Genomic DNA, 51,797 nt, shown 5'->3' with positions numbered 1-51,797 from the left:
CTGTTTCACGTTCTGAAGAGACAGAAAGCTGTCAAAAGCCGGAGGGGTGGGGGGCTCCAACCCTTACAGTACCCAACCTGGTGGGCTAACAGCACGCTTGTTTGCAGAGCTGAGAGCTGCAAAGCAACCTCAGCCTGTGCTTCCTCCATGCTCCAGTTTCCGCCTTATTCTGCACTTAGCTACAAGGGTGGAGTACGGCTCTCTCATACTGCTCTCCCAACAGCCTCCAAAGCTTTGGATCCACCCTATGGGGCACGAGACACCTGAAAGCTCAGAAGGTCCTGAGGACATCAGTCTACCCTGGGATAACCAAGCATGGTGCAACTGTCCCAGTGAAGATAGGTATACAGAAAGGGGACTAACAACACCTAGAGGGCAGTTATTAAAAAAAAAAAAACACACAAAAAACCACCCAACCCTTTTCATATCATAATGACTGCAAAAATTCACATACAAGTGATCCAAAACAATTTGCCTTATTTGGTGATGCAGATTAGCAAATCTGCATATTCCAAAGAAAGTCAGGTACCAAACTCAGCTGAACTGCAAAATTACTTCATATCACTAACCTTCTTTCTTTACCTTGCTAGAAAATAAGTAAAATTAGATAGCATGTCTAAAAGAACCAGAGAAAAATTAGGATGATTCTTAGGAAACATGAAAAAAAGACGCGTCACAGCAGATTTTAAATTCCCATCTCCAGGCAGAAAGATACAAGTACTCATTATTGACCTCTTCTCCATTTATTTTTTGCTGCTGACAGCCAAGACAGTGTTAAGATTCACTACAGAGTTACAACCTGCTTCATTCAGCAATAATTGTCAAAATGCACTCAGATCCAGAACTGCAAGAGCCCAGCTCGCAATACTGCTTTTTCACACTGGATCAAAGGGGCCTTCAGTTACAGGAGAAAAGTCACAGTGTGACTATAGGGACTGAGGAAGAAAGGAGGTAGGAGTGGTATACTTCTGAAGTTCAGCCCCAAAAATACATTCCGCACTGCGACTGGGCAAAATAAAACTCTACGTAATGTATTATAAAGGGGATCTCAAGCTATGAAAGTGCTATCATACCGTGATCCCTGAACACAGCTGGCTACACCCAGATGTTCTATGATGTAGATGTAATTTCTCCAACTCATCTCTAGTATGGCAAAGAAAAGCATTCATGCTGTGAAGTTTAAATCAGTCCCACTAGACATCAGTATTTCCCTGCTTGTTAGGAAGGATGGAGATGGTCACACAACAGATACTTGAGACTCCCACAGATGATTGTTCTGGTTTCATTAAATTCACATGCCAGATTTTGTTCAAGCCTCAGAGAAAAAAATATGGGGCAAACTGTACAGCGTTTTCACAAATATAAAGAATTCGTAACTAATCTTGTTCCACGCTGCAAACACAAGCCATATCTCACTTCCACTTTTTATTCTTCATTGTAAATACTCAAACTCTTGCTCCGTATCACCCAAAGGAAAAAAAGTTTGTCATAGCAGGCATCACCAGTTCACTGGTTAGCATGAAGAGACTTTTCCCCGTGCAGGAGTAGAGAAAAGCCATAGCTGATTTTCATGAAGAGTCCTGAGGGTCAAAAGCAAGGTTCCCATCTCAGTCACCCCAATACTTGTCTTAGTGTTTGCTGCATTCAAGTGAACTAATGGTCTTTATACGTACCTTCAGTCTCCCTCTGGGAAATGCAGGACTGACTTCAACCTCTTCTTGCTTCTGGGCTGAAGGATATACCATATACCTTGAAAGGTATGGAGCGGCCTCAAAAGCACGTGAAACAGACTGGTATCCAAGCCAGCATCTTTACATACAGGAAGGATTAGGCTTATTAAGTCGCTGGCTTTGCAATGCATCATTCTTTCTCCTGCTCTCAGCAGTTTACCAGAATTTGTAAGTTAACTCCTGCAATGCTGGGAACTTACTTTCCTTTATAAAGGGGTACAAGCACCAGAAGAAATACAAAAGAACCATCTAAAGGGGAGATCACCTGGACGAGGCAACCTGAAATTAAACCAATCACATGCATCATCTTTCCCTTTTCATCTGAAAGTATTCAAGCGACTCATTTCTGTTCAGACAAATGTCAGAGAGAAAACAAACGACATGCGTGAAGACAGACAGCATCAACACAGCTCATTCATCCAGTTCAAAGACCCACCGGCTGTGTCAGTGTCAGGCATGGTACTCACAAGGAGACAGGCAGAATCACTGATTGCTCAGCATTGGCAGCAGTGGAGAGAGGAGAATAAAGGCATTTTAAGAAATACTGCATGTGTTCTAGGAACAGAGAGTAACATGGATCAGCTAGATTAGCACTCACTGAAGTACTTCCATGGCCTAGTGTCCAAGAACTTGCAGCCATCATAATACAGGGATTTTACTGGTCATACTGTCACCAGATTAAATGGAATAGCATGCTTTATGCATCGCATGCAGAGGCCTGTGCTGCCTAGAGCAGAGCGTGTGGTCACAGAGATATGCCTGAGCGGCAGCTGAACAACAAGACAGACAAGTGGATTCAACCAATGAGTTTAGCAAGACTAAGACACTAAATACAAGATAAGCATAGGTAAGCGCTACTGAGACTTTGAGATCTAAGCCCAGAAACTTGGCAATACAGGCAGGTACAGGAAATAATACTTACAAAAGCTATTGAGTATGCCACACAGGTGAGCTCTGTGCTAAGTTGATGAATGAATGCATACAACAAAAAGGTGACAAAACCAGAGATTTCACAAGGGATGACACAACAAAGTACACACAGAATTTTTACAAATGCATACCACCGTCTTTAGGCATCTAAAGTTTACAATTCAACTGTAAATATAAAGTTTACAATTCAACTATAACACTGCAGTTATAGTACACTATGCCTGCTTTTCTCCTCTCTGTTCTATCCAAAGATCATTAATATGATGTCCCAGTATCAAGAAAGCACTCACTACAATTAAAAAAGATATCCATAAATTCAAATTGGTTAATGCTTTAATATTATTAAAGATAATAATTAATGTTTTAATAAAAGATGCCAAAACGGTAGAAATCACAGTGGATTCCTAAGACAATTAGCCATTAGGAAATGACTGAATCCATCAATAGTAGAACTACTTAAGTGTAATCAGGTTTGATTACAAGAAAATTAAGAAAAGCTAAAGTAGACCACCAGACACGATAACCTTTACTACTACAGAGAAATAGCAAAAGCACGCTTTTCTGAACTACAAAATATATAGCACACCCCTTAACACAGGCAAAGGAAACATTTTTTTCCCCTTCTCCTCCTCTCAAACTTAGTATCAGATTAGAAAACTAGCTGTACTGCTGTATACTGCTTTTGACTCAAAACACGTAAGATGAGTTTTCCTACAAATTTGTACAAATACACATCTCTCTCCCTATGAGCTTAGAAAAAACAGAAAAAAGATGAAACACTGTTCTTCTCCTACCCGCCAATCATCAGAAAGTACCCTCAAGGTAAACAGGCCTACTAAGACCAAAAGATACTGCAGTTCTTGCTGTGGCAAAAAAAGCCTGAACTCTCACTGGAAGGCAGCAGTAAAAGGTTAAACATGCATGTTGAATTCAGGGGGAGAAAGATATTCTGGAATTTTCCCCAAAATAATAGCTCAAGAAATATAGCTACATTCTTCCAAGATAGAAGCAAAACTGATGGAGTCAAGCATGCATGATTATACTTTGAATATTCACTGAATCCAAAGCAAGGAGCATCTCCTATGCAAACTTTATTATGCAAATAGGATAATCCCCAGAGTCCCCACTCAGCCATTTAAGTAAAAATACCAGAAATGGCCCAACTAGAATCAGAGGCAGCAAAAATAAAGACAAGCATATATCTTTCTCTGATTCCTAGTTCTGTTTCTTCCTCTTTTTCCCAGTGATGACAGGCTGACAGATAGAACGAAATATACATCCAACCCCACAGTCTTCCATACAAGTAAATACAAAAAAATCAAGTGTTTATTGGAAGTCTGCATGAAGGCACAGATGAGCTTGATTACAGACACATCATAACAATTACAAATATATGTAAACACCTTGAGATATACAACAAAGCAATAATACAGCTAATACAGGAATAAAATATAACCTGCTAAAAAAAACTTCTTCGTATCTGAGGTTCTTTCAACAATAAGCTCCAATTCACACCAACACAGTGTAATGCTTTTAAAGTCATCACTTGAATTCATGCTCAACAAATGTGCACTTTGACCATTGTTGTTAACCAGTGGATTTATAAATTTGATCTGAATTTGAACAGGCTTCCTTCACTAGGGTCAGGAAAACATAGGAATAACCAGCTAGACACCCAACCGACCTATAATGAGGCTCTGTAGATTGTCTAAATACACAAGAGCAATCACCAAGGTACTGAATTTAAATATAAGCTTCAGAAAAGCTCAAGGATGCTTGTTCCATTTTTACTTGCATTTGAGGAAACTGCTGTATTTCTGCAGGAAAGGAACAGTCTACAGCTGTCAGGTGATTTTTTTCTTCCTCCACAGGAGGCTTAGATTTCATCTGAAACACCTGCCAAAACAAAAGTCAGCAATCACAAACTAAAGTGCCTCAGACAGCTTAGGTTTTACCATTAGAATAAAACACCTTTGTTTATAGATACAGTATTAATTTATATTGTGAGAAAACCCGCCTTTGCACATAGAAGACTACTTCCAATATTTCTGTGGAAAGGGGAATTGCTATTTTTGTTTTTTAATTAGATACCAATGTTAGGAACTTAAAAGAACTGCAACACAGCACTTTTTGAAAGGAAACCACACAGAAAAAAAGTAGTTTTAGTACAGGCAATTCCCAGGCCTAGCCAAAGAGTACTCTGAGCAGCAATTTACTACAGGGACACAGAGTTTTCTCAAACTCAACCCTCAACCATCTGTCCTAACTCCCAACTCCTCCTCTACAAAAGCTTTATAACCTCCGGAGCACAGTTCCAGTGAGAAAAGACTCCTATCCAGGTAATAACATGCAGAACAAAACCTAGCACAGCTACAACATTTCTCCTGACCCTGTGGTCACATCATCCCAACCTAAAGATGAGGTAGTACTTTTCTTTGGAGCCTAACTAGTTGAATAGGAACAAGCACTATTCTCCCTAATGTAGCAGCTGTCTGTTAATGCAGTGCCAAACTCCATAGTTCCATCTCCTCTTCAGGGCACACTACTAATGCAAAAACAGCAACAGCTGCTGAAAAAAAAAAATCATGATATGAGCACACACTCCCACCTGAACTATGACTGCATCGTAAAGGCCATGGTCTGGCATATTCAGTGACTTCCTCTGGTCTATGAAGTGGCAATGACTCTTAACCTCTATTTGTACTGGGACTAGTGGTTATTACCCAAAAGGAACACAATGAAGGATATCCTGAGTGCTTATTACAGTGAGATGTGGAATTAAAAAAAAAAATTAAAATATTAAGAACTCTAGTCCAAATCCAAAAAGGGCTGAGAGAGGAATTCAGCTCCTCGGGACTGAGGAAATCAGATTGTCTCTATGCATACAGACCATTTGGTACTTAGGGGCTCTGTTTTCCCTCTCTTCAGGAGGACAGATCTTGCCCCTCAGGGAGGTTGTTGTAACATATGCATGTATTATAATTTCATAGCTTACACTCATAAACCTTCTGGTTTCTTATGAGATGGCTTGAACTGGAGAAATATGCTGTGCATAGTCCATGCTCTGTAGACTCCCAAGGATCAAAAAGAAATAGACTGCCATGACTGAAACAAAAAGGAAACATCAAAAAGAGTTGAACAGTATTAGAACTCATACTGCTTGTAAAACTAAGCATTAGGATTAGAAAAAGCACTACAAGACTTAAACAAGGTCCCTAGATGCATCCTCTTAGTAAGCAATAATCAATACTGAGGATGAGAGACTGCGTTCTTTGCTTTACAAAGTATTCAAGGCTCTTTTATTTGTCTCCATGATCAGTTTCCATTTATTTAACAAAATATACGGAGTCTAAATTGTCTCCTGTCAGCAGTGCAACGCGCACAGATCCCAAGAAGCTTTCTCGTTTTCATTGCTTCCAAGACTGCATTCTTCATTCAGCTGAAGTGCACAGGGATTCCACCCAGGCAGATGGATTCCTGAACACAAACATTGTAACAGGAAAGGAATCCTGTTCTGTTCGGCTCCAGTACAGCAACTGCCAAAGGAAAAGCACTGACGCTTCCTTGAAAAACTCGATAGTCCTTTCTGCCCTTGGGAATATGATCTCAGAGGAGTACATGTAATCAAAACAATCTTATCTGGCTGTTAGTTGGAAGACTATCTCCGAACAATCCCACCTCTTCTTCCAAAGAACTTCGCTGGAACAAATCGTGGATAAAATAAATTCTTAATGCTCTACAGAGTATCAGCTGCATTCCAGTGTCCAAGCCAGATCCCTTGAGAGAAAAAGCAAAAAGAAAGCTGCTTGATTGTCAGAGAGGAAAACACTGCTGAAACAGCTAGAAGTTTGGGGTTGTTTTTTTTTTTTTTTTAAAAAACCCTTTAGCTGTAAAGGGGTACACTCACAAAATGCTCATCACAGCTAAAAATTGATTCTGTGGCCTTACACAACTAGTGATGATGATGCAGTGTGCAACTGACAGGAATTAGTAACGAAAAGGACAGCAGAAACCCACCCAGGTGCTTCTGAGATAAAGAAGTCAAGCACTTAAGCCCTCATGGTAAGCTGGACCTCACTGTCAAGTGAGTTTCTCCAGTCTATAGGAGATCTGATAAAAATCACAGCTGCAGAATTGTAATTCATGACTATAATTAACAAGGAAAACTGAAAATCCATTTACATTTATTAGGAGATGGTTGTGCACAATTCCTCATCTTATTCAAAAAGTCTACAAATGGAGTTTAACAATTCTGATTGCAAGCAAATATTTGTTCAATGTTCTTAGTTAGGTAAGGCCAACTTAGCGCCTTGTTACACTTTCAGGATTTAAGTATACATTTGTCAGTTCTTTATTTTCTTCTGGTAACAGTCCCACTGGAATAGTAAGGAGAGTTCACTAAGACACTTCGTAACAGCAGCTGAACTTGGGTTAGACAAATTCAGTTTTGGAATATGCTTCAAATGTAAATTATTCTAGGCAATTTTCCATTTTAAGATCTTAAAACAACACTGTCAAAGGCCTTCCCCCCTCCCCCCACATTTATACTACCACCACTATGAGCCACTCTATAGAGCCATATGTCCAAGAATCTCAAAGCACTTCAGAAAGGAGGGCACCGTTTTAAACAGTGGTATACTTGAGCTGGAATCCTACTTATAAAAGAATCTAATTTTTCTTCGTCTTATGTTTACAAAAGGACAAGCATCAAACTAAACCAATCCTATCTTGACCTTAGTCCCACCTCTGACTGGCTGTAATTTTCTCACATGCAATCCTACCACTGATTCAGGAGCTCTGTTTAATTACAATGCTCACAGCTGAGGTTCCTCTATGGAAAGGTGAGCATCTGCTACCATCAATTGTTTTCAGATGGAAGCACTGGTCAAATTTTAGGTCTGCCACAATCTTGAGAATCACTTGATTGGAGAGTCACTACCATAACTAATGTAATTTGATAATGCACTTGATCCCATATTGGTTTAAAAAGTGTAATAGACTATATATGCATTTCTCTAGATTCTCTCAGAGCTGAGACTACATAGCTACACAATGAAGTAATTCTAGTTTTGCCTTAAGCTGAACCTTTTACAACATTATTTTAACTTACTATTTTGATTTAGAGCACTAATTTTATAAAGATTTTCAGTTTGCAATTCTTACTGAATAGGTGAGCGGCAAACATGAAAATATATGTACAAGTGTTAGTATACTACCAGAATGCTGTACTTCCTTCTTAAAAATGTCCTTAATAAAGCATTAGGCATGTCAAACAAACTTTTGTAAACAAAAGATAAATTACTCATGTTCTGCTCTGATTATAGCCAGATACATATTCTCATAAAATAAACATTCTCTTGTCATTTTCCATGGCCCACATATCCATATATATGAGGTAAACCACTTAAAATCATCAATAATATATAAACCTCAGTACTCAACAGGAACCTCAGGAAAAAAATATAACTGAGTAGGATGTCAATATCAAGAAGTGACACTTTGTTCCACTGCAAAGTGAAACCAATTTATTTGTGCTAAGTGATGGAAAGAATGTATTCAGGATACATTTCTTTATACATTGTACCGGCTTAGGCTGCTAAATAAGCATTCATTAGTGCCATTTTGTGCTACTTTCTTGTACTCTGTTTCTACCAAGCAATACAACATTTTGGCTGTTACGCCAGTATATTCCTATATGCTCATCTTATAATCTTATTTTCTAACAGACTTTTGAACATTTAGAATACCTGTTCAAACTTTGCTTCAGGGGAATCACAATTAATATATTTTTAACATGAAAAAAATCATCAGCAGCCGTTCTCTACAATCACATTGCCTTCTGCAGCAAAAAAAAAAAAAAAAAAAAAAAAATCAAAGAGCACACTTTAATCAGCTATCAGTAACCTGTGGGCAGGACCACACTTACCGACGTTAATTGTGACAGATCACACAGTATGGGCAGCTTACAGGTTAACGTAAATGTCAAGTGAAATCATCAAATCTTAAGGTCCACAAATTGTACATTCCACAGACTCCAACAAGCCAGTTCCCTCACTGTAAAATTCAGACTGTACCATACATTTGAGGTGCTTTTAAACAGGAGAAGTATGGATGTGTCCTGTGTGCTGAATTAAGCTTATTTACTACATAATACAATAGAGTATGTGTCTTGGGCACTGATTAATTAGGGTGTCTGACTCACTTTTGCACTAGAAGCTGTTATTTCAAATGACTGAAACGTACTGCTGATTTTCCATAAGCTTGGTAAACACTAATATTTCAGAATTTATCGTATAGCCCATCATGCCTTTAATTTTCTGCAAATTGTCATGAAAAAATATAAAAAGGTATCCCTTTAATTTTACAAACCTAGAAGCCAGGAAAATGAAGCTTTGGAGCCAAGCAAAACGACATAATGCCGTATTACCAAACAGAGTAGCAAATGTTCCAGCCAGAGAATGGACATACATGTAGTTCAAGTAAACACTGATGGAAAACTTTGTTAAGTTAGTGTTGTAGACCCACAACACTGGCTGCATTTTATACAAACGTTTACAACACAATTAACAGTGAAGCCTATATAACCTCAGTGCAAATAAGTCAAATCCAAATATGCCAAGTAAGCCTTTGGCTTTTAGTAAACTGCTCCATGTTATGAGTCCACTTCTGACATACAGACTGCTGAGCACATGCACTAAGGCTGAGAGGAGGGATGCACTGAATGTTGAAAAGTGGCTGACTGCGATGCTGCGGATTGGACCGTAGGTTGCACAGGTGGTGGAGGTGGTGGCGGAGGTGGCTGCACTGGGGTCTGCGTGTTTGGAGAAGGAGGAGGAGTGGGACGTTTAAATTTGTCAGGGCTGTTACTTCTTCGTGGTGAAGGCCTCTGCAGAACAAATATTGAAATTATGTTTAACACACTCCTGAACAACTATAGGTGCAAGTCCTCTAATCAATGTACTGAGCTTGGCAAAAGAAAAAAACCACACCACAAAAAAAATCCAAACAATTATGTGGGAAGAATCCATTTCAAAACATTGCAAGAATCACAATACAACTTTTACATAAAATAAATGTTACTCTGAAATGGAGTAGCAAAGGAAAGGGGAAGTACTTTTGAGATAAAACAGAAAACGCATTCCTTCCTGTCAGCTTGCAGGAAATGAACACAAGACATACGTCCTGAAGATATGTTTACCTATGATAACCAGCAACCTAAAAAAAAGAGATACTGTAGAGACAGCACCTCCCAGTTGTGCTTGCCCAACCAGTAGGTGCAGATATACCTTTAATTTTACACTGCTGGCGTACAAAGACTCAGCCTGCACACTGGAGCCAGACCAAAGCATAATACAAGTTGTTCTTTGGAGAACAAAAATGATTACAACCCTTTGAGCTGCAGGAGTGAAGCAGTTGTTAGAGAGCTCCCCTCAACAGAAACTACAGATTTTCAACAACCTGCATGTTTACACAAAGATTCAAAATCCACTTTATCTTTACAAACCAGTAGGGGGGAAATCTTCTTTAACGTTAGCAATGTAAAAATATAAATTACACTGCACAACGCTAACTTCTGCACTTTTGAAACCAAAATGCTCATTACTTACCAATCCAGTTAGCATTAATCAAGAACCTCATGGCATGACAAACCACCCACCCACAATTAATAATCAACCAAAGGTGATCAACTCTGGGGAGAAGCGTGATTACAGTGCTACACCAAATATACTACAGGTAAAGTCAATTTATTCTGTAATGGAGATCAAAAATGAAGAGTCAAGAATCAAACTGCAGTTTAGTCAAATAATGTATATTGTATCTATTTTTCTGCACAACTACGTACAATAGATTAATGCTCTATGCAAAAAGCCAAGGGATTCTTGACGACTGATGTCTCTGAAACACTTAAAATCATATATTGCATTTGTGTACATCTAATAATATGAAGGGACCTGGTTTCAGTATCGAGACAAAGCCAAGAGCTACTTAAGAACACCCTTCTCAAAACAATTAGTATTTTGTCCCGAAGATGATCTTTTTCATAGTGACCCAATGTGACACCAATTAATTTACAATTTCAGAAAGAGTAGTATTTCACAGAGACTGAACAGAACACGTTCCTTGAAAAACTTATTTATAAAATTAAGTTCCAGGTTTTCCAGAAGCATAAAGATCTTCCTGTGACTAATTCATGTGACACACAGCAGTGGGCTGAACCTGGACCAGGATTCTACCTTCCTGCTGAGCTCCAGCTTCCCTCCTGTTCTACCTACTACTGTAGCATTCCCACCGCTCTTTGCTCAATTAAATAAACAATTACCTTTGCATGCTCACCTAAATGATTTTAGGAGCAGCTACATTTTAGCATTCTACTAAAAATTCTATTGAAACATGTTTTCACATCTGTGAGTGACAAGTATATACAAAAACCTTGCAGGATATTTATATACTACCATACCTGTTGAGAAAAATTAAAATGGTCTTGATACAACAACTATAAGGTATTTTGCCAAATGGCTAATATTTAGGCAGTCTTTGTGCATTAAATTCCACAAATATTTAGAAGAAACACGATTAAGTAGAAATGCATCAAACATCGGAGATAAAAAGGAAATAAATCCAGTTGAAAGATATGAGAAATTGTCCTAACAAATGTTTATATTAACTTTCTTCTTTGCCAATGAGAATAGAAAATAAGAGTTAACTGCCTGTTACAGTGACATGGTGGTAGCATTGTGTGTCATCCTGAAGAAAACCTGAGCTTGGAGCAACCTCAGATGACTCATCCGTCAGATGGTGGAGACTAGGAGAAAAATGAAAGCAATGTTTTTACTTCCCGGGATAGGCTTAGTAGCTTAGAACATCACTTCTCACACCCTGCCTGCTGATCCATAAGATGATACCTATTACTGTCCTTAAGATGATAATACATCCTATTCTTTTGCAGAAAATAAGGTTCTCCAAAAAGAATCAGTTTCTGAGGGGTGAAGAGGAAAATCAGGGTTGAAGAAAGCAGCAATAGATATCTTGGAGTAAGGAGACAAAAACAAACATTTACAAAAATGTTTTGTAAAAAAGCTTAAGGACAAGCAATCATAGCTTTTAAAAACCAAACTGACATTGGTAACAAGTATTTACTATTTTAAATACTTACTGTAATACCATGGGATGCTCCCATATGTTGCACATGAAGGCCTGGGGAATTGTAGTAAGACATTCCAGCTCTAGTCAGTGAAGTTGGTGGTGTGAAACCAACTGTGTGACTTGCATATGACAGACCTAAAAATTGTTAAAACAAGGTAATATCAACATTCTTGTTTATATTACAAACTAAAGTGTGAGGCTTTTCAAAATTTTTTAGTTCTGAATCAATGATAGGTTAAGAAATGGTAACTGCTGCCAGATTAGACACCTAAAAAATAGTCATTGTACTGAAAAGCGTGATGTAAAATGATTTTCTTTTCTTGTAGTAAACTACCATATATTTCAAAATATACATTATACAATGTTAAATATAACTTTTCACTTAACATAAACGGTCTAAAGGTCCCCTGGCAGCTTAGTTTTAGTCCACAAGTATTTCCATCTGGCCTTCTATTTCTCCTCAGAGGAAATGGCTCCCTGAACAAAATACAGTCCGAAGAAGCAGAGCAGTTGTGCCTGGAGAAGCCATCTAGCATTGGGTCACTACGAGTTTCCACAAAGAAACTGGATGTAGGTGGCTCCTCCAAGGCATACCAGATCCACGCTCAGGCTTCCTCCTGTTTTGCTTTGGCATTTATAGGCAGGGACCCAAAGATCTTTGCGGCTGTGAAGTTAAAACATTCTGGGATTAGTTGCTAGCAGGACTTGACTAGCAACTAACACTTAAAATTACAACCTGTTTTATCCACATTAAGGAAAGCCTAATATTCAAAAGTGCAAACATCTAATTCTTCCATCTAAATATTTCCTTTCTGTAAGGTACTCTGCATTTTTATAAATGAGTTCTGTATATCTAACCAAGGTAAACAGAAACAGCAACTGCTAAGTGTTTAAAGTTCAGACCTTGAAGTGTTCTGAACATCTTGAGTATTTTGCAAAACAGAACATTTTCCAAAACCTTTAGCTTATTATTGCTTTCTGACAAAAATATCAGAAAGGCAGGAGAAAAGTCTTTTCTCAGCTGTTTAGCATTAGACACTAGCAACTGCTTTGGAGAATTATGACCAAAAAAATTTCTAAAGGTCTATTAAACTTTTATAACACCACTTTGGATTTAACAGTTGTCACACTTCAACACTAAATCAATGCAAAACAGTGCCACTGCAGCTACAGTATGCACCAACACCCAGCTTTGTCCTTAACTGCATGTATCTGTGTTTGTGCCTGTAACTGATGAGACAAGATCTTGGGGGGTGAGGGGAAGAAACAACCCCAAGCCTCAGATCACTAATAAAGTTATATAAGAAAACATACTCCCCTTGCTTCCTTCAATTCTAAATTTGATTCTGCTACATCCCCAATGTATGTCTGGTGCAAATTATGAGTGACTCCAATGGAATCACTGTCATTTTAGAGTAAACAATGCAGATCAACAAAATTAATCTGACTTTTGACTACACAATCGAACTGTCTGTACAGCACATGTTTTATAACCAAGTGCTTTTGTAAGCACAAGGACAGAAACAAGTCAATGTTCACGTAGGTGACAATGTATTGCAAGTCAGAGACAAGAGCCCAGAACAATAAAAGGCAAAATACATGCTTTAAGTCACCTTTGCAGCATTACAATTTTGGACTGCTTTGGGATAAACCAGCTCCAAAAGTTTTACAAATGCAAGTCTACATGACAGTCAAAGAAGTGATAACAGAGTAGTGCATGTACATCCAAGGTAGCTCATCTCTGCAGCCCAAAATCTCTATCTAGCCTAGCTGCAGAAGCAAAGCATGAAACAGTTTATCTACACTAAAGACTAATTGGTAATTACAGTAACTAATCCCCAGCTGCCTAGGAGTAGCAATACTTCCACAATCTTCAAAGTTCCATGCACTGTGCTAGAATTCTCAGCAGTATCTCAGCTTGAAAGAGTCCTCAAAAGCAGCATCTCAAGCCATGCAAGCACAAAAGACTCTGGGATTCAGGAGCCAGGATCTGACCCATTAAACCTGACTGGCTATCCATATGAAATTATAGCATTTCTAACTGGTTTCAAATTATGTTTCTACAAATTCAGGCACATCATTTCCCAAACAAAACATGCCAATTCATACAATTACTTGATGCAAAATAACTGTTGTATTATTCTGTGCTGATACTTTGGACAGTGTCTTACTGTACTATTTTAGATATAAAGTACTCAAAAACTATTTGTTTTCATCCATTACTGCATTCATATATAACAGACAGCTGTACAAAATTCCCTATTGATCTCATTAGTTCTCTAACAAACTGCTGCTTCTATTTTTCTGAAGTCTGAAACTTCCCAATTGTGGATATTAATTTATCAGATGTGAAGGAGAGTAATGTAGCTGCCTGTGCAGAAGTGGTAGCCTGGAACATTTACTGTACCAACATTACCAAAATTGTGAACTCTGTTAGAAACAATCATTTCAGCTGTGCTATTTTTAACTCTGCTTCAGACTGTGTTTCAGCATCCCCTGTCTGTGGGATATAATTCCCACTAGAACGCAGCACTCTTGAACGGACTACTGATGGGAAGTAAAGTCCACAGGGAACAAGGAATGTGCTTCAGTCCCAGTGTAGGAACAAACCGACAGAGTACTCCTGCACTGACACATCAGCATCTAAATTAGGTGCATTTCTAGGTAATCTAGGATGCAAGCCTGTAAGTTACCAGATCATTTTCCCTACGCATACTTTCAATTATATATATATATTTTTCAATTATAACCACTGTGCGATTACAGTGGTTACTGCAGGTACAATGTGCAGTTGAATACTGTATTATTATGAAGGCTGCATATGTATAACCACAAATGTTCAAAGTTGTTACTCCAGAACAGTTGTTAGCACGACTACATTTCTGTACACCCAGTTACAGGAAAAGGATAAAAAAACATGTATTGTTTTCTTGGTAACATCCCTGCAAAACACTGAAAGTCAAGTGATTTGGCTCATTTCAGAAGCTTAAAAACCTCTTGAAAAACTCTATCATAATGCTCATCTCTAACAGTGTAACATGGCTTATGGCCATAGCTAGTTTTCACACATGCTCACTCCTTTTGCAACACTTGGATGAAAACTATTTTGAATCCTTCTGAAAAACTAAAGCCAATCTTGAAAATTAAAGCGTTTAAAGACATTTTATATATTCTAGCAGACCTGTGTAATAAAATGTCTCAATCCCATCTTGCAGAACGTCAATATAAAGCACATTGCATTTGCCCTTACTGTAGGACTCTGTTTGACAGGTTCTAAAGGTGAACTTGGGAAAGCAGGACATGCAGGATTCACTTCATTATGTACAAGTGAGTTTGTGATCGCTATATAATATCCATGGCCAACAACCTTTAATGAATGTCAAAGCGCAATTTTAAGGGATTTTAAATTTCTGCCAATAAATGTGTTAGTAACACAAATACATAGACTTAAAAAATATATTCCGTAATTAAAAACTCAGAAAAGGTTAGTTTGCCTTTGTTATACAAAGTACTAGAGACAGGAATTCTTAATTTTATAGTTATTGTTTTACAACAGAAAATAGCAGAAGTACAAAAGCCATTTCTCTACTAAAAAGAAATGGAAATTGACTTTTTTCCAACATGTTCAAGATTAGACTTCTACGAGAAGTTTTGATTCAGAGCACAATAGCAGTCTCATTACTAGTTCATCGCCAAACTCTAGAAATCTGTTTGAACTATGCCTCTGTTGGGCAACTTCTATGGGGGCGGGGGGAAAGAAGAGACAGTAAAAGAGAATAAGATAGTGCAAAAAAGAAATAAAAGTTCAAGTGATAGCTACTTAACTGACCTTTAATATCTGTTCACAGTGTAAAACAGAACTATCCGAAAACATGCTGCACTAGAAGATATGAGGCAAAACTATTCTTACATTTATGATACAGTTTTTTTCTCCAGACTAGCTTTGAAAGGCTACTGACCTAAATATATTAATAGGGCACGTTACTATGTGATGATATAATAATTTTAGAAACTGAGTTAAATATTTACCAGGTGATATAGGTCTGCTAGAACTTGGTGAGGGTGTATAAGGGATAGGACTGGACACAGTGCGAGGTCTTAATCCTTGTGCAGACATCTCATTAAAATATCTAACAAAAAAAGGTAAAGAATGATTAGATCAAACCTTTTAAAATGTGCCATATTTTAAATGTTTCGTTGTGGTTTTTCCAATTCCCATAAGAATCACATTAGATTAATGAAGGACCAGTCACCTTTTGGAAATCATGACAGGAACTCTCGTCATTGCTGAAGGCTCAGATACTGGCTTAATTTTCAATGGAAATAGCTTGACTCATCTTAGTCATTTGCAGTTAAAACCGTACCAGTTGCATATGATTAGAACAGTACACATTAAAGCCAGAGGTATAAATCATGTCATCAGATCTGACCTACATTCTTGCACTTTATACATCATCTCTACATTGAACTCAATAGTTTGTCTGGCTGGAGTGTATCTTCCAGAAAGGCATTCAGCACTAATCTGAAATCATGAAAAGTTGGGGGGGGTGGCGGAATATCATTAAAGTATTGATAATTTGTTCCAACAGCTGATCAGCCTCACAGTTAAAAACAGGCCCTGTTTCCTACTTGAATCCCTCTGGTCTCAATGTTTAGCCATTTGCTCATTGTGTCTTTTGCCACTAGAACAGAGAGACATTTCGGACCCAGGACTTTCTCCCAGTAAAGATACTTGTAGGTTGTGTTGCAAGACACCTCCCACACTTCACTGTGATAAAGTGAACAGATTAGAACCTCAGGCAAGGCATTTTTCCCCACCTGTAATAATTCTAGTGGTATTTATTTGTACTTTACTCACTGAATACAGTGAAGCTTCTTCACAGACATCAAGTAAAAGGAGATAAAAATCATACCAATTGCTCCTACTTGCCACTTACTGTTTATATCTCAAAAGTAATTTTATGTATTTTTTCCCACAGCACTAGGCTGGCAGCTTTCAGGTTGATTTGCTTATGCACTCTCCACCTAGATTTTTCAGTCGTTGTCTGGATTAGAGGTTCCCCTGCTCACATGGTTGCAAATCAGTGCACCTTGGTTTATATTATTACATTCAGCTGTGTTTCTTTACTGGACACAGCAAAGCAGCAGGCAAAATTAGCTACCTAACAGCCCTTTTACTCTTACTCGTCTCCCCTTCTACCACTGTGTTCTCAGAATTTCTTAGTAGCTACATTTATTTCCAGATCACAGAAAAAAACCCACAACATGGAGCAGCATTAAAAATATTCCTATTTGATGGAACTCACAATGATGACTACTTTGATATCTGTGAGCCGGTTCATACACTATTTGAAACATGTTTTGATACTGCATCTTATTGATTTTTAACCAGGATATTCTGAGTTACTAAGCCACAACACCTAACACAGGCAGTACACTGTATTGATACCAAAGTTGGTTTAAATTTGGGTAGATCAGGTAATAAAAGTAGCTGCAATAGAGAACAACAGAAAATTAACAAACTGGCAAATTAAAGTTAATTAAATATAAGTTTTCTAAAGAGCTACCAGTGGCAAGGTTAGCAAAATTGAACTGACCAGGCTACCTCTGCAATACACAGTAACTTGTAATGCAGACAGTATGTGTATTACAGCAAGACGGTGGTCTTTGTGATTTAATCTTATTTTATTCTACATAAAGACAATTTTCTGTAAGTCATCCTAGTACCTGGATCAGGTGATATGGAATAGCAGCACACCATTAGTATGCTTCATGGTTTCAGATATTTCCCTACTACTCCAGAGAATAGGATGGGGGATTGAGAAGACAAAGCTAGTCAGGAGGAAGAAGTTTTGGGAGAGATGTGTATTTTGCATTCAGTAAAGCATCTTCATCTACCCCCATCTACAAAAAGTAAGTATCATCAGCTAACAGAACGCAACTGAAAAAACGGGATATCTGATCCATCACCACCATCATTTTTAGAGAGACGATGTAAGCTGACAAAAATTTACATTTTAAAATAATTACTGCATGTAGTTCCACAATTATTTTGTCTACACAGTTCTCCTAAGACTAACCACTCTAATACCTGCTTCGTCCTTCCCTTTACTTTGTATTACTTACACTGCAAATACCTGTTTTGGAGCAATTCTGTCACACCTTTGTAGTACCAAGGAAATCAACATGACAATGAAATTCTAAAAAGTACAGAACAGTTACTCAAGTTTTCCTGCATTTTATTGATTACCACTACCTACAGCTGGTTGACAAAAAAAAATTATTAGGATACTCTACTTTTTTGGATTAATACTGGTAATTCACATCGATTTAGGTTTTGACTGTATTTCCATTACAATGTAAATATTGGCAGAAAGGGTTAGGCTAATAAAAGTAGATTCAAACACCAGAATCCTGTGTTTCTAACAATTTATTTTATATAGTATTCTCTACCTCTCAATACCAGATGCTACTGCAATATATGTCAGTTGCCCAGTACTTCATTAAAATGAAAACACTACCTTGAACTTGAAGGGTGCTCCTTGAAACAAAATATCTGGTACTTTGTTTCTGGTAAATTATGGCTTATAACAAATATACTGATCACCCAAGAAGAAATATCTCAGTATCAGAAGAATACACAGCACAGGGTAACTTTTTTTTTCCAAAGGACCACTATAAATCCAAAATAATGTAAAACAGTGTAACAAAATAATGAGCATTTGATAAGAAATAAGAATGTTTTATTCAAAGTGTAGTTAAAAACCTCTTTCAAGATAACAACACTGTCATATGACTATGATGTGAGAAAACACTAAAAGGCATCATATAAAACCATGAAAAACTCAAGACTATCTGTAAGGTCAGTGCAAGCAATGCAGCTTACAGTAGAGAAAAAAAAATCAAGGACGTTATGGTTTGGACATCAAGAACAACCCCACAGTTCTGGAAATGCTTCCTCTCTCTAGGGCTTTACACAGTATCCCTTTGTATTTGGCTGAACACATTTTACTTTCTGCAAAGAACAAATTAGCCCTAAGTAAGGACGTTGTTCCTACCTCACAGAATTCCTTGCACTTACCAAGTTAGGGGCAAAACAAAGGTACTATGATCGGATTATCCTGAATCTCAACTCCACAGCTGTATTTATTTCAATATACATTATCAAAACCCTAAGCAATCTTCAGATACAAATATTTTCTTTCTCACTGTTAAAACTAATGCAATTTCTACACAAGTTTGATACAATTCTACTGAAGATATTCCTGGACCATGCTGAAATTTGGTACATATATTAAACGCATATAGAGGTTATTTCTATAATATTCAAAAAGCAGTATGAGTATTGATTAATAAGCTCAATGCCAACATATCTGGATGGCTAGAAAATACAAACCTTTCATCGTCCATTTCTAAGCTGGATTCACTTTCTGACAGTTGCCTGCAGAGTGCTTCCCTACGTTCCATTTCCCTCTGTAATTTTCTTTGAAGTCTCAAGTTTTCTTCTCTCATATGTCGCTCCTCTTCTAAGTATTGTGCCATCTTCTCTGAATCTGAAATTCAGGATTTTGTTAAAATCTGATTAAAATTCAATTTCACAGACAGGCAAATACGTTGTGCCTAATTTTACTCCAGTACTTCAAGAATGAGGGTGTAGAAAATGCTCAGGACGGATCACTCAAAATTCTCATCTCTAAGTCATTAGTTCAAAGACTAATTCAGAACATTAGCTATTAAAATAAATTACTGGTTGACAGCAATTTTGGAAATAAAAGGTAAAAAGCAAAAAAGTTTTGTTTACTTAAATGAATTTGGAAAAAAAAAAAGGAAAAAGTCATGAAGAAAATAATAAAACCAAAACCATAAAGAAGAAATACAATGATTCCTGCTCCATTAAAATAATTCTATTCCACATTTACAAAGATTTTACTGTAACAAACAGAAGAAATTATTTTAAAGGTATATTTCCATTTCAAAGGAGGAAGCACAAAACAAGTTCTGAAACCCAAAACACTCAAAATTGTATTAAATTGCTACCTTATATCTATTCTATAGCATTCTTTCAATTACACATTTTATCATAGAGATTGGCCAGCAGAATATGTACCGATATTAAAAGCCAACAAGCGGTTTACTCTTTACATCAAAAGGCAATTTGAGTTTGCAATTCTAAACAAGTTCAGCAAACATCACTTAAATGGTCTGGTATCACAGGCTATTTAAAGTGATAAAATCAAATTGCGGAAAGCTACAAAATATTTTGACAGATTATTTAAATAAAATGGAACACATGATAAAGACTTATGATACAAATAATGTACTTTGTGAGGTTTTCTAATATTTGATCAAGTTTACAGTTAATTCCTTGATATTAAAAAAAAATTATGATTCATCATGCTTTGTGATCACTTCTTTATGCAGCACCCTTCAGTCAAAAGAATATTCCTGTTTTAGAAGACTGTTCCCAAACTATCAACAATGCATGTTTTATCTCTCTTCTGTGGAAATATCACTTCTAAATGTACCAGCATCACTTATTTAAAACTATTATTACACCAAAACAGTTCCTAGACTAGAAGTGCTTCAGGAATACACAATGTAATACCAATATCAGAATTTAGTAAGCAGAATTATTAAATATTTATGAATAATACTAGAGGTTCTCTAATGACCACATATTGCAAACACCAAACTGAAAACTGTATTTCAGTTTCATCTTCTGCTTGCAGGCTAGTACTCCACCATTTCTATCGGTATTGCTATTCATACTGCAGCTCTGTTTAATCTGTTCACAAAGGGAAACGGTACTTTTAAACCTAGATCTTATTTTCAATGAGAATTTGATTTTAAATGCTTCTAAATTTTTACTCTAAATCAAAATAATTCAAAAAGAGACCACTTAAAAATAAAGAATACTTGAAATGAAATTAATTAGGCTAGATTTGTACAAAGAGTACTTTAAGGCCTTGCTCTCGTTCTGAAGTTCATTAAGTGAAGGCTGCAGTGCAGAATTGGCACGTACAAAGATTAGCAGTCCTTATCTTCTAACTGACACAAATTATTAATACCACAAACTTGTGCACAAGGCCTCTGCAAAAGAGCACTCTCCCATCGTCTGTGTTTTTAAGGAAGGCTGCTGCCTCTGGCAAGCTGTTTCTCTAAATGGGGGTTGAAATATTCCAGTTAGCCTGTCAAGACCAGCACACTAGAGGGGGAGAATATTGCCTGTTTCCCACTAGCCCAAATTTTTCAGTCTATATGGTTAGGTATCTCCTTACCTGTCAATTGAAATATAATGCTAGGAACTAGGCAGAACTGATGAAACTCGGGTAGAAATTTTAGATTTAGCATGAAGCAATGAAGGATTGGCATTGCAAAGATCACAGGAAGGCGCAAGCGACCTTCCTGCCAGCTGAGACCATGTGCTCAGAGCCGCAGCCTCTTCTCTTGAAAGGCAGGGCAAAAAGCAGGCTTTCCACTTCTGGTCAAGGGTCCATGACACTTTTCACAACACACATGGACTTCTACACAACTTCTTATTCTGTCCAACTTCAAAGCAATCTTACATAGGTAAGAACAAAATAAGATTACTTGTTCTGCTATATTGTAAAGCCAAATAGCTGCCTGAACAATTAGTCTAACACAGCTACAAACAATTATTTAATGGTAGCTGCAATCATTAACAGGTGAAATTCTTATATACAACTGAACTTTATTTTGCTGGCTGTTAATTCTTTTGAGTAATTCTTAATTTATAACAAGACTCTTCCAAAGTAGGCCATAAGTATGTTTTCAAAAATCTCTACGTTGAAATACTGCTAAGTCCCTGAAAAAAAGAAAAAAGTGAGAAATATTTTTTCTGACCCAAAATATTCAGGAAATATTTGTTGATTCTTCCAGACACCCTTCTAGTAAAGCTAAAAAACCCCAAACTGCAGAATAAATACATCAACAAGCAATAATACTGCAATTACAAAAATATTTTAATACAAACCTGCCCTATTTTTTTCAACTTCTACCTTAAATTTAAACTCATGAAAGTATATATAAAAGTCTTACGTTACACAAACTTAAAAAGACTTAAAACAAGTTGTTTACTCACGCTGTAACTGTGCAGCCCTCAGTTGTTTCTTTAACCTCTCCACTTCATTCTTTAAAAACCTGATATGTCTCATCATATTTTCTGGAGAATCTATCTCCATTGATATGTCTCTGGGTGATGGTGGAGCAGATACTGGCTGGTCTAATTTCTCCTGCAAAATTCTGTATGAAAGATAGTTCAAACTTTACCTTCAATTCTACTGAAAAGAAAACCCCTTAAATCCCCCAGAAAGCCACTGCAAGGATTCTGACAGGTATATAAGATTTATTTTAACTACTGGTTTTGGGGAGAGAATTTTGGGAGAATTTATAATGCTTTCGTTTTTAACACAAAATAAAAAAAGGTAAAATTTCTTGTCCAAGCACAGATGGATTTTCTAAAATATTCAGGCATTGACACTCCCAAATATTTCTGCATACAGTTAAGGAAAAACAAATTCTGGACTATATATAGTTACCTCAGTTTTATACTCGAACGCTACTTATTCCACAAAACCATTCCTAAGCAAATTCAATTAATCTCTTATGAGTTTTTACGTTTATGTTCTTAGAGGAAGAACACATATTTAAGATGAAAATATGACTAAAGTATGTCTATGGTGAAACACAAGCTTTTCTGGGTTTCACCATTACCAAAAGAGAAAACTTCAGACATTTTCTGAAGCATAGTTAAATAGTCTCCCTGCCCCCCTTTTTTTTAAATCTCCAAACAGAAAGGTATTCCATATAGTCAAGGTTTCAAATACCTCAAATAACTGACTGTAAATTCAGGAATAATGAACTTCTCTTATAATGAAATAAGCATATGGTAGATATTAAATGTTCTAAATGATGATTTTTGGAGTTAACATATAAAGTATTTTTCAGCCTGAAAGCATGAAACTGTTCTTCACTAGAAACATGTTGATTGGCCAGATCCAACTCTGCCCTGAAGAGCAGGGACAGCACTGTGCAAGCACAACTCTTTGCATGGCCTAGTATTCACACGTACCATACAACGTGGTACTAAAGCATGGTCTGACTCCGCCATAGCTCCTCGTAAGAAGGCACACAGTCTGAGATAAATTAAACCAGAAACAGTTTGGCTTAAAGGCGGCTTTAAATCCAAGATGCACAAAAATACTACCAAAGGCCCATCTCGCTATCGATTTACCACTGTTGAATATCACATGTAGCTCTCCAGAGCACCTTCCACACAGCAGGACTCTGTAAAATAAAACTACAAAACCTGCAGTTCACCCAGGCTCAGGTGTTTTCTGAGGTCAAGATTCACAGAGTCACACTAACATAACTGTCATTAAACATGTAGAAGAAAATAAGGTATTGATCATATTCTCCCCCCTACTCCCCCCAAAACCAGAGTTCTTATAATATGGCATCAAAGAGAAGGTTGCTTTAATATGTATTTTTAATCTTAGCTTTCCCAGGAAAATGAAGCCTCACTGTCTTAACTTCTATTGAAGAAGCAGTGGGAAGTCTCAATGATATGAGTGCACACCACTGAGAAAAAGCTTAAGTTTTCTTCGAGCAGACAGGGAAAAAACAAGAGCTTCTCATATAACAAATACACTAAAATACCATGTTATTTTCTCTAGGCCACGAATATAAAGCTGACCCCAAACCAGAAGCTTTAAAAAGAGTCTATCAGCAGTTGAAAAATTCAGCAGATTCCTTCAAGCCTTCCTAGATCATTTCTTATACTACTTAGTTTCATCTACTTTAAGCAATCAAGGATGTGGCATCATGTAAACAAGGAGATTTATAACTGCTTTAACTTCCAGGTTTTCATAGATTAAACAACTCTTATGGGACAGAGATGAACATATCTAATCCAGAACATTATGTATTAAATGATATCTCTCCCACAGTGACAAAACACACTGCAACAAGACAAACCGTTTTTCTGCTTCAAGCTTATCCATCCTCTTCCAGAGACGATTCACTAGTGCTTCTTGTTCTTGTTCCAAAGTATTTTCAAGGTCAATCTTCTCACGCCTTAGCTGGAGAGGAAAAGCAATTAATGAAAATGATGGAAATGTATTTTTTGCAAGGAACTGCCATTAGGAAAGATCATTGCTATAACACCATCACTTTACATGATGCTCTACAACAGCAAGGAGAAGGTGGAGACAAAAATCAGGCACAACACATTGGTCACAGAGACAGTGAAAAATCAAGAGTTTCAGGAGTTGCACAGTTGTCATCTCCTTAACAGATTTTTTTCTCACAGAACTTGTTTTCTCTGGCCAATAAGGAGGAGCTTGAAACCTGGACATGCCGTCACTGATGGCATGACAAGCCTATTCAAAGACATCTCCTATTCCATGCGTCTCTGAAGTTCAAACTGAATTTACTGTCTACTACACCAGCATTTATTCTTTTGAAAAATGTTGGACTTTTTTAGTAGGAGAATCACAGTTAAGGAAGCCAGAAATGGAAGAGAAGCCATGTTTGCCTTGTGTTAGATAAAGGAGCAACATAACAAAAATTGTAAAGAAAAAATTATGTGAACTGCCTTAAGTGTTACTGTATCAACCCTTACCAGCAGAAACAAATGTATTTCTATCCTAGCAAAGGCTTTATAAAAGTAAATGCTTAACTTGATGTTGTGGTTTAACTTCAGCCAGCAACTGAGCACCACACAGCTCCTCGCTCACTCTCCCTCGCTCTCCCCCAGCCAAAACCAGGACACTTGACGTTATTCCCATTCACTAGTAAGTGAATTAGTAAGTTCACACTTAGTGTGAACAAACATTCTTGATTCTACTATAAGCTAATAAAAGCAGATAGAATGTAGAACCACACATGAAGAAATATATTATTAGTATTTTAGTACAAATATAATGCAAATATTAATAAGAATACATTGGAATACTAAGAGGCACAGGTGATCTTATTCAGCAACACTGGCAGCTGAACTCCCGAAGTTAGCAATAATGAAACATATGGGAATATATCAACACCTTTACAGGTGGACAATAGCATGGAGTTATTTTTCCCAGCCAAGCCTTAGTTAATACTCACCACTTTCCTGATGGGCAAATAATCCCACATTACAAAATGGAAAGACTGAAAACAGATTAAAGTGATTTCCTCGCACGTTTGCTGCATCACTGGGTGAAGTGCTATTACAGCATCTAAATCTGTAAGGGCTCTGTGCCAACCACTAAATTAATATTGAGATACCCAAACAAAATTTAAACTTACACACTTCAGGTAACAGTGCAAGTTTAATGAATGTATAACTTTCTTCTTTAAAGCTTAGAGGAATTAGTTACTGTAAGTAAAAATAGACATATATTCATGAATAATAGGGAACATAATCAGAAAAAGAAACACTGTTTAGTAAATCTTTCCATGCCGGAGTTTCCAGATGTACATTAACAGTTGAGAGAACTTACACTTCAATGTAAGAGAAGTCAGAAGCAACATGCTTCAGCCTCACACAAGGGATGAGAATTTGGATCCTGACTGGCACTTTTGTTCCCCACACCAGCAGGAGCTGGAGTAGTACCAAGGCAAAGGGCTCAGCCCCAGGAGGTATAGGGTGCTTTGTCTTAGGGCACTGCTCATCAGCCAGTTTGGCCAATGCTTGGTGCCGACAGCGTTCAGAGGGAAGAAAGTACACAAAACATTCTGGGAATCTGCACACCGTGCTTCTACATTACGAACACGCAGATCTTCACTACATTGCATAGCTATCTATATAAACACATGATGAAAAAGGTTTGACTGCAGATGACTACTTCTGCAGCAATGGATTTCCATCACTTCAGTGCAGCATGGTTTAGACTCACCTGCTCTGACATAGCCTTTTTACAGCTATGTTATTGATCTAGCACTTAAGAAACCCACAGAAACATACTGGTGAAAATAAATCTATTTCATTTAATGGTAGGAAGAAGAGCATACTGGAATTTGAAGACAGAGTAAATTACGTATAACATTGGATTTGAAAAAATCTAAGATTACATTTAGTATTATAGCAACCATCACCAAGGCAGCGGAGTCCATTAATCAGAAATCTGCATGTAGGTGAGCAAAGTCAAATCATCAGCAACAATATACAAACGAGTCTTGTGTTGTGCCCTGAAGGCTGACAGACATGCTCTGATGAAACACCAGAGAAACTGGGTTGTGAAACAGAGATCTAAAACTCCCCATCTCCAGCAATATGAAAACACACTGGAAACAAGTATCTTCCTTTCCTGATCTTGAGTGTTGTCCCAGTTCCTCCCAGTGTCAGGATATTAAAGCTTTGAGAATGAACACCTTGAATTGAACCTACCGGAGAAGTGACTGCAGCATCCTGATCAGAGCTGTGAATTCAGAGAATAGTTATATTTGTTTTGCACTAGGCAGTTTCAGGTGTACTTTGAAATGTAGTCTAACTCCAGTCAATGAATTTGTTAGGAACATGATAGTATTCTGAACTAAAATAAGCAGGATGGGATTATATCTCAAGACCAAACCAGCAGCTCTGTCAATACTGGTGTCATTCTATATGGGTTCGAAGTTACATTCCAATCAAAACATAATTCAATTTTTACCATCACAACAGGGAAACGAGGAAGTATTGCCTGCTTTTTTGGACCTTAATCTTCCCTTCAGAGAAAGAGAAAAATCACTTTTAACGTCCTCGCCATCCAATTGTGTTTCTTCTTGTCTCTCTCTCTCTTTCATGCATACACTTACTTTACTTCAAATGCAGCTAAAATATCCATTGTCTGTGTATTCCTGGATTACCACTTCTTCAGTCTTCTTGCTAACTTACTAACAAGCACAACTGTTCCCTCCTGAAGTGGAGATCTTCCATATCAATGAAAGTTGAATATGATCTCTGCCTAAGCCCACTATCCCAAATGTCACTTCTCTGCTTCTCATCTGCCCCTCCCCCTTTATAGCTTTAATTCTTTGCTGCTCTCCAAGAATATCTTTCCAGAAGATTTTACACATTTCACGTTCTTCTCCTTTCAAAGAAGCAGACAAAGGAGATGATTATTAGCAGTTCTTATTTCTCATCTCCTAACTGCATCAATTCTAGTTTCTCACTGTACTGCGTGAAATAGAAAAGCAATTAAAGAGCAACAGCAAGACTACACAGACTTGGCCTCTGTAGGACAAAACTGACAGCTATTTATTTCCTATCAAACCACTGAACTATAACACAGAACATTATTGCTCATTTTAACTGAGAGATTCAGTTAATGAAATAGTCACATGTTGCAAATTTCTTCACCATTAGCCTTCAGAGAAGAATGTTCTGCCATTTCAAGCTGACTTAAGAAAATTAAGTCAGGTCACATTTGAACCCTAAGATCCAACTTAATTTTTTATTTCGGAATAACATTCTACGCAACCATCACTGCTACAAACTGGCTGCCTACCAATCACCTGTGGCATAAGATGAGAGAAAGCAAAGGAGGAAGGACACAAAGCATAGATAATTCATGTTCCATATTTTAAAAACAATAGTTTAGCGAACATACGTTGTAACTATCTGCCCACTGATTACAGTGATAGATCTAGTAATGCAGCCTTAGATTATGTTCAAAGCATTGCTGAAGTACTCCTTCCAAGTCCTGTTTAACAGGTCTCGCAAAGGTTATGTTGAACCATTGCAGCAATCTCTTCCTTAATTCCCTATGCGTACAATAAAGGCAACATTGCTCTGCTCACAACTTTCGGTTGCCTCTTGCTAGGTACAGCACATGCCCCAAAGGCTGTTGCTTCAGCTGGTTAATTAGCACAATAAGCTTTTTTTTTTTTTAATTTGTGTAAGACAAGAAAGCATGCTGAAGTTCAAAGTAACTTGAGATTTACTATACATTACTGTAAGAGAAAACAATGGTATACATTGCATTACATATAAATATGCATGGAATTTCTAAGTAAGACTGACAGCCAAAGTTAACATCTTCATAAACAAAGTAAGTTTTCAAGGTCAGGTATTTGAGAAAGACCTCTGAGCATCCATGCTTTTTCAACAATCTGTCGTTGATATTCAAATGTGGCAACGTTTCAAATGTTATGATTTCACAAGTCGGTCTGCCCAGAACAATGATACAAAAATAAATACCATTAAGATTTCAGCTGTGGCTCATGCTAACATTTCAAAGGCTAAACCAGCTTAGTATGTAAGCTTACTTTGCGTTTTGATTAAGTGTCCGCCACCACCACCTTGTGGCTAAGGGAGTTATTTCAATCTCATGTTAATTTCCATGCTGGTTAAGGATTTGCTGGCAACTACATCTTCCTACCTTTCTATTTTTCAATTTGTTCCATAGATCTCTCCATATAGAATGTTAGCGTAAGGGTCAAGAAAACCCATTTCATCATTAAGATAGCCATTAATTAATTTATCCACAATGTCAACAGAAATAGGAGAGTCATACAAAACTGGTAGAAATTCAGATTAACAGCAACAAAAAAGTTCCACATTTGATGAGAACAGCAAAAAAAATTCACAGAAATAATGTACTATATTTACACCTCCCAAATTATTGGACTTCCACAAGCCAGAAAAACTGAAGTTCTTTAACAAGCCTATATGTTTCATCAGTTTGCCTTTTAAGTCAAAAGGACTCCTACTAACACCACTGAGATGCTTTGATGCACATGCCTAAAATTAGACATAAGAGCAGTCCCAAAGTCTAAACTTCCAGTGGAAACATGATCAAAATAAGTGGTGTTTTATCTCTGCAATCTTCATAACTGTCTAGGGAGAAAGGGAGTTGGATGTAGTCAAATTTCAACTCTTTTTAAGTATATACACAGCTGACATCCCACAGTTCAAGTCCTGTGCTATCCAAGCTGCCACAAAAAGGTGATCTAGAGCACAACTAGACCACATACATATCACTAACTGTTGTGCTTAACCGCTATCAGAAGTGACAGTCTTTCTCACAAGCAGCATAAGAGTGGCAGCGGATGAACAGCTATAAGAAGCGTTACTTACAAAAAAGTTGTGTTTGCAAAACTCAAAGCTGTCCAGCAGACATGAAGGCCTGCAGTAAGGCTACTAAAAGTTATAATGGCCATGAAAAAAAATTATTCAAAGTTTCTCACAATAAATTATGTTAATGATTTATTGCTTTGAAAGTCAAACTGACTTTTCTGTATTCTTGATATTGCCCAGTTTCTTACATACATAAAAAATTAAGTCAAATCTAATACAAAACAAGTTGTTCCCCCCCCCACCCCAGAATCCCTTGTTTTACAATCATATAATTCTGAAAGTAAGGAGTTACCTGCTCCAGGGTGAGCTGCTTTGAAATTGTATCATTTTCCAGTTTTTTAATCTTCTTCATCAGTTTGTTCACTTGAAATTCCTGTTCCTGCTCTAAATGCTGCTCCAGTTCAGCTTTCTCATGCTGCAGCTAAAAATTTAGGAGACACACAAGTATTTTAAACACACAAATAAAAGCATGAAACATTATGCTCCTTTTATACGTTTATTTACACATGTTTATTCTTACTGCACGTTAAATTCTCTACTGATAATTCTTCTCAAAAGACTTCAAAATGCACAACCCACCCAACAGCCCTTCAAAAAGCAACATTTTAAACTGTGTTCCATTTACAAAGCAGATTGAAGTAAACTACATTTCCAAATACTTAATAAAGTCAAATCAAAATAGATACATTATATATAGCATATAAAATAATTATAGACATTTCAAAAGTCAAAAATCTATCATAATGTTCACAAAAGCATTAATTTTAATCTAAATGCATCATCTCAAGAGCACCCAAAGCATAAAATGCAGGTCTTGGCACTTCCTTCTCCCAGGCAGCTGAAAGCTTAAAATCATGACTGAAGTCATAGCACTGAAATTGCTGTGCAACAAGATAGTAAAAAAAAAAAAAAAAAAAATCTAATTTCTATTCCTATGCTATCAAGAATCAAAAGATTTTGATGACAAAAACACTGGTTATTTCAAATCAATGTTATAAATTTTCTTAACACTCAAGGGAAATTTTTTTTCAGCTAATATTTCCAATTAAAAAAAAATCTTTACTCTCAAACCTCTCAAGCAGATGGAAACATACCCACACCCCCACACCCCCCATTTTAACATAAATTATGGCTTGGAGTAGAGTCACTTTTAATATTACAGTCAAAATCACAATGGAATCCCTCTGAGACAGGGATCCAAGTCTTCCTGTGGATAAAACAGTGTGACTGGCATGATGGTACGAACACGTGAATTTGACTTAGGGAAAAGCAAATGTCCCCAAAAGACAATACTGTAATTACACCGTGCTCTGGCCATCCACTGGAAATTGTAGGCATTTTTTTCCCACCTGCTTATTTTCTACACCAGTTCTTCTGGCTATCACATAACAACACGTAAGATCATAGTGTTTAAATGTGTGAGGAAAATCTGAGGAAACAGAGACACACCTCAAGTCACAGACACAAGTCAAGGTTGCTGGATATCCACAGTGAAGCTTAAAACAAACTAAAATTGCTAGTTCATTAATTCAGTTCCTTTTGCTGCTATTTAGAGACAAAATGGTCTGTGAAGTGTAGCCTGGCAGAGAGTTCAGAGCAGAAAAGCTTGTGTGGAGAGAGCACTAGGCAGACAGTAACTACTTGGCAATATACATATGGAAGAAGTCTGCACTTTAACTGTGTTTTCAGGGCTTATCAATTTTGAGATTTTATTTTTCACAAATTAAAATAAACACCAGAATAGTAATTAAAAAAAAATAAATGAGATTTATTCCTTTCACTTACTAAATTACAGTATATTTTCCAAAACCCCTGACACTCATGGAAATTCCCATGCACTTGAGGAAGCCGCCTAGACTCCAACATGATAATCACTGAGACTATCATGGCAGCTTTTGATCAAATGTTTAGGAAATTTTGTTAAACTGTCTAGTTGGAAATAAAGCCATTTCATTTCTTGTGTGAGAATACATAAGGCTGCTAAGTGAGATTTTCATTAGAAGAAAAATTTATATTCACACTTTTAAATCAAAATACTGTTTGTGTTGTTTGATAATCAAAAATTTGAAGTCTCTTACTTCAGTATTGGAGTTAAGCTTGGTTGGAAAAAAACAGGTTTAATATGAAAAGGACATTATTTAGTCTTACAATTCCGTAAGCCCCTCTCCTTTCCTCCCCCACTCCTATGCAGCAGCTACAGTTTAAGACTGAAGACAGCCGAAGAGCCCAAGGAGCAGACAGTGCGCAGATTACCACCTAGCTCAAGGTACTTGCTGCACTTTCATCAATCTTCATTTTGCTTCATTAAAAAAGCTAGATGCTTTTTTTTTAAACCTAACTAAAAATTGAGACCAAAGCCAGTTGCTGTAATCAGCTTATATTTAGTTAGCAAATTAAACTGTGCAAAAAGGCACATAGCCAGAATCTCTTACTCAGCCTAAAGCCAGATGCTGCTAACAGAAAGCATGTGGTTGGGACTGCTAGCATTTGCAGACAGTCCAGTGAGTCAGGCAGATCACACAGTCGTATGAAGGCACCTCAAACCAACCTAACAACAAATACTGTTTGTCACTCCTGTGTGCTTCATGCAAATGCAACTACCATATTATTTAAAACAAATTGAGCTGCAATAGCACAATCTTGCTTGTCAAATCATTCCTTTTAAAGCTTGCTGGAATTTCCATCACACAGGAACTGATGAGGCTTACTCATTAGATCTGTAGCTGCTGTGTAGGATCTACTAAACCCTACCTCGGGATCCTGAACGTCCTGCAGCCAAAGGACAGTTCCAGCTGATCAGAAAGCTATTAAGTGAAGCCAGGAAAGATCTATTACAGGAATACCTTCTGTTCTGATTTTAACATAAAAACACCAGAAAGCAAAGTCACTAGGAATAAAAAGAAACCCACAAACACTTTCTCCTTGAGGGCTAAAAAGGATTATAACATGAAAGCCCTCTCGGACATTCTGACAAACCTACTTTATTGTGCTACTCCCCTTCACCCTTTCGGTTTCATTATTGAAAGTGGGAGAAACATACTAATAACACCCCAAAATACATATTAATGGTGTCTGTCACTCACAATCGGGTAAAATAATTTTTCCCTTTTATTGGCTTTGATCACAAAACCAAACCAAAACGAACAAAACCCAGTTAATGCTGAAACCCTAAGGCTGAAAAACAGAATCGCTAACAAGGAGAAAATATCCACTGGCGGATAAGTGTTTATTTTACTTAGTAAAGTAAGAGAGTATTTTCAAACTGTTTTTAATTATATGCAATTATAGTAACAACTGTTTACAGATACACCTACGGCTGCCAGCTAAAGAGAAGTAAAAAAATGTGTTAGAACGTGTCACCTTGATGACAATGTCTTACAGACCTTGAATTGCATATGAAAACTGTAGGAGAGATACTGGGGGAATTTCCAGCTACATAAGATCAGAGGTGAGTTTGGTGCAAGAAATACAGCTAGTACTTTAAAGTGAGGACAGGGCTATCAAATGCAAAGCTTAGCAGCAGAAAGAGTGCATGCGTTAGTTCAGGTAAGTCCTATACAACTACAGTAATGTCCTTCTCTCTACAGAAATAAGTTTTCTGATACAATGTAGGACCACATTTACCTTACTTCCTTACTGCACTGGCTTATTCTGGGACAGTGGAAAGTGTTTTTATGAAATAATGGAGCTAATGGATGAAGTTCCCCCTTAAAAAACCAACCCTCATTTATCCCCCAGACTATGACCTTGTACATTGTACTGAACAGTCTATTTTTAGTACTCCAGCCCTCAAAAGTTGTCCAATTCCTCCTTTGCTGCATCCTGAAAGTCCTATTTATTAACAAATTCGTATCAGCAGTTTGCCTCCTCTTTATGTCCAGATGTTCACCAAATAAATGATAGATGAGCTGACTCTGTTTATTCCACACAATCACATTTGCATCCTTGAGCTGACGCATCGTACTTTGGAGAGCAGGAAGGGTAATAGCTTATGTTTACAGACTTACAATTTTTGAAAGAATTGTCAAGAATCAGACTTGCACAAGAAACAGTTCTGTATAGCCTCCCAATTACTTAATCTGCCTTACTATGCATTATGCTATTATCTTTGTATGTTGTAACATTTTACTTTCAAGGACAGATACTTGGACAAATTTGTTCTTCCAAAAATATAAGGGTATTGAAAAAATCCGTATTTGATTTTGAAAAATACTGCTGCACAATTTAAAGAATAATTGACTTTGTAAGTTCAAACAATATTAAAAATTAATTAGTCTCTTGAGCAGCCTTATTTCACAAAAGATAAATTTTCAAGATTTACTACTTTAAATTTCAAAACAGGAACTCAGAAAGTCCACATCCACAGCTGCAAGAATAGATCTTGCATCAAAACACTTCTAATGACACTCTGCAAAATATTACTACCATTCTATAATGATGAGGGATGAAGGGCTCTATAAAAACATTGTTCCAAACTTTTCAGAGACTTAGTCAGGTAGACAAAAATATAATTAAAGTACATGGGAAAACATAGCGAACGTATATGAGGCTTATAAGAACTTTATCAGGAACGTATGTGATGAAAAGCTTTTGTTTACTCCAAAACCTCTGTTGAGATGGATGCGTTCATCCCTGCAGCATTCAGCCTAGAAAATTAAAAATTAGGCGAAACAAAGGAAATTTAACTAGTAAAAGCATACACTTATTGATTGGGCTTGTAGAGGCAGTAAAAGCTAATGCCACACGGTTATAAACAGGTATTATCAAGCAATGGTATGGCACCAGAAAGCCTGGCAACAGCAAGACAGTATTATTCCAATGAAAACACTCTTTTATGTGCTACTGTGTATGTTTAGAATCAGTCTGGCATATAGTAAAATGTTTCAAAATTAATTTCTTACAATATTGAAAACCTGATGTAACTCTGTTTTATAATAGTAATGCACATCATGCTGAACTGGGAAATTCTTGTTAGGCTGTTAGCGAGGAACGCTGCAGCTCGTGCTCTGGCAGACAGCTTCCATGTTTAAAACGTTTTAACATTCTGGGAGCTCATTCCAGATGCCACTCTGAATGCACTGCATAAGCCCCTACAATTGTGACAAACAAAGGTTTGACAAAGCAAAAAACACACAGGCACTATGAAAAAAGTCTCTCTGCTAGGTGGCTTTCAACTGAATAATATGGCAGTAATTTTGATACAGCCACAGACTTGAAAAATTAAGAGACTACAAATCATATGCAGTTTACCAGAAGTACAGCCCTCCCTCTGTTCCAAAAGGCCAAGTCTTAGACAAAACAGATTCATATGTTATTTTTCTTCCCTTAGTCATACGAAAAGCAGGAAGCCATTTGATGCACAATGTCCGACAGCATGAATTTTGAAAGTCTAGTTCCAGGTCAGACCAATGTTGCCTGGCAAACACATACAGAAATTAAGAGTTTAACCCCAAACAGCAAAGAACAGTGGAGCAACCAATTACTGCCGACACTTCCACTGGAGACTACTGTATTTCTGGTTAAGTCATCATCCAAAGTCTGCATCTAATTTAGCTAGAATTCTCTACAGAGCAAAGATACCAAAAATGGAAGTAGGCATTTATCAATTCATTATTAGCCTTATAACTGCCTCATCAGTCTTGCATCCTCTAATAAAGACAGAATTGCTACATTCTAGTAGCTAATGGTAAGTACTGGCACTCACAAACTCAGGAAATTCAGAAAAGTGAACTGTAATTATCTTAACTTTCTGTGTCTGAAAAACATTAGTCAGGAATTTAGCACTACACCTGTGTAACAGGAAGAGTATCCTGAACTAGAAAAGATATTGTAATAAATACTAATTTGACCATGTGATATGTGCTAATAATGCCCTCTTTTCCACAAAATGAGTTTATTTGTAATATCAGGAGTTTCTCTTCTCATATTTTTATCTGGCAGTCTACATGAGTATAATTTCCAGGATTCATAGCTGAAGAATCAAAATGTCCAAACAACAGATAAGCTTTCACAAAACAAAAATCAATGTCAATATTATTTTCAATTCTTTGCTACTTAAGAAAATTGCCTGCAACTTACCAATATTCTAATGTCAACTTACTAAATCCATGATCACTATAGAGATAGAAAATTATTTTCATGGAAACATACTATAATATTAAAATGTCTCCTAATTCTACAGGTAAGCTCTTTAGGGGAAGGGACCATTTCCTTTGTATAATTTATAAGCTGCTGAGCATGTTACTAGTGTTTAGGAGAATATATTAATACACATTTTTTGCATTTCACAGCAAGTTTATCACATCAAAGACATAATCAAGCCATGAAATGAGATCTGCATTCAGCATACACACAAACAGAATAATAGTTTTAATATTAAAACTGTTTGCTTTAAAACAAACAAGTCCTCCACCTGTACTGCAAGTCTTGAGCCACTGTAAAGGTATGAAAAGTCATCCAGATGGACTACAAAACCTGTTGACCAGGCAGATTTCTCTGACACAGCTTAAAATACGCTTCGCACTAGAGCTCCGATATATCCCTTATCGTCTTCTCCTCTGCATACTGCAGTTAACAGGTGAACCTGTAAGCAAGATATTCCATGCCACTCACCCTTCACAGGCACAACCACTACCAACATCAACAGGATGTTCTCTCTTTCAAGTAAGATGGGTTAATATTTAGATAGAGGACGAACTCACAATTTACTTCCAAAAACTGCTACCTAACAATGCTGAGAGAAATTACACAGTTTTAGGACTAACAATTTGGAACACAGGTGCATTTAAGAATTGTCACCTTTTAAAATCTTCTGGCTGACATGACCACATTTATCAAACGCCGAATGAGGCTTACAGGAAGGCCACACGAAATGAAGTGTAAGGCTGTAGGTTGAGATATTGTTTAATAAAAGCAGGTGGTGGACAGAATTTTACCTCCGTATTATCGCAATTATGGCTATGTAGTTACTTTTTTTTCAGCAGAAATTTGCAGCTTGCCTACTGGAAGGTGGATAATATTTATGGGATGATGTTGAATCCAAGACTGAGGATTTTCTGCAGATGTCATAACAAAAGGTGAGACTTCACCAGTTTTATGACTGCATTCTGTTTCAGATATATGTGCTTCTCTGAATCTTTCTCTCACTAGTGAGAATGAAGTTACACCCTTTAAAGGTTTCCAATCGATAAACAGCATAATGCCCTTGCATAATTTCATACATTACAATGAGGCACCCCCTTGGCCATTTTAAGAACAGTAGATTGTTACATTTTTCCTTAATTTGGGGCAACAGTCAAAGGATACTTTCTGAAAGTCCACAGCAGAAAAGAATAAAAATTAACTGTAGTTTTAGGTTGACAAGAAGCTTATATTTCTCTTTGTAATGTGTGAACATATTTTGCATAATATTAGTAATTTAAGAACTGTTAAAGATACAGCTTTAAAGCAATCTCAGTTGAATTCTAGGAAAATGGCTAAGCATATTTTAAGCAATTACTAGATACAGCAATTCAGTTGCTGCAGAACTTATGCAGTACAAATTTGTGTGCAAGGTCATTATATGAGTTCAAAACCCTTCAGCCAAATCAAGTGTCATTCATGCTTTTACTTTTAAAGTAAGTTTTATTTTGCTCTACACAATGTATAGTACAGCCCCAGGTAACCTGATTCCGTAACCAATTTCTACATGGCCCTTTCAATTAAACAACATTGCTCAACGTACCATTTCTCCCTTTACTGGAAGAGACTTCAGTGGAAAGCTTTTTCCATAGTGATATCTACATCTTACTTCAATTAGAAAAGAACACTCAATACCCCTATTTTACTGCCATCTGCTTCTCTATTTTTCATAAAAATGTATGACTGTTTCTGAATAAGACGTACGTTTGCTTTCATTCTTGTCAGTCCTCAAGTATAGCAAAGGGAAGTAGTAATACCAGACTGAGGATATTTTATCTTGATACTTAACTTACTATGTGGCATCAAATAGGCATAATAGGCATCAAATAGACAGTCACAGAAGTCCCAAACATAGTTTGTTTTCAGTAACAAAAGCATCAGACAGGACTCACTCTAATGTCTCTAAAGAGTGTATTTCCTAACTGCAGGGCTAAACATGCCTTAAGTCTCCAGCTGCAGAACATAAGAAATGCTTACAACATACAAATCAGGTTATTTAAAATTGACTAGTTTTTCATGACAAAGCTTATAAGTAATGGCATGAAAAAAGCCATAGTGGATCACACCAAACATTCACCTAACTTAGTACCCTATCTCCTACAGAGGCCAAAAGCAGGTATTTAAGCAAGTCTACCAGAACAGGCAAGCATATAAAACACTTGAAACAAATACTTACCCACTTTCCAAAAATTAGCAACTTGGGTAAAAGAAGTTCCTCTGCTATAAATTGTCCCAGCATCTTCAACTTTTTACTTTTAGCACCCGACTGATGTAAGTGTTTTAATTCAAGAGAAGCAACTGTTTTGTTAAAAGTATGGATAAACTTACAGATAAAGTCTCCTTCAAGCATCACTGCACATTCTTGTATATAATGTTTAATATTTCAGGACTCCTGTTATATATCAAATGCTCCAGAAAAAAGCATCTGTTTCACTAACATTTTAAATTAATCAGTAACTCTCTTCTGTAAGACAGTTAACATTTACTTTAAGCCACATCCATTTCTTTGCATCTCTATACAAACTTACAGGTTCTCAACACTATGAGAGTTTGCAGATGCAAACTTTAAAGCAACATATTAAAAATCACTTACTCACTACACTTCTTGTACTTTGCTTATTTCAAGTGTCAGCTTTACAACAGCGACAACCTGACCACATCCCTCTGACTGCAGTCACACTAACAAAAAAGTTCAAAGTTGGTCCTGAGGCTCCTGGGAGAAACATCAGTAAAGGCACCAATTACCTGCATCAGTTTTCTTGAGAGCTCATTAGTGAGAAATTCCTCTTCCTTTTCATAGTTTACTGCAAGTGTTTCTTTTTCTTTCTGCAGAGCTTGAATCTTCTTAAATAGAGTATTACTGATGAATTCCTCTTCCTGCTCTGCCCTTGCTTGCTGTGAAGTAAAGACAGTTTTCAGAAAAAAGGGAGCAAGTTTCCACATTAAAAGCTGCAATTATTCCATTCCCCTTTAAATGCCCCCCACCGCTTTTTTTTTTTAATCTTGCCCATCATCCTGGAGAACAGTAGGATGGATCCAAGTGCTGGTACCATCCCCTTTTCTAACATTGTAGCACCTTTCTTCCTTTTTTGTTCCCCATCTTTCAACTTGGGAAACTACACTGGTGCTTTAAAGTGGCCTCCCCCCAACCAAATGCCTGAATTCCCCAACCTTTTAAACTTTATAAAAGCATTACTGATTCACAGATACCTACTTTTACCTACTCTATTCCTAAAAACAAACTCCTCTTTAAATGTTCTCCATTACGAGCTGAAGCACAGCTCAGACTGCTGCATTCAGCACTGTGCCTTCTTTCCAGATCCCTTAGACTGCAGCCCTGCTTTCTAGGAGTCAAATAATGCGTTTATTCTTTCACCCAGATATGTCTTGCTTCTGAGCCGCAGGCAGCACGGCTCATCTCATGAGGATTTCTACCCAACCACCAGCCCAGGAAAACATACTTCTATTACTTCCCAGAACTGTTACTTCACTACATGCAACATCAACTTTAAAAAATACCACGTGGTAGCTTTACCCTGAGGATTTCCAAATTTCACAAGAGAAGAGCTACCCTGGAAATCTTCCCCACGAAGAATCACTAGAGGAAACAACTCCCACTTCAGCTTTCCGATAGCACCTAGACACTGCTCAACAGAAAGCCAGCCTTGTGAGCTCGCTCCCTCACATTCCCTACAGTTTAAGTGTTTGTATTTTTTTCTAATGTACATATTAGAAACTTGATAAATGGAACACAGAAGTTATCTTTCAGAAGTCTGCTCTAAAAGGCCACAAAGGGTATTTCATATGGGGAAATAAAAGATCACAGCTACAAATTGGTAGAGCCAACTCTTAATTCCACAGTCCAAAGAGAGCTCAGAACAACAGAATGGCAGAAATACAGAATTCCCAGGCCACCACCTTTAACAAATGAGACAATGTAGTGTTGAGGAGTGTTTTCATACCCTGCAGTAAAATCCACATCACTTGAACTGCAGATCCATGGTTTGCCCCGATTCTAATAAAATTATACCATCTTATAGCTTACCATATGTAAAGATTCAGGAAGTTTTATTTCAGTAAAACTTGATAGAAGAAAATTTAAGAACTGAAACAGAAGCATAACTAGAGTTTTACTGAAAGCTTAGCTTCCATAATCTTCTGCCCAAAATGTGCCAAAATAACCATCTCTTTATACATATTGTACACTGGAAAATGCTCAAAAGGTTTCATTATGTCAGTGATCTTTCAGCTGGAATGATATATTCCCTTGTAGTCCCAAGAGACAAGTACTTAAACAGAGGCACTTGCCTACAAGAAAAGTTACTTAAAGAACATAAATGTCTTAAGTTGGTGGAACAGTAGGACAATTGTAAGTTTTTCTCATGGTATTGCCAGTATCATAAAATCTAAAGTGGTGGTTTGGAAACTTCTCAGTTGAGTCCTCCTTCCATCAAGTCCTTCTCTTCACATCTTTATCTCTGCCTTCTTGTGTCTTCTCCCATCTCTATCACTTTCTTGTCTTGGCCCTTTCCCACTATCTGCCACCAGCTCCCTTCTCCCTGTCACCAGCAGAGCTGGCACAAACCCAACCAGGGAAAAGGAGGGGGGGAAGGGGGGAAAAGGTCTGGCACAATTTATTAGCTTAGGAGCTTAGGTCCTGCACAGCGCCCCCTCTCTAATGTTTGTGCATCTCAATGGCAGAGACGCGCTACTCCAGCACGTTCAGCATTGGTATTATCACTTGTCACATCAAAACAATGTAGAGTTGTCCAAGAGCTCTGAAGAAACGCTAAATTGTCAGCTCACATCTCAGAGGATTAAAACTCAAGGAATCTAACTGATCTCAATAACATCATCTATCACTAAATGTGGCTTTACTTAAAGCTACTAACAATCTTACATCTTCAGAGACATTTCGGAACAAAGTAAACAAGTCAAATTGCAAGGGTTCATTGTCCTCAAATTGTTAAAATTCATGCATGCTGTTCCAAAATCAACTCCTCCATTGCCTTCACTACACAGGATTTCTACTGGTGTCTGCTTTTCAATGGTTCAGACAATAAGACAGTAACACAGACCAAGCTTACCTGAAATTAAATTAGAAAGCACTTGGTTCTAAAAAAGAAGAGAATCAGGGTGTTTTTACTGTGATTTCTGTTCATTTCTAACTTGCTTATATTTGTTCTGCTCATGCTTTGCACCAATCAAAAGCTCTAAAATCACATTATTACAGCTCCGAGCCTGCACAACACTTCGTAGCCAGATCCTGGTGTTACAGGCATGATGGGTGCTTAGGCCAACATGAACACGGGCTGCCAAAATCCCAGCCCACTCCCAGGCAAACAGCGATGCCCCTCCTTTGTGCTTGCATGGGCGCTCCTGCGGCCAGGCAGCAGGCCAGCACAGGCAGGAGACACCCAAAAACTAATCCTTTCCCTTCCTCCTCCCATTTTTCTTTCCTGGATCTGCTTCCTGGACTGGCGTACCACACAGGCAAAGCGCTGGCACGTGGAAATGAAGAATGAACAGCCACAATTTAGACCTGTTTAAACTGCTCTGCAACAACCCCCTCTGCCTACACCGTGTAGGACACTGGCTTGCACTCAACTGGCTCTAAGTAAAAGCTGAGTATGATTATACCTGCCTCCATTATATGAAGAATATATTCCTCAACTGAACAAACAACAGGGACCCTATAAATCTAAGTATGAACTGTAAGTTCCAGATATCCACACATCCTATTTAATACAACGAACGTCCACTTAAATTACCCAAGGGTCAGCAATTTCAACACAAACTTTTTAGTCAAAAAACATCATACAGTTATTAAGACTGGGTACAAAAGCACGTGATACATTACCATATTTCTTCTAAATCCACATACTTTCATTCTGAAACTTTCCCTTCATCTTGTTAGTCATTACTTGGAGATAGCTCAATTATCTTAAGTAATAAAATCATTCATGTTTACCTTAATATTGCCTAAAATCTTGATATGTTACTCATTTAACCCATAATTAAACCGATGTTGTAACACATTCATTAAAAAACTAGTTTTTAATACTATTTCCTGCACAGACTCTGTCACTGCAATATTTTTCTAGACATGTATACATTGTGTTCCCATATGGATAATCTGCCCTTTATTAAGTATTTGCATTGGAAAAGAGGCTCTGATATAATCAGCAAAAGAAGAGAAACAGAGCATGGAAATCAGTCAGTCTTCCGTGGGTCTTCCATGAGGGTACAGAGTTCTTGGGTTTTCCTCTGTTATCCATATCACATTCAACATCCAAAAACACTAACAGCAATTCACTCTGTTCTGTGTACCATATTACAAAATAAATTGCTGAGGCGCTGAGTGATATAAAATGAAAACACCCAATCAGTCAATCTCTGGAAACCTGAAACAAGAAATTTACTTCCACCACAGATTTTCTGCATAACCACAGAATCTCAAAACTCCGTGTATAGCTAACTCAGAGCATTTTATGGACGCATCCACTAAGGAAAATCTGTAATTATTGTGGTTGAGACCATAAATGGCAAAGACTGTTACTTTGCAAGAAATCAAGAACGAAGAGGGGGGGGAAAAGCACCTCATACACATAAAACACACAAAACCTCTTATATTTTCTAGGAAGAAAAATCCTATTATTTCTATTGGAGTAGCATGTGAAATCCTGATCACTAGTAGAGCTGATGCGTGAAGTATTGTAAAAACCTGTCCTTGTGAGCTTACAATCCAATGAGCTAATTTTCAAAGAATTAAGAAACATATTTCTCGTAAACTTTATATAGTAACTGAGTATCATATTAGGAAGTGAATCTCATTAGAAGTTATTTTTCCACATGCTGCATATACTAGCATAAACTGTGAAAAGTTTAGTATTAAAATCTTTTTCTGCTCTCAGTTCTTCTTCCTGTAAATATACTTTTAGCAGACCAAGTTCACACTGCTAGATTTCTCTCTGCCCTCTTGCTTCTAGTACACACAGCAGCTTCTGCTTACGGTGGGATGCTCTCTTTCTGTATCACTGGACCATACCCCAAACACACTGTTCTAGTGGCACTATTTTATGAAGCAGCAAAATCCAGTATTTCCAACGAGGCATCAGCTTGAACTTGAACACAGTCAAATAAAAAAAAATTAAAAATTTAAAAAAAAAAAAAAAAAAAAAAAAAAAAAAAAAAAAAAAAAAAAAACCAAACCACTGCGCTCTATGCTCCCTTCTGCCCCCAGTTAGTTATTCTAAAAGCTTCACAAGCCTTCCTGATACTGCACACTAAGCAAGCAGGTTCAACAATCACAGTTAATACCTACTCCTTAGTCAATAACAGTACAACATTATCAGTGATCTGACATGAACAAGATCTTGCATTTTAATTCCAGCTCTCACTTCAGACACAATTTCAGTAACAAGTGTTTCACAAACCACTCCAGTCACCCACACTCGACCACCTGAAAGCCAGATGCCAAGCATGCCTGGCTTGCATGCTGACAAAGCATCATCTGTCTCCAGGTAGCATCCAGAGTAGAGGTGACACTAGATTTCAGAGATCTTGTTGGAAACAGCCTACCAAGCACTGTTTTGATCTAATTCACTCTTGAAGGTCCCTCATCTTTAAGGCAAGGGCCACCATGACCTCTTTACAATTCATCCATCTTTTTACGGTGCAATTTCTGTTGACAAGACCCCATGGACAATATAAGCCTGCAGATGGAGCTGAAGAGCAGTTTAATCTGGTTGCTGTACACAAGAAACAATCTTTGCTACTGAATATAGACTGAAAGGTTGGGACAGCTTCAGGAAGAGATGATCTCAGTTGCTGCACATGTTACACTGAACTAAAGCTGTCACTTCAGAAAGCAGCCTCTTCCAAAGTCCTACTAAAAATATGATGAGGTAAAAGGGGCATTAAGTGCAGAAAGACACAATGGCATGATTTTAGAATATGCAGTTCTTGCATAAAATAAAATTTAGTTTTCCAATTCTCCTGAAGTACACACTCCTCCTCTAGCAGTACTAACTCAAGTTACTGCTCTGGCCGTGCCTTCTGGCACCAGTTTAAAACAGTACGGAAAACTACTGATCTACAAATGCAATAAATATTCCAAGTGAGCTGATACTGTTCCCTTACAGGAGGAACTTTTACACCGCAGCTCTCCCAGGCTGGAGCTATTCTTTCCTACAAACCCAGCCACACCTGAAACGAGCACAATGCATGCAACATGCGTTTCAGACAAGGAGAAACACGAACCACCACAAGAACATAAGTCAACAATAACTCAGAGACTAAGGGGGCTCACACTACTGCCAACTATCGTGACTGCCCAGCAGCACACTTCTATCTGTAAGGGCTGAAGGACAAGGAAGTTCCACCAAAGTCCCAGTATGACGTGGGCGCAGCTTTCCCCGCAAGTAAAGGTACTGTTTTCAGTTGGGCGGCCTGTCTGTGGAGAAAAGAGAGTGAATGCTCTTGCGGTTAAAGCAGTGAGCTGGAATTCAAGTTCTGGGTTCAATTTCTAGTGTGATTTCCTGTTTAATCTACAGCAACCCCCAGGGTTACTTCCTCAGTTCTGACATAAAAGTACTTTTTTCCTTTTCATTTTTTCTTTTTCTTTTTTCCTTTTTGCTTCTTTAAGATGCATTTTCAGGAGTAACAGAGCTACACAGATAGCAGAACTGTGCATTTTTATCTTTGGGTATACAGTATCTCCTAGAAGCCCCATACTTTTGAAAACAAACAAACAAGCAGTAATACCTTGGTATGTTTCCTTCAGAACCCCAAGCTGCTGGGCGCTTTTTTGTTTTGGTTTGGTTTTTTTAAACACAAACCCGGTAGATGAGGAGGAACAGGGGCTTTTTGTTTGTTCAAAAAAACCCCCCCAAAAACAACCAACCAACTTAGAGGCTTACCATCTGTATGATAAGCAATTATTTAAAGTGTTAAAATACAGTTCCTTTGAACCTCCATTTATATTTGGAAATTCTCTCTCCCCTTCATCCTCCCACCCCCCTCCATTTAAAAGGTCAATTAGGTTTTGGCTGGGCATGTCAAAATGCTTCTGTCACAACATTCCTATTGCTAACTCCAGTCACAGCAAGTTTTTCACTCGATGTCTACCAAGTGATCCAGCATATTGCTGTAATGGCCACAGACTTACTAGAGAAATAAGCTGAGTCAAATGACATAAAATAAATTTTTCTGCCAAGTCAGTTTTAACCACGTTCAGATGTTTTCAGCTCAACATCACCCATGCAGCCTTATGGGACCTTCTCTCAAAAATTCAGTTACCTTCAAGAGATGGGTGCATACATCTTGTGGATTGGAAAGCCACACAAGGAATAGCACATTGAAAGAGCCCTCAGAATTGACCAGCTTCCTAAACATCAAAGTTCAGTAGCATTCATACATGCTAAATGTACACTCTTAGCATCTGCAGTGAAGTAAATTGATGCTATGCAATTCCATTCCACTTCAGATTTGTAAACACTTAAAATAGCTTCTCTCTCTGCATTTTGATGTTGACCTGCAAGAGTCTTGCACAACTGAAACACACAAGTGGTGAAAATTAAATAAGCAAGTTATGAAAACAGGCTCATTTCAAACATAAATATTTATAAAATTAATGCATTTGGTTCATTACAAACAAGGTATAACAAGCTATACGAAATTCATAATTAATACAGTCAATTCCTGAATTTATTTAAAATAATTTAAATGTTTTTCTTCAAAACCCATAAAAAATTAGAGTGTGCTCTCTTCAAGGGTTTTTATTATATCAAAATACTGGCATTAAATAATTAATAAAAATGCAGCACGTGAAAAACCTATTGCGACAAAGAAAATGTCAAGACAAGGTCTAAAAAAATTTATCACCCCTCAAATAACTTTTATTTAGCAGTTTAACCATGACCACACACCGTTATGCAAGTCTTAATGTAATTAAAGAGTATATGGTAATAAAGCACCACAAAGAAAAGGTAGCAATGTTGTACAGGCAAACTTATATCTAAACATTTCCTATTTTGAGTGCTCGACATTACAACCTTAACAATCTGACTATTCATTAGACATATGCTTTATAGCACTTATTTTTCAGTCACTTAAACATCATCATGTAGAACAAGCTCCCAGACGGTTATCAGGGCTGGAGTCTCTGCTTCCAGTCCACAAGAGCTGTAACCTGAGCCAACAGAAGTTACAGGCCAAGGCAGGAATGACCTAGCAGGAAAATTAAATCTAGCCCACAGACCTTTCCAAATGGCTCTATTTCACGAAGCTGTTTCTCCACCTCATCACTGCACATGCACACAAAGTATACATTTCCTGCACTTCTTGCATTTTCAGTAGCAGTGGATTTCCAATGCATGTATAAAATGAGTATAGCGCATACAAGCAACAAGCCCAGCTCCCCTAAGTCTTCAAGTTGACTGCATGCAAGCAAAATATTTCTTCAAAATACAAGTTAAACGTTCCCCAGAAGGATCGTAATGACTGCATCTGCAAACACGGCCAGGAAGGCAGTAAGAATGGGGCCGTATTACACAGCTCCCCTCTCAGCCCAGCAGAGGCAAGTGACCATTCCCAGCACAAAGGTTAGGCAACACTGCTCCAGCAGAAGGTACATGTGCTTTACTAGGGTCTTCCCCATTTTTGTGAGTTTGTACCTGATTGACTGAAGCTTTGCTTTGACGGAGACAGCCAAAATGGAAAATAAAATTACACTGTCATATTAAACACTGAACCAAAGTTTGAAATACCTCTCTGTATTCTTTACCGATGACTACTTGAAAGAGGTTTTTGCTTCACTCTCTGACTGCCAGTGATACTGCTGTTTTACTCGTGAATTTTTTGTACTGTAAATAGTTTACTAGTTAATCAATAAGTGTAAAACAAATAGAATACAGAAGCACATGGCACAGGTTTTGCTTTTGTTCAGCCTCAACATAAAAGCTGCTGAAAAACGTAATAAGGATACACATAACTAGATTTGTAGTTTTATATTTAGTTTGCCTGAGTTTTTGAACATGCAGGTTCCTGGACATGCAAGAGAAAAAATAGATCAAATTGCTTATAGCTACTCTTTAGCATATACTGTTTTGTTTTAAATTTATTTTCTATACCCTGCATGATCATTAGAATTACCATCCTTTTAAAATGCTGTGGTTTTGTTTGACTTGCATCTAAAATACTCAAGTTGAATGTGATCTAGTTGTGTTGTGCTACTTAGAAACCAATAATCAGTAACAGCTTAAATCTCAGCAACACCACCACTCGGTACTAGAACCTACAAGAAATGTAGTATGCAGCAAATCAGTCCAAATTATTCTGTAATATCAGACGTCTAATGCATAAACACTTCTTAAGCTAACATATTTTAAATGCTTTTTTGCCTGTTTCCCATCCACTGATAAATCACCATTTATCCTCAATGTACCCACACATTAACTATAAAATACACATTGCTGGACTGACCAATTAGCAAACTTAATATTGCATGCTCCCAAAATTTCAGAGCAGGAAAAGCAAAAGATTCAGCCGAAGAATAGACTATTAGGTGACAAATTTACTACACAGCTTCTGTTCACAGAGGTATGTATGTTGGTGCTAACAGGCACCGAGCTGTGTTTTAAAATAACAAACCTGCTCAAAACGCAACCACAGCAAACTATTGTTATAAGTAGCTTTGCTGCCACAATTGTTTCTCTATTCAAAGGCAAAAGAGCACAAATAAAAGCAGGGAGCAGAGATTTAATAGTCACCCCCCAAAAAAAAAATCTTCATGAAAATCCTACTTCACTTTATGTAGCTCAGGTGAATCACTGCAAGTATGCAAATATGAAACACTTGTTTTTCTTCATCAGAGTATATAATAAAAGTCAAAGTATAATTCTGTTATACCCAGCTTTTCCAGGCAGAAGGTGTCAGACCACTGCTGCATGGCATCCCCCACGCAGTGCCACCGGCATGCCACAGGTATCAGCAACTTTCCCTGTTCCCCAGCAGAAGACCACAAGTTTCCTCACTTCTAGACTGGGTCTCGAGCTCAAACAGCCTATGTACGCATCATCCTTCTCTTCTAGATCCGAGTGGCCTTCAGCACTTGTAGATCCTTCTTTCAGGTGTGTATAACCTGTGGTATATCTACATCAATCAACCTGCCTTCCTTTAAATTTATTAAAACTAGGGAGGAGCACTACCATATCAAAATCCATTTCTGGGGGTTCCAAACTATAGCATGAGATGCTCACCATGTAATTTCTTGATTCACTTTCTTTAAAACCTTTTTTTTTTTGTTGAGTTTTTGTTTGGTTTAAATGACTAGTTTAAATACAACTTAGATAATCATTAGGGATGGCAATGCTTTTCCCCACACTAGCGAGGTGTTCCTAGTCACTCAACGTAACTAACCTCTTAAAAGCACTCCTTTTAAAATATCCCTAATTTCATCTTACACACATTGGCTTTTTAGAGAAACACTTTCTCAGTGATCCACAAGTGCTGGAGACAAAGCTTGTTATTGATTATAATCATACCTTGTTCCAAACCAACACATTCACAAAGTAAACACCATACTGTCCATCCCACTCTTAAGACACATTAGCTCTAACTCCATCATAGCAAACAAGTGTTTCTACTTATCCTTCCTAGGAGTCAGTGAGTGGAGTAACATTTTGTTTTTTCCTTCTCTACAGTTTGGACATCTTACAGTACATACCACAGTATTCTGAAGAGCAATCTCTTTTCAGGCTTTCAAGACAAGAAACAAGTCTATCAATTTAGTGTATGAAAATATCATGAGGAATAAGAAAAAACACCTCCTTTGCTCTGTACCCTCCGTCTCTGACCTCTACAAACAGAGGTTTCCAGGATGTGGGGGGAATGCAATCAGCCTTGAATATTCACCCCATACAGAACTGGAGAAGTAGGTCTAACAGAGGAATTTTGGGGAAATGCCTAACCACCCTTCCACCCATGGAGCAAGAACTTCCAGTTACATGTCTCAATTTGCAGAAAAAAAGGGAGTTTTTTGCAGATCTACATCTCAGGTTAAATTTACTCTCAGAAAAGGACTCTGGAGGTATCCCTCCTCTCGACCCAACCAGGATTTCAGAGTCTGTGAGGACAGGGCTTTTGCCTAATGAATCAATTCCTGACAACACTAGCCAGGACAAAATTTCTACTCTTCATTTTCAGCAGATATGAAAAACACATACTGTTTAAAGCTCTTGGAAAAACGGGGATTAAAAAACCCTACATTTTGCAAAATTCATAGTAACTGCTTTTGTTGTTTATTTGAAAGTGAAGGGAAACAAAGTGGAAATCCCACCACTACAAAAAAAACCCGAAAAACCTTCCAAAATCCTGTGTTGAAAGTAGAAATTAAAACTGTAAGGCACAGAAAGAAGCATAACTTCATACTACAGCCCACTAAACATTTTTGGGTTTTATCATGTCTGACTCATTAAGAAACGTTTATACTTTTATTCAGGACCAAAGTGTATCATTGTGGGAATTGTTTATATATGTGGTAGGAGTTTTAAATACAATTACCATCGACAACAATAAAGGAACTAGAAAGACCTTAGCTTTAGGTCTGTGAAGCAGAAGCATCACATTTTTAGGCAGTTTAAAGAATTAAAACATCTGAGGAAACTTGACGGATAGCTGAAACACTGCTAGGCCATTTTGATCTACAGCACAGCTGAAGACATACTCATCTACCTCACTAAGCCTACCCCAAACTGAAGAACAGACTGCGTGTAATATTGATGCACAGAAGATGAAATTTCAAACAAAGTCAAATTCAGAGTGGAGAGGGGAAGAAAAGGCCTTATCCTATCAGTTTGTCTATCAATTAGAGTATCAGTCGATGAGCTGAGGGAATACCCTCTTTTCCAGGAACAAAACTGCTGCAATGGAAGACATGAAGGGGTAGATGACTCTCACAGGAGCTGAAAGGACTGTCCCTATAGGCAACAATTAGCCTACAACGTCTGTATTTTAACTGAAAAGTTGAAAAAATTACAAACTCAAGTGTCAGGATTAAAAATTGCTTCAATGTTTCCATAAACATTTTGCTTTAGCTTTCATCAAGGAGTCCTTGCACCCCACAGAGATGTGAAACCTGCACATCTGTAATTTGTGCTTTGGAGTTTCCTACTTGGACACTTGCCTTTTTACTGTGGAATAGTTCACCTCAAATGTCTTGCCTTCATTTTTACTTCATTCTCTCATCCCATACATTGAAACGGGACAGTAACGGTCCACCTAACTAAAACTAAGACACCTCTTCAGTCAGACAGAAGGACTTGACTGAAGAAGTGTTACTTGAGGTGTTCCCTTCTGGACATCCCCAGGCTGCTGCGCTGGAAGCAAGGCATCACAGGAATGTTTTCTGTTATGGATCCACAGGAACTTGCTTTATACTGTATTTTTTGCTTCTCTTCTACAGTATGTCTTTGTCTCTTTTCCATTCATTCTGTTTAGATCCCAAATCCTGTGCGTAATTCAATTTGTACATTTTCCCCCTATTATTCTCCTCCTTCAGCTTTTTTTTTTTTTTTTTTTAAGAGAAAGACGGAAAGGATCCACCTTTTGCTCTGCTGCTAAATTCAGCAGCTTCCTCCTACCCCCCAGGCCAAAAAAGAGCAGCAAAGCATCTGTTTTTCCCACTGCTTTTACCAGGCTATGCTGAAATACATCAGATGTCTACTGCTGACAATTTTCACTCCTTTGGAGGAGCACTGTCTTGTTTCTTCATCCCAATCACATTTCAAGATCTGTTTGTAAGAAACTGGTGCTCCATCCTTCTGCAGCACCCCATAGATCCAGCTGCCTGAGCAGCCTCGTCTGCAGCTATCATGGAGTTCCAAGCACTTTCTGCTTTTCCAGTCCCCACCTGAAATCCCACCCAAGCACACCTTATGAGGTGCAGCGTGGAAACAAACACTTTTGTTGAAGTCTCTAGCAGATGTGTAAGCGTGCTCACCACAGCTGTGTGCCACACCAGTATTATTTCCTCATTTAATACAAGGAGCTTTGGCACTGACAGTCTATAGATGAAGATACACCCCGTGTACACCAACACTTAAAACTAAGGACTTTGAAAACAACAACATCAATGTTAAGTGAAGTCAGTATCAACAGTAGGACAAGCAATGAGGCCAAGTAAACGGAATTAACAAGTGCAAGAAAACCACAGACCATGCACCTACTCTGGGGGAAAAAAAAAAAAGAAAAAAAAAAAAATCACTTTCCTTCATCCTTTGAAATCAGCAATAAAATTCAAACTCCATTACAGCCAAAACCACAACTAAAATGAAGTACAGAACTTCCAGGATTTAAAAATTATTCTAAAGTCTTGTCTGCACTAGCTTTCCAATACTGAGATTAGCAACAGCGCTAGAACCTCTAAAAATATTTAACGTTTTACTCTACCATCTAAATCAGCAGTTGTGAACAATGCAAAACTCATGTATTGGGCATACTCATTTGGGTGAGTGCCCTGTACTGTACTAGTGAAAAAAATTAATTAAAAAATTCTCACAGATACACAGTAGCACACAGTAATATTTTTTTCTTCAGTCAAACAAGCCTGTTAGGTGTACAATGCAGAAAAAAATAAAACAACTCTCTCCTTCAAAATGTTTTAAAGTCACTGGAGATAGACTAAGAAAGAGTGGCCATTAGTCTCAGTAAATGTTCAAACCTAACATTAAACAGTGTTCTTAAAATAAAAGCTGACTATAAACCAGTTCTGACACACAATTCAAGATATAGCCTCGATGAGAAAGTTCACTTAAGAGAAAAGCAAAATTACTTTCTATGCAGAATAGCAAGCTCACAGAAACACCAAGAACTTTGCAATATTAAAAATTCCCAAATGTACTCTAAAATCCCATTTCTTATTTCACTTCCATCCCCAAAGTAATTCAGAGCAACAGACCAGTATTTCTACTGGCTGAAGACATTCTACCATTATTAAACACGGGAACATCAATAAAGTAACGGATAAAAAAAGTAGAGCTGTTGTGTAATATTTAAAGGCAAGCAAGACATAGATGGTTATCAGAGTTTGGTATCAACCCAATAGTAATACTGGAAACAATTTACTGTATAAAGGACAGAAACATTAAAAGGGTCATTCAGCATGGTTTTATAGAGAACAAGTTGTGGCAGATAAGCATAGATTCATCTTTCAGCCAAGGACTATTTGTAATAAAGGTAACTGCAAAGGTGTAGGATGTGTATATGGCAGCCATATGACCTTCTGATTTAGTATACATGCCATCGATTATTTTATAACAATTTTAAAATAATGTAAGTGTACTGCAGGATTTCCAAAGTGACCTCAAAAATACTTGTCAGTGGGAAATTTCATTAGAAATTTCACACCAACATGTACTAAGCATAATATTGTTCAAAATATTCACTGAGCATATTATTCAGTAAGTCAGTTCTGATAAACTCTAGGAGATTGAAATTAGCAAGACTGTAAAAAATAATAACAGAGAACAGACACCTTCACGTTTTGTGTCATTTGAAGCAAACTGAGTTCTACTAAAGCTGCATTTCTGAAAAAAGGACCAACCCCATAAACCAAAGGTTTCTCCCAGAGAACAGACATGGAGAGAAGGAACAAACAACTCCATATTAGCTTCACACATGAAGCTGTAACACAGACTGCTATCCAAGGTCCAGAGAGACAGTTCACCTTCACTTCTGTACATAGCATTGGTGCA

General features: G+C 37.4%; 1 protein-coding gene across 1 annotated transcript; it reads right to left on the bottom strand.

The window, feature by feature from the left end:
- Positions 1–3,958: 3,958 nt before the first annotated feature.
- On the bottom strand, positions 3,959–39,957 carry CCDC6 (coiled-coil domain containing 6). Its single transcript, XM_009325997.1, has 10 exons — positions 39,944–39,957; positions 39,089–39,125; positions 37,789–37,938; positions 29,156–29,284; positions 23,802–23,905; positions 21,907–22,067; positions 19,201–19,357; positions 15,834–15,934; positions 11,815–11,939; positions 3,959–9,546 (listed from the first exon to the last, which is right to left on the bottom strand). Exons 1-10 carry the CDS (start codon positions 39,955–39,957, stop codon positions 9,355–9,357), a joined length of 1,170 nt encoding a protein of 389 aa, XP_009324272.1. The 3' UTR covers positions 3,959–9,354.
- Positions 39,958–51,797: the final 11,840 nt, after the last annotated feature.

This window comes from Pygoscelis adeliae, unplaced genomic scaffold (genome assembly GCF_000699105.1).
Source record: "Pygoscelis adeliae isolate BGI_AS28 unplaced genomic scaffold, ASM69910v1 Scaffold4, whole genome shotgun sequence".
In the NCBI taxonomy this organism is placed as follows: Eukaryota; Metazoa; Chordata; class Aves; order Sphenisciformes; family Spheniscidae; genus Pygoscelis; species Pygoscelis adeliae.
Note: the sequence above shows the minus strand (reverse complement) of the source record. Positions and strands in the feature narration are given on the sequence as shown.

What these genes read in the sequence shown, in the direction of transcription:
- CCDC6 (XM_009325997.1), bottom strand. An exon ending in TTCCTGAATCTTTACATATG is followed by an intron (nt 37,939 to 39,088) that starts GTAAGCTATAAG and finishes TTTACTTCACAG; the next exon opens with CAAGCAAGGGCAGAGCAGGA. An exon ending in TTAGAAATGGACGATGAAAG is followed by an intron (nt 15,935 to 19,200) that starts GTTTGTATTTTC and finishes TTTTTTTGTTAG; the next exon opens with ATATTTTAATGAGATGTCTG.